Source organism: Coregonus clupeaformis, chromosome 24 (genome assembly GCF_020615455.1).
Source record: "Coregonus clupeaformis isolate EN_2021a chromosome 24, ASM2061545v1, whole genome shotgun sequence".
Lineage (NCBI taxonomy): Eukaryota > Metazoa > Chordata > Actinopteri > Salmoniformes > Salmonidae > Coregonus > Coregonus clupeaformis.
In genome coordinates this window covers 30,622,991-30,687,034 of record NC_059215.1, presented here as the reverse complement: position 1 = coordinate 30,687,034, position 64,044 = coordinate 30,622,991, and the positions used below count along the sequence as shown (strand labels likewise).

General features: G+C 42.3%; 2 protein-coding genes across 3 annotated transcripts; both read right to left on the bottom strand.

Moving 5' to 3' along the window:
* Positions 1-4,086: 4,086 nt before the first annotated feature.
* On the bottom strand, positions 4,087-6,158 carry LOC121537485. Its single transcript, XM_045206876.1, has 2 exons — positions 5,693-6,158; positions 4,087-5,284 (listed from the first exon to the last, which is right to left on the bottom strand). The coding sequence occupies exons 1-2, from the start codon at positions 5,738-5,740 to the stop codon at positions 4,157-4,159; spliced, it is 1,176 nt and encodes a 391-aa protein (XP_045062811.1). The 5' UTR covers positions 5,741-6,158; the 3' UTR covers positions 4,087-4,156.
* A 13,934-nt stretch (positions 6,159-20,092) lies between these two features.
* LOC121538318 (NSFL1 cofactor p47) lies at positions 20,093-29,958 on the bottom strand. 2 transcript variants are annotated; one of them, XM_041846196.2, is made up of 9 exons: positions 29,827-29,958; positions 29,036-29,142; positions 28,766-28,843; positions 22,668-22,833; positions 22,403-22,498; positions 22,168-22,280; positions 21,813-21,950; positions 21,034-21,201; positions 20,093-20,954 (listed from the first exon to the last, which is right to left on the bottom strand). In XM_041846196.2, exons 1-9 carry the CDS (start codon positions 29,926-29,928, stop codon positions 20,792-20,794), a joined length of 1,131 nt encoding a protein of 376 aa, XP_041702130.1. In that variant the 5' UTR covers positions 29,929-29,958; the 3' UTR covers positions 20,093-20,791. The 2 variants fall into 2 exon arrangements, with proteins under 2 accessions (XP_041702130.1, XP_041702131.1); XM_041846197.2 differs by having other exon boundaries at positions 22,168-22,277; positions 29,827-29,957.
* Positions 29,959-64,044: the final 34,086 nt, after the last annotated feature.

The window sequence follows — 64,044 nt, the reverse complement described above, 5'->3', positions numbered from 1 at the left end:
GCACCAAGCCTACGGTGCGCGTCGCCAGCCCGGCCCGGCCTGTTCCTGCCACTCGCACCAAGCCAGGGGTGCGAGTCGTCAGCCCGGTACGGCCCGTTCCTGCTCCACGCACCAAGCCAGGGGTGCGCATCGTCAGCCCGGTCCGGCCCGTTGCTGCTCCACGCACCAAGCCAGGGGTGCGCATCGTCAGCCCGGTCCGGCCCGTTCCTGCTCCACGCACCAAGCCAGGGGTGCGCGTCGTCAGTCCGGCACAACCCGTGCCTGGGTCACCGGTGCCTGGTCAGGTACCGGTCAGCGGCTCCACACCGAGCCTAAGCAATCCGCTCCTACGATGTCCAGTCCAGCTCCAGCCAGCGGGGCCAGACCGGACCAGGGGCGCTACGGGGGATTGTTGGAGGGTGGTGGTCAAGCCCGGAGCCGGAACCGCCTCCGAGGAGGAATGCCCACCCAGCCCCCCCCTGTTTGGTTTATGTTTAGGCGCGGTCGCAGTCCGCGCCTTTGGGGGGGGGGGTACTGTCACACCCTGGCTCTGGGGACTCTATATGTTGAGCCAGGGTGTGTAGATTCTATGTGTTTGTGTTCTGTGTTGTAGTTTCTAGTTGGTGTATTTCTATGTTGGCCAGAGTGGTTCTCAATCAGAGGCAACGAGTGTCAGCTGTTGCTGGTTGTCTCTGATTGGGAACCACATTTAGACAGGCTGTTTTCCCACAGTAGTTGTGGGATCTTGTTCCAAGTAGGTTGTGTTAGACCTAGGACGTCACGTTATCGTTTGTTGTTCGTGTATTCATTAAATAAAAAGAAGTATGTACGAATATCACGCTGCGCCTTGGTCCTCCTCCTTCGACGATCGTGACACTTACTTACAAGCCCTTAACCAACAATGCAGTTTTTAAGAAAAAAAAAAAAAGTGTTAAGTAAAAAATAGATAAGTAAAAAATTTAAAATAGCAAATCATTAAAGAGCAGCAGTAAAATAAAATAACAGTAGGGAGGCTATATACAGGGGTACCGGTACAGAGTCAACCATAAATTCAGCTCATTTAATCTTGTTCTTGATACCATGTCTTGTTTTGAGGTGTTTTTGACTGATTTCATGTCAATACTAATATGGTTTAAATTCACTAGCTAGCTAACCAACAACTGTAAAGATGTATTTGAGAGACAGCAAGTGGTCATTGTACAATATATATATTTTTTTATCTAAAAGACATTGGAGACTAAATATAGCTTACATGTTGTCAACAATCTAAGCCAACCCCATCTGTTTTGCCACATAGTTGCTCACGTGTCGGTTTTGTTGCTAAACAACCATCCCGTCTATGGGTGTGGGTTTCGGCTTTCCATGGTGACATCACCATGCGGTAAATTGGTAATAGACCAATGAGAAAGAGAGTTTCAAACATCTCTGCCAATAACAGCTAGTTTTCATTTTTCCCCTCCCCACTCAGACCACTCCCTGACAGTCCTAGCAAAATTCTTGGTTGAGAAATAGCTTTTCGCAAAAAATCTATTTTTGACCGTTTCAGGTTCAGTGGCATGTATTCATGGATGCCAAGGGAAGCCAGGCTTCCCCCAAAAATGTACAAAAAAAGACATAAATTAAAATAACATATAAAATAATTGATATTTCGTCTCTTTGTGTTTCATAATTTTTCTTCAATTCTCAAGAGGCTAAATATACTGTATCAGACAGCGCCCCTCTGTCTCTGTATGTGTAGCCCATCTATCTGATGCTGTCTGGTCAAAAAGAGTATGATATTGTTGCCGCACATAGCATTGAATGCAAGGGAAGCAAGTGAGCATTTGGCCACCCTTTATATATTTTTAAATACAATAATAGCCAATCAGCGTTGAGCTAAACTGTGAATGGTCCTGTCGCACCAAAAAAAATGTGTCGAAGGAAGCCATGTTAATATGGCTTCACACCAATCATCACATCAAAGGCCAAACCTCATTGACAGAAAAAAAACTTGAATTGTTGAATCTCGTTGTGTTGTTGTCCTCTGGTGGCTAGCTAGCTAAAATTGTCCCTTTCCTAAATTAGCCATAGGTGGAGATAGGGATTTGGACTTGTGGTTTTACATAATCCTCTATACTGGCCAATTACTATAATGGTGATTATGATCCAACCATAAATGCATACATTGTGCCTCTGGCCTGAGAGGATGGAAGTTCAATATGCATCTAGATGTAGTAGGCTAATGTTAACTAGCTGGGTAATCGTTGCCCATGAAAGGAAGTTAGGCTAGCGAGCAAGCATTTTAGCCAGGTAGCCTAGGACAACAAAAACTAAAAGCGTGTACTGTATGACAGAGTCATAGACCGTTTCGGCAACATGAAAGAGAAGAGGATGGCATTGCCATTTATCTACAAGTAGGGTGAGTCAACATGTTTTTTCTACTTGCACGCACGCACGCGCACACATACACACACTCCAGCAGTCAAAATAAGCAAACCTCAATCTGTATTTGTATGATAACATAGTTGGGTAATTCTTCAACTATGGTACTCTTTGAGCTAGACAGTTTCAGAAAATAAAAACATTTCTACAAACAATTTTTTAGTATCAGTTGGTTTCTCAATCTGTCTGGAAACCTTCCCTGAAGTTGGCTGTGATGATTTGTATTTACTAATATATATTTTTTGCCATTTTTATCTGACAGTCCAAGAAAACGGTCATTTCCATCACATAACAAAACATGTATTTTTAAGAGAAAATAATGAAATATCTTCTGTTATAAATATATTTGATTAAATAGCACACACATATCTGTTCAAATTTGTAATTTATTATTTTTTTCAGAAATGTAACTGTAAAGATTTTACAATGTTTACACTAAAAAACACCTAAAACTAGGTCAATGGAACATTTCATTTTCTTATCATAGCTCAAAATCATATATTTCTCAAAGTGTATACACAAATCTTAGCCCTAACTGCACAATTATCAACACCACTGAATATAGTTGGTTTGATTGTGTGTTTTTTATATGTTTTACTTTAAAATATGTGTTGTGGTGGAAATGACATGGCGTGGCGGAAGAGACAGTGTGTGGCGGAAATGACAGATAGGCAACTTCCAATTAAAAACAATTTTTCTACTGCTCTATGTGGTGAACCAGAGCAAATCAATAAGCAACAGCATTTGTGAACAAAAACATATCACCAATATTTTTAAATTAAAAACAATCCAAAAAAAGAAAAAACATGAATTTGTGTTAAAATTTTTATTTTTTATTTATTTAACCTTTATTTAACCAGGAAGGGCTCATTGAGATTTAAAATCTCTTTTTCAAGAGCGTCCTGGCCAAGATAGGCAGCACCAAGTCATTACAAAAAATTACAGACAGACAACATGAAAAACTACAAGTAATCTAGTAAAAACCATTCATGAATTCACAAGAGTATAACAATATCAAAAACAGCAAATTAAAAACATTGACAGGTCAGGGAATCAGCCTCAAAATCCTTCATCAGAGATTTAAAAACACCAATCGGGACAAGTTCTTCCAGTTTAAAATTATTTTGTAAGGTGTTCCAAGACGATGGCGCAGAGTACATAAAAGACCTTTTACCAAATTCAGTTCGGACATTTGGAACAGTTAGCAGGATAAAGTCCAGTGAACGAAGAGAGTACCCACCACATTTCTGAACAATAAAAATGCCCAAATAAAAAGGTAGTAAACCCAAAATGGCTTTGTAAATAAAAGTATACCAGTGACTGAGCCTACGAGTGACTAGAGAAGGCCAGCCAACCCTGGTATACAAAGTACAGTGGTGCGTAAGGGTTTTGCAGTTTAAAATAAATCTCAAAGTACCATGATAAAGAGTGTCAATTGATCTCAAACACTGAGCGGAAGCAAACTAGTACAAACTAGAGCAAACCCTTTATGTCATCATTACCTTAACATAACCTTAATATAACCAGTTGAATAACAGATAAAATAGGCAATATATTTTGAAATTGAAAACTTATATGCCTATGCTGAACCAGAGCAAACACTCTGTACTTAAACATTACTGTCATGTGTGTTATATCGTAAATCCATGTACTGTCAAACGTAATCATGTGGAATAACAAGTTGAATCTGACTAAATAGACATTGTATTTGCTAAATACTGTATCTGTCAAACTTGCATATGGGCCAGAGGTTCAGTTATGTTTCATGGTCAAGAACAGAGCATATTTCTTTCCAAACTGTTGGCTCCACCATCACATGCCTCTTTGTTACTGGTTGAGGCTCTGGGACCAGCCTGATCACATCTTCTGGCCGGTACCAAATAACATCGTCTCTCATAGGCCAGAAGAACTTGTTTTTGCCAATATGACTCATGGTTCTCACCAGAGCACAACCCTCAGGGTCCACATCCTGTATAATGCCAGGGTAAGGATCCCCATCATACCGTACCACACACCAACTTCCAATCAGTCCCTCATGCAGGTCTATGATGGGTTGAGATGTGCTGGTAAGTGTGCTTGAACTTGGTGATCCCAATGCAGTCTCCATGCGGGTGTATTTGAGTTTGTCGGCCCTTGTCATGTTTGTCCTGATTAGTTTTGTAGAGAATCCAAACTCCTTCTTGGCCATGGTGACCAGGCGGTATTTTTTTAAGATCTTGCCAGCCACAAGTTTGGAGATCAGTTGCCGAGCTTTACGATTGTCAACATTCTGATACTTTTTTCTTATTTCTGACATAATGGTGTTATGGAATAGGAGTGTCTTCTTTAATTGCTTGCTTTCTTGCTGCATCTGTTGCTTTGTTTTCATTTTAGGTGACTCTAGGATCCCCAGGTTCTTCTTCAGTCGATTACTTCTTTTTTTGTATTTTTCAACTTTTCTGAGGGCATCCTCAAGCTTTTGTTTAATGTCATTAAGATCTCTGTACACCTTTGCTTTTGCCTTCGCAACCTTTTTTCTCCCTCTTTTCCTCTGTGGAGTTCTCTCTGGTGTAGGCTCACACAGCTGAGGTGTTTCAGGGATGTCTTCTGCATTAACACTCATGTTGTCTGGTGATGGTGGTGGTGTTGTATGTGCCATGAAACTATTCACTGCTGAGACCATTTTCCATTTCCTACGTCTGTTTCGTTGAGAAATTCGCCACTGTCTTCTCATTTTTCGTTGTTCTCTTTTCGGCATTTCTGTCACAGATTTAACAACACCTTGTTGCTTTTTCTTCAGGTATCTTTCTCTGTCCTTCTTGAGGGACTCTGCATATTTAAGTGGATCTGATTTTATTCTTTCTCTGTATGATCTTGACCTCTGTGCTGTGGTATTGCTTGCCATCTTAAAGAAAGAGCCAAGACATCATGTCAAACCTACTTATCTATTATTCTCTTATTTACCAACAATATTGTAATATTGTTAAAACTGTTTTTGAATTTAGTATCAGTATTATAGCCCAAATAATTTGCTGTTTAGCACGAACAATGTCATTTCCACCACAACCTGTCTTTACCACCACAATGAACACCGTGGTGGAAATGACTGTGGTGGAAATGACATTTCCCCACTTTCCCTCTAAAATCTCATGCTATGTTAGCCTGCTAATATTAGTTTTAGAGTTAGCATTAAATATACACAAATTACACATTATTAAATTAAATGTATCCAGTTATTTTTACGTCCATGTGAAATATGAGCTGTTTGGAAATGACGACCAATAAACATACTCTCAGTTTTACTCATATTTACCTTGATTTTTCTTCTTTTCATTACCCCCTGTAGAGGACACCATTTCATCCAGCCATGTGTTCCACTGTGGAGTTTCTGTTGCTATGGTTACTAAATATACAAACCTAAAACACTGATCCCAGGATTCTATTTTGTACAGTGTGGTGGAAATGACAGTGACCCCAAGGGACAAGGGTTCTATTTATGAAAAATATAGGAAAATGTGAATATGTATCACAATATATAATATGTAGAATTGAAATAAATGGTATTTTATCATTTGTACTTGAAATCTACATTATTTAAATATTTAATTTAGAATTAAGCGAGGTTGAAGATACAAAGTCTGGCTTAGGGACAGAGGGAAAACAGTAAAAACCATGCATAAAAGGCCTCATATTATATAATAAAAAGAATGATTGAGCCATGATACATTTTTTATAAGTTCCCCTTAGGGTGGAGTAAGTATGACAAAAAACAAAAAAGAAGAAATGTTTTTTAGTTTTTATTATTTCATCCAGGGACAAGAAAAGTACCATAGTTAAAGAATCACCCAGTTACAGTATTTCACTTGTATAGTATTGCTTACTAGGTGTGTCCAATCAACTTTGTAACCACTCCCTCTTCAAATTAGGGCTAATTGGAAAAGCTGTTCAAAAGAGGACATTGTATTATTTATTTGTACTCCCTGTCGAAGGCCATGCAGCCGAAAACGTATCGGATTTAAAAAAAAATCTTGTTTCTATTGAACATGCCATACTAATAAAGGTATTTTAATTAATTATATGAAGCGTGCCTTGGTCCTCCTTTCTTTTTGATGATCAATCTTCACTTCTTCACTAAAAAGTACATCTATTATGATATCATTCTGTGTGCGAAAAACAAAACAATACAACTGCAGTTATCTACCACTAGGTGTCAGTCTAGTATCAAATTCGTTCAACCAAAGTTCATCCCAGTAATGTAGATCCACTATTGGTATTTGAGTTTCAGCAGTTGGAGGAAGGAAACTCATACTAGTTTCCGTAGCTCCTTCTGCATCTCCCGCCGCCGCTCCTTGTTAATGGGGTAGAAATAAAAGACCACCAAAGCAATGAGGAGGAGGACGATGGGCACAGCGGCGAACAGGACCCGCAACGCTGTGATCACAGCTAGGTTGTGCCTGGAGGCCCCAGGCTTATATCCTGCAAAACTAAGGGTGGGAGAGGAGGGTTACACACAGTATTTGTATTTTGTATTTGTATTTATTACGGATCCCCATTAGCGGCTGCCAAGGCAGCAGCTACTCTTCCTGGGGTCCAACCACAATTTACATACAATAAAACAATACATAACACAACACCTTATTACACAATACTCTACCATAACATATTTACAATACAAAATCAATAATACAGCAAAATAACAATATAAAAATGTTTTGTGTAGAGTGCGTGTTAGCATGTGTTTGAGAATGCTGTGTGTGTGCCTGTGTGTGTGTCCCTTCACAGTCCGCGCTGTTCCATAAAGTGTCGTTTTATCTGTTTTTCAAATCTGATTTTACTGCTTGACTGAGTTACATGATGTGGAATAGAGTTCCATGTAGTCATGGCTCTATGTAGTACGGTGCCGTAGTCTGTTCTGGACTTGGGGACTGTGAAGAGACCTCTGGTGGCATGTCTCATGGGGTATGCATGGGTGTCCGAGCTGTGTGCCAGCATTCCAAACAGACATTTCACACATGTTATCCAGATACTGACTGTTAGCACTTGGTGTCTATAGCAGCTTCCCACCAGAATGGGCTTTAGGTGAGGCAGATGAACCTGTAGCCATATTACTTCAACAGTATTTAACATGAGATCCTCTCTAATCTTCACAGGAATGTGGTTCTGAATATAAACAGCAACACCTCCAACCTCCACCATTGGCATTTCTATCTTTTCTGTAAATGTTATAACCTTGTATTGCTACCACTGTAACCTCAAAGGTATTATCTAAGTGAGTTTCAGAGATAGTCAGAATATGAATGTCATCTGTTACTAGCAAATTATTGATTTCATTAACCTTGTTTCTTAAGCTACGTATGTTAATATGGGCTATTTTGAGCACTTTTCTTCTGGGATGCTTACTTGTTTTTATTGCTTTACTGGGAAGCTTAGCAGCAGTAGATGTGGTCATGTTCTTTATGTTAGTCCAGGGTGAGCTGCACACAGTGGCCTTCCTCCTCGGGCACACCGGCTCAGTGCTAACAGTATAAATCTGGTTCTTAGGCACATGATTACTGCATACAATAGCCGTGGGATCAGCAGAGGCATTCAGGGCAGTTAGAGGGACATAAATTACGATATAATTGATTTCCATGTCCTGAATTAGTACATTCAGGAGCAGCTTAGTAATGTAATTTACTCGAGCTCCGGGATAGGACATTGTTTTTGCACCAGGAACAGTCACATTTCTTACCATGGAGCTGCCCAAAATCACGGCTGGCGAGAAGGACGAGGAACAAGCAATTACAGAGGGCAACTCCACAGAAAGTGCTGCCTCACCACAGATAAAGATGGTCATACTGTAAACATAAGACGTGTTTCTTTTTTTAACAGCACCCAATGAAGAGTAATGTTAATGTAAATAAATCCATACATTAAATATTTGTACCAATTCTTAATTCTAGTCTCTAATCCCTGCAGGTGGAACTCACTGTAAGGCCTGGGTGGAGATGCTCACAGACATCCCCCCCTCTTCTTGTTGAAGAAGACATAGCAGGAGTAGAAAATGGGCTCAAATCAAATCACATTGTATTTGTCACATCGCCGAATACAACAGGTGTAGACTTTACCGTGAAATGCTTACTTACGAGCCCTTTCCAAAAAATGCAGAGTTAAAAAGTAAGAAAATGAGCAAATAGAAAATAGTGTAGCACAATAAATAGCAATAGAGAGGCTATATACAAGGAGTACCGGTACAGAGTCAATGTGCATGGGTATGAGGTAGTTGAGGTAATATGTACATGTAGGTAGGGGTAAAAGTGACTGCAATCAGGATAGATAATAAACAGAGTAGCGGCAGCATATGTGGAGAGTGTGAAAGTGTGTGTATGTGTGTGTGGCGTCAATATGCATGTGTGTGTGTGTTTTGTGTGTGTGAGCGTATCTAGAGTGTGTGTGTATGTGTGTGCTGGGGTGTCAGTGTAAGTATGTGTGACAGAGTCCAGTGAGTGCATAGAGTCAGTGTAATTGTCAATGTAATATTCTGGTTAGCCATTTAATAAACTGTTCAGCAGTCTTATGGCTTGGGGTAGAAGCTGTTCAGGTGCCTCTTGGTCCCAGACTTGGTGCTCCTGTACCGCTTGCCGTGCGGTAGCCACCCAAGCCATAGAACAGTCTATGGCTTGGGTGGCTGGGGTTTGACAATTTTCCAGGCCTTCCTCTGACACCGCCTGGTATAGAGGATCTAGGTGGCAGGGAGCTTGGCCCCAGTGACGTACTGGGCCGTCCGCACCACCCTCTGTAGAGCCTTGCAATCGAGGGCGGTGCAGTTGCCATACCAAGCGGTGATGCAGCCAGTCAAGATGCTCTCAATGGTGCAGCTGTATAACTTTTTAAGCATAGACCTGCACACAGTGAGGATGACAAGGTACTATGTGAAATTGCATTGTATAATATTTAAGTCAATAAATAACATTTATTACTGTCTACTTCCTCTTCCATCCTTTATAAGATGAGTTAATCGAGTAGTAAACACTGAGATATGTCTCAGATCAGAGAGCATTGCAGACCATTCCCTAACTTTCCTTATGACTCATTAATGGTGGGGTCTCAGATACAGTAGCTGTGAAAAAGAAGAATACTCAGTGTGTTTGGGAGGGAAGCCCTAGTACAGTCACCAGGGAGGGCAGGGCAGGCCAATTTTGATTAAATATACTGACCAAACTGTTTGTGGTAGCTTTAAAGATAGAGAACTTTAGAAGTTGCTTATTATCATGATCAAATCAAGAGGTAAGAACTTAGTTCCGAGGACAAATGGAAGTTGTGGTTCCTTAATAAGAGACAGAGAAATAAGAGACAGAGAAAGTCAAAACATTATCATGCATATTCATATACCATTGTACTATTATGGATTAAATATATGGATACAAGTTAAATCCACTTCAATCAGTGTATATGAAGGGGAGGACAGGTTAAATAATCATTTTTAAGCCTTGAAACAATTTAGACATGGATTGTGTATGTGTGCCATTCTGATGGTTAATGGGCAAGACAAAAGATTTAAGTGACTTTGAACGGGGTATGGTAGTAGGTGCCTGGCGCACCGGTTTGAGTGTGTCAAGAACTGCAACGCAGCTGGGTTTTTCATGCTCAACAGTTTCCTGTGTGTATCAAGAATGGCCATCTATAAATCACTGCTAGGCAAATCCCCGCCTTATCTTAGCTCATCGGTCACCATAGCAACACCCACCCGTAGTATGCGCTCCAGCAGGTATATCTCACTGGTCATCCCCAAAGCCAACACCTCCTTTGGCCGCCATTCCTTCCAGTTCTCTGCTGCCAATGACTGGAACAAATTGCAAAAATCTCTGAAGCTGGAGACACTTATCTCCCTCACTAACTTTAAGCATCAGTTGTCAGAGCACCTTACCGATCACTGCACCTGTACACAGCCCATCTGAAATTAGCCCGCCCAACTACCTCATCCCTATATTGTTATTTATTTTGCTCATTTGTACCCCTGTATCTCTATTTGCACATCATCTCTTGCACATCTATCATTCCAGTGTTAATACTAATTGTAATTATTTTGCACTATAGCCTATTTATTGCCTTACCTCCATAACTTGCTACATTTGCACACACTGTATATGTATTTTTGACTTTATGTTTTGTTTTACCCCATATGTAACTCTGTGTTGTTGTTTTTATCGCACTGCTTTGCTTTATCTTGGCCAGGTCGCAGTTGTAAATGAGAACTTGTTCTCAACTGGCTTACCTGGTTAAATAAAGGTGAAATAAATAAATAAAATAAAATGGTCCACCACCCAAAGGGCATCCAGACAACTTGACTCAACTGTGAGAGGCATTGGAGTCAACATGGGCCAGCATCCCTGTGGAACGCTTTCGACAACTTGTAGTCCATGCCCCGACGGATTGAGACTGTTTTGAGGGCAAAAGGAGGTGCAACTCAATAGTTGGAAGATGTTCCTAATGTTTTGTACACTCAGTGTATATGTATATGTAACTTTATCTCTAATGCCTGCTACACTAATACAAGTCTTCAAGATCCATCAAGGTTACTCATTAAAATTGTGTGGTTTGGTGACCCATGCTTATGTGATGAGCAACCTTGCCTGAGACCTGAAGACATGTTAGTTTGACGTGTGAGTTTGTGTTAGACATGTTTTTGTTTCAAGTCTCCGGCAAGGGTATTTATTATAATGGTAACATGTGACTGACTGTGTTAGCCTGCTGAGCTAAAGCCTAGGCATTGGTTCTGTGACTTGGATGGGTCTCTTCAAGGAGGAGGGCAAAGGGTGGTGAAGTGTAACACAGGTGGTTTGGTGACTAAGCTCGCTTGATGAGTAACTTGTCTGAGACCTGAAAATTTGTTTTGTCTGGCACACAGGAGACCTGGGTTAGAACCCGATCAGTCAAACTAACGTCTTCAGGTCTCAGGGAAGGTTGCTCTTCACACGCATGGATCACTAAACCACCTCTGTTGCAGTCTCATTGGGATGCACAGATCCTTCTGCTTGCTACAGAAAGTGTTGTTGTTGTGCAGTAGGCCTGATTTCAAACCCTGTCAGTTATATTGGTGCCGTGATCTCTTAGTATGAGGTCAAAGGGGGGTGAAATGTAACCGAGGTGGTTAGATGAACCATGCTCTTTCGACGAGTACCCTTGCTGGAGACTTGAAGACTTGTGTTAGCTTCCTGAACTTATCCCTATGGGCTTTAGCTAAGTGGGCTAGCACAGTCTTGTGACATGCAGGAGACCTGGTTCGAATCTAGTCAGTCACAAAAACAAGAATAAATAGGGAGTGGAAAGGCTATCCTTAGAAGGGCTATGACAGGGCTACTCAACTATATTCTTATGGGGGCCAAATTGCATTTTTTTGTGACACTCCCTTCTAACGTGTCCTGCGTGGCCTGTGATCATCATAGAGAGGAACAGAAGGCACGTCCATGTTCCAGAGAGTCTTAGCTTTCCGGGATGGGGTATAGCCAAAGGGGTTGAAATGCTAGAGCCAAATTCAAAACGGCCAGAAGCTTCCATGAGGCAAAACCACTCACACCATCACCGACCTAAGTTGATGCTCCGGCAGTCACTGTGCCCTTTCCAAATAGCCTATATTTTCGTATTGAATTACTTGCAAACTTCATACTTTTTATTACATTTGTGTCATTTAGCAGACGCTCTTATCCAGAGCGATTTAAAGTTAGTGAGTGCATACATTTTTTTATTATTTTTTTCATACTGAATCGAACCCACAACCCTGGCGTTGCAAACGCCATGCTCTACCAACTGAGCGGACCATCCCTTGAGAGCCCTCTGTTGCCATGAAATCATGGGGTCATGAATGGTTAACCAGGGAAGTCCCAACACCACAGGATACGCAGGAGAATCAATCAGATTGAGGCTAATCCTCTCCTCATGACCCCCCTGCGTCCTCATCAGAAGTGGAGTGGTGACCTCCCTGATTATGCCTGACCCTAACGGGCGACTATCTAATGCATGCACAGGGAAAGGTTTATCAACAGACACAGTAGGGATCCCTAAACTACGGGCATACTGGCGATCAATAAAATTCCCAGCCGCGCCTGAATCTACTAGTGCCTTATGCTGGGAATGGGGGGGGGGGGGAAACTCTGGAAAAACAATATCAATACACAGATTAGCAACAGGGGGCTCTGGGTGAGTCGGGTGCCTACTCACCTAAGACGGTCGACCAGTGCTCTGCCTGCTGCCTCGACCTCCTGAGGACCCTCCCCAGCAACGACCAGCAGTGTGTCCTCTGCGGCCACAGTTGGTGCAGGGGACGGTCCCTCTCCCCGTCTCCCTAACCGCAGCACCTCCGAGCTCCATGGGGGTAGGCTGGGGGATGGAATGGACGGCCCCCGATCAGAACGTCTGCGGGCTGCCAACAGGTTATCCAACCTGATGGACATGTCCACCAGTTGGTCCAGGTTGAGATCGGTGTCCCCGCAGGCCAGTTCCCGACGGACGTCCTCCCTTAAGCTGCAACGATAATGGTTGATCAGGGCCCTCTCATTCCATCCCGCGCTGCCTGCTAAAGTTCTAAACTCCAGCGCAAACTCCTGCGCGCTCCTCATCTCCTGTCGTAGGTGGAACAGACGTTCACCCACCGCTCTCCCCTCTGGTGGATTATCGAATACTTCCCGGAAGCGGTGGGTGAAATCCTCGTAGCGGACAGTTCTCGAGTCTATTCCTCCCCACTCGGCATTGGCCCATTCAAGCGCCTCCCCCGTTAGACAGGAGATGAGGGCGGACACGCTCTCGTATCCCGAGGGCGCCGGGTGAATGGTGGCCAGGTAGAGCTCTACCTGGAGGAGAAATCCCTGCCACCCGTCATATGCCCTTGGGAGCGAGAGCCGAATCCCACTGGACCCAGATGGCGGAGTGGTGACCAGTGTTGTAGGTGGTTGAGTGGTTGGAGATGGTGACGGGATACCACCTCTCTCCGATCGTTCCATCGTCTGGAACACTCGTTCCATGGTGACACCGAGAGTCTGAATCATCATCTCGTCGTTGGACTCGTTCCTCCATCGTCTCGGTTAATCCGGCTGTTCCTACTGACTCCATAATGGTGCGTGTTTCTGTCAAGAATGTCTGTGGAATGCGGTAGGCCAGAGTCAAGCGCAGGACACAGAATGAAATGAAAATCTACTTTACTGTATAGTAAAGAAACAAGCAAAACCTCCAACACAGGGAGGCGCAACCCGCTCACAAACGACACTCGTAACAATAAACAAACACGCACAACACACAGTGGGAGCGAACAGGTTAAATAGGGAAGGACATAATACATAATGGGAAACAGATGTGCAACATTAGACAACAACCAGATGAACATAGAAACATAAAACATAGATCGGCAGCAGCCAGTACTCCGGTGACGACGAACGCCGAAGCCTGCCCGAGCCAGAAGGAAGGCCAGTCTCGGCAGAATCCGTGACACTCCCGACAATTCTTGCACATTTATTGTGTAAATTGTGTGCCCTTTGTTTGTATTTTTTTTAATCAATTCCCCATTACATACTGTATGTCACAAGCATGCCTAGTAAATGTGCCATTAATCCTCTGTCATTTGGTTACATTCATTTCTGTTAAAACGCCCTAAGGTTGATGTCCGCACCCCCGCGTAATAAAGCATAATAAAAAATAAAAAAATTGTTTTTTTTTGCATTATATATGTCTCAATCCATCCGCCTATGTCGCACTTCCGCATCTGCAAAGGTGACGGTGCTAGAGCAGTGTTTGTCAGACCATGAGACATCATGAAAATCGTTCTTCTCACAAAATCGTCGGTGGTGTCTGCAGTGGCGATTCTAGCATGTTAATCTTGGTGGGGCAAAAAAAAAAGATGTGGGTTGCATGCCAGCAAAGCAACTACACAACACAACACTAAACAATGCATTAATTGCACTATAATGGTGACAAACGGTGACCACAAACTGTTTCGCTCTAGGATGCACACAGGCCTCACATGACTCGTCTGAAGGTCTCCCGGTACCAGTTGAAAAAATGAATGGAAGTATACCTATCTGGAGACCTTTAATGCCAAAAACATGTAAAAAAAATTATATAATAATAAACATCCCTGATCTTTCTTAAATCGCTCAGATATAGGAGAGACACTTCAGAACAAACTTCCTTTTGATATTTTTTGGGGACTATCTGTTGTTCCATGTAGTTAATCTGTTATTCAATGTGTTTTTTATGGGCTAATAGCAGTAAGGACCAAAATATTTTTTAATCTATTTTTTTGATACTTCAAGGGGACTTAAAATTCAAAATCAAATAGCTACATGACCCTTGGTATGACCTTCTTAAAACAATTTCATATAGCTTAGTAGAACCCCCCTCCATTCCTCTGCTAAGACAGGGCTAAGACTGATGGATAAATGCATGTATTAATTACAGTAATTTACCTTACAGTTCTCATTATCAGAGTGGAAACTTTGCAGAGTTCACAACCTGCTACACTGGTGAGAAACAAGTTTTGGTTTATTTCATAACCATGATTTTGTATTGTCTTTTGTTTGGAGTGCTCCATGTGAGCAATGAGCATGTGTCTGGTTTCTCTCTAGGAACATACAGAGGGAATGCACGTGCCTGAGCACACATAGAAGTAGGCCTACCTGGCCTGCTGTGTGCATATGTAGGAAAGTGCCCATTTGGGATGTCTGATTTCTGATTGTCTTAACTCACCATGTCTAAAACTAATAAACTGATCTTCTCTTTCATTTTCTTCTTCTGTTTTTTTTTTTTTTACATCCTTTGCGAATAATAATAGTTCTCTCCCTGCCTTGATAATCACCAAACCTCAGTGTGAAAGATAAACATGATCTAATGATCCCATATATCCAGTGGAAATGTCAGAAAAAAACAGCTGTCTGTCCCGAGCTCACTGGTGCAGGAAACTAGTCAGACAGGCAGCGTAGAGATGAATGTTATTTGAAAGAACCTGAATTTTCATCAGGATATTTTCTTCTGGTTTTATTTGTCGGCTTTAGGCCTATGTATTTTACTTAGTTGATGATGGAAGTTATTGACCTATATGTAGGCAGGGCTGGTCCCCAGACATTGAAAATATGTATTTTATGGACATTGAAATCAGATTCATTTTCGGTTTTGAATGAAAGTTGAAAAGACAACATTTATAGACGTCTATGTTTAGTCCAAATCAAGGCTGGTCCAGACCGGACCAAATCTGAACCAAACATAGACATCTATGATTGGTTCAGATTTGGTCCGGACAGGACCAAAAACCAATGTCCATGGACGTGGAAATCAAGGCCGGTCCGGACAAGACCAAAAAATACATCCAAAAGGTGTCGGCGTTGGTCCGTGCCTACTGAGGTATAGCCTACAGTGTCGCCTGAAATAGAATTTTAGGAATGCCCATCAATGTGGTAGGCCTACCATTTGTAAAACACCAAAAAAGAAGTCCAAAAGGCGTCAGTGTCGATCCGTGCTTACTGGGGTGTAGCCTACCATGTCGGCCTGCAATGGAATTTTATGAATGCACATCCATGTGGTAGGCCCACCGTTTGTAAAACAGGCCATTGCATTGGCTTTATTAGTCCTGATATTTGGCTATTTAACACTGAATATCTGCTACCCAACTTTATCAGGAGGAGTTATCCTGAGCCTATATGCAATGTGTTTACATAGCGGGAAATGCAGAAGCATATTCTTTTTCGCAATGATCAGCTCGTCAAAAATTTACGAAATACAAACCCGAAACCACTGATCATTACAAATTAGCCCACGGGATGAATCTCCTGGACAGCAGTTGTAAGTAGCCTGATTGTCCATTACATATTGTCAGTGGCGATTTTAGCTTGTAAATCTTGGTGAGGCAAACGAAAACAAAACAAAATTATGCATTCCAGCAAAGCCACTACACAACACTAAACAATACATTCATTGGACTATAACAGTGACAAACGGTGGCCACAAACTGTTAGGGCCTACATAAAGCTGTCCCAACAGCAGAGTCCCAACAGCAGTCGCAACACCTTACCACTGTTACACCTGGCTATCAGCAGAGCCTTGTCTGGCAGCGAAACAGTTCATTCAGCCTCATTTACTGCCTTTAAAAAAAACATAGCTGATATGGCTGACTTGCTTAAACAAATGTGGTTTCTACTGACAATTGAGATGTACAAACTATGGCATAAGGGGACGACGAGCGGAAAAGAGGCAATCCGTAATTTCGATTAAGACAATGAGCGAGCTAGGACGGATGTAGTCAGTATAACTATTTGTTCAGCACTTTTGAAATGTACAGCGACAGAATTCAGAAAATGGGCCGTTCTTACAGTATTCTCCCTGTACACAAGTCAGAACTGTACGATAAATAAAGCTCTTACAATATGCGATGATGGCATTTCTTTAAAACAGTATATAGGCTACATGTGCACCACCAAGTCAGAACAGTAGGCTAAATTATGAGGGGAAAAGGGACCAAATTATTAGGGTGAGGCACATGGGCTACTAACAGCTTACTACACAACATACACTTAGTATTACTTTCTTAGCTACAGTATACAGTGGGGGAAAAAAGTATTAAGTCAGCCACCAATTGTGCAAGTTCTCCCACTTAAAAAGATGAGAGGCCTGTAATTTTCATCATAAGTACACGTCAACTATGACAGACAAATTGAGAATTTTATTTCCAGAAAATCACATTGTAGGATTTTTTATGAATTTATTTGCAAATTATGGTGGAAAATAAGTATTTGGTCACCTACAAACAAGCAACATTTCTGGCTCTCACAGACCTGTAACTTCTTCTTTAAGAGGCTCCTCTGTCCTCCACTCGTTACCTGTATTAATGGCACCTGTTTGAACTTGTTATCAGTATAAAAGACACCTGTCCACAACTTCAAACAGTCACACTCCAAACTCCACTATGGCCAAGACCAAAGAGCTGTCAAAGGACACCAGAAACAAAATTGTAGACCTGCACCAGGCTGGGAAGACTGAATCTGCAATAGGTAAGCAGCTTGGTTTGAAGAAATCAACTGTGGGAGCAATTATTAGGAAATGGAAGACATACAAGACCACTGATAATCTCCCTCGATCTGGGGCTCCACGCAAGATCTCACCCCGTGGGGTCAAAATGATCACAAGAACGGTGAGCAAAAATCCCAGAACCACACGGGGGGACCTAGTGAATGACCTGCAGAGAGCTGGGACCAAAGTAACAAAGCCTACCATCAGTAACACACTACGCCGCCAGGGACTCAAATCCTGCAGTGCCAGACGTGTCCCCCTGCTTAAGCCAGTACGTGTCCAGGCCCGTCTGAAGTTTGCTAGAGTGCATTTGGATGATCCAGAAGAGGGTTGGGAGAATGTCATATGGTCAGATGAAACCAAAATAGAACTTTTTGGTAAAAACTCAACTCGTCGTGTTTGGAGGACAAAGAATGCTGAGTTGCATCCAAAGAACACCATACCTACTGTGAAGCATGGGGGTGGAAACATCATGCTTTGGGGCTGTTTTTTCTGCAAAGGGACCAGGACGACTGATCCGTGTAAAGGAAAAAATGAATGGGGCCATGTATCGTGAGATTTTGAGTGAAAACCTCCTTCCATCAGCAAGGGCATTGAAGATGAAACGTGGCTGGGTCTTTCAGCATGACAATGATCCCAAACACACCACCCGGGCAACGAAGGAGTGGCTTTGTAAGAAGCATTTCAAGGTCCTGGAGTGGCCTAGCCAGTCTCCAGATCTCAACCCCATAGAAAATCTTTGGAGGGAGTTGAAAGTCCGTGTTGCCCAGCGACAGCCCCAAAACATCACTGCTCTAGAGGAGATCTGCATGGAGGAATGGGTCAAAATACCAGCAACAGACTTACAGAAAACGTTTGACCTGTGTCATTGCCAACAAAGGGTATATAACAAAGTATTGAGAAACTTTTGTTATTGAAAATAATACTTGACCAAATACTTATTTTCCACCATAATTTGCAAATAAATTCATTAAAAATCCTACAATGTGATTTTCTGGATTTTTTTTCTCATTTTGTCTGTCATAGTTGACATGTTCCTATGATGAAAATTACAGGCCTCTCTCATCTTTTTAAGTGGGAGAACTTGCACAATTGGTGGCTGACTAAATACTTTTTTCCCCCACTGTATATATATATATATATATATATTTTTTTTTTGTCATTTAGCAGACGCTCTTATCCAGAGTGCATACATCATTTTTTTCTTTTTCATACTGGCCCCCCGTGGGAATCGAACCCACAACCCTGGCGTTGCAAACGCCATGCACTACCAACTGAGCTACATCCCATATATAACGTGATTTGATGCCATTTTATCTGTGGCCAATGACCTTGAGCCTTCTTGGAAGGGCACTTCTAATGTAGCTCTATGGCAGCACCCAAGGGGCTTGAATTTTCGAGCTCTCCCTGTAGATTTGAACGTAACCAAATGACAGAGGATTAATGGTACATTTACTAGTCATGCTTGTGACATACAGTATGTAATGGGGAATTGATAAAAAAAAAAAAAATACAATCAAAGGGCAAACAATTCACACAATGAATGTGCAAAAATTGTCGGGAGACAGCTGAGCGCATTCTGTGCGTGACAGAACACTGAGACAATCACAGCGCAACTAGAGAACATTACCAACCCCTACGCTCCGTATTTTCCGCTGGCTGCCCCACCATCACAGAAAGCACTGAGCTAGGCTGAAGCACCTGCATTTTGGAGCTGCTTTACTCAAGAAAGCAAAAAATAGACCATGTTTGTATGCGGCTTTATTAACTCAGTGATTTTTTACATTGTTTGCAAACTTAAATGTGACACTTAATACCAAAATAACATGCAAAACAGGCAACAAAAAATAAAAACAGGCTCTGCCCCACCTGCCCTGAATGGCAGGTCGCCACTGCATATTGTCCATTTTACTTTGACCTGTCCTGTTTTTAGGATATGTTTGTTAACATGTCAGCACGTTTTATTTGATTGGGCACCATTTAGGTTAGACTATTTGATTGAAGAAACCTGCATGATGTAGAACGTTTCTTTCTCATTACATTGTCATACGTTTTATCTCCAGCCTGTAGGCTACAGAAAAGGTCATATACTCTATCTGCTACATGATTTATGTTCGATTATTTTTTGGACGGAATGTTGCAAAACAGTGTTTTAATCGGCTATTTGATGACGTGAATATAGTCTGACTAGTTGAATCTATTGAGTAGGATGGTCCTCCCCTTCCTCTGAAGAGCCTCCCCTGGTTTGTACAATAACTTCATACTAGTTTCAAAAACCAAACTTACATTTCCTAAATTGGTAATGATTATTATTTTTTAATTGGCCTACTCTATAAAAGCACTATAATATAGTGATAGACTAACAGCATTCCATATTCAAGCAGATTAGTTTGACCGACTAGGCTAGGGTTCAAACCCGGGTCTCATGCAGCGTACCCCAAGACCGTTAGCCCGCTGAGCAAAACCCACTTGCTTAGGGAGGTAACGCAACTTAGTTACCAATTACGCAATCAAGGGTCAATGAACCATTACATTAGCATATCATTAGACCGCCTTGCTTAAAAACAAAGTAAGATTTTTTCCAAGAATGGTTTTAAGATCAATTTGAAATGATCATATGTAATCAAAGTAATCATATGTTCCGTAACTCTTCATAATAGAAAATAACAAGAATAGGAATTCCATATACACCAAACAAATTTATTGAATTACCTTCCAGAGGTCCAAACAATCATTCCAACTGTCCCATTCTTCTGTCCAAGGCTGCATAGAGATCAGTGTGAGATCAACCTGCCACTAAAACCAATTGTCTATAAGTTATAAAGTTAGTTTCTGTTCAATCATTAGTTTTATAGTAAAGCAATCTAGCTATTAATGTTACGCATCAAAATCCCACTTCCTTAGTGTTGGGACTGTTTTGATGGTTTGTTGTGATTCTGAATATGATGGGAGCATAAGGCTACTGGCATACATTGGGTACATTTGCGGTTGGGTTGATCTGATGAGAACTTGTTGTGTGGAAAAAGCCAAACTAACAGGCAAGAGTTGAGCCAGAGGAGAGATAAGTGGAAGATAGAAAGTAATGAACAAAACAAATGACAGTATTATGAACATCTAAAGCAATCTCTGAAACTGTTAAGAAAACTTTATTGTTACTGTGCATGTTCACCTACTACTTTCTAAACAGCTTTTACCACCAAATCCACTGTTTCTTCTGCCTTTCTCCGAAGCCCTATCTGTTCCCCACATTTGCCCCTCAAACTGCTGAAGAGGGAAAATGTAACACTATAGAAAAAAAAGGAATTAGAAGTCCATAAGTCCATGGTGTCTCGTCCCTCAGGGGGATCAAAGAGCTGTGAACCAGCCAGGCCACCAGGGGGCTACATCACTTTAGCCGTTGCACGATGACTGCGTTGAGCAGGTTGGCATCCCGCAGCGTCTGGCTCTCGTCAGTCAGCTCCTTGTTGGGGAAGGTTGTTATGAGCACAAACTCTGTCGCGGCCATCAAAGGTCGAGCTCCCACCACAAACTGACGCACGTCCGACACCCTGTGGACAAGTAGAGAAAATATGGTGTTTGTCATGGTAGGGCTAAGGCGATGTAGAGCTTAATGGCTCCAAAACTGACCTGTGAGTGTGGTTGAACTTCTGCACCAGTCTCCCCCCGTCGGCCAGTCTGATCTGGATGTTGGTTACAGGCTGGGAGGCATCCAGGTTCACAGAGGCGATGGCCTGGGCCTCACTGGCTACCTGGTCCCCCATCCGCGGAGCAGACACCACCAGCTCAGGAGTGGCACTGAATGGAGGAGTGAGGCAGGAAAGAGAGATGTTTATTGTGATTACTGTATTTGACATTGATTTGTTAAAGAAAATATTATAATTGACCTCAGAAGACAATATCAGGTTTTGAAAAATTGTTGGGTTACATTATGATTTTAACTCTTAATTTCTTGAAAACGTCATCAAATACAATATTACATTGTGCCATAATTCCCTTTTCTACCCCCTTGTGGTAATACGATGTAACAGCCACCCTATTTCATCTGAGAATCTTTGGGTTGTACCCAAATCTAAAAACTCCAGTGATGAAAAGTAGGTTATGTTCTTGTTCCAATTCAAATTTCTTCCATGGCAGGTAGACAGACAGGCGAGTCGATACAATTTACATTACCCTTCTAGAAAAGTGTTTCCAAACTCCAGTCCTCGAGTACCCCCAACAGCACACATTTTTGTTGTAACCCTGGACAAAAACACCTGATTCAACTTGTCAAGGGCTTGATGATTAGTTGAATCAGGTGTGCTTGTGAGGAGCCACAACAAAAATATGTACTGTTGGGGGTACTGGAGGACCTGAGTTGGGAAACACTGTTCTAGGTGATGCATTCTGTCAGAATAGAGCGGGCTCACCTGCCCAGTTTCTGTCCTTCCCCGCCGAATGCCTTGAAGGCAACCTTGGGTTTGGAGAAGTCCTCATCCCGATGGTCTTCCATATCCAAGTTGACCTGACCCCCCCGGGAGCGCTGTCTCAACTCCAAAGGAATCTCCCTGAAAGGTAGAATGACTTATATTATGACAATGCTTCAGCAATAAGGAAACAGACTTCAGAGAGAGACATGTATCCTCCAGCTGTCCAGTGCTGAGCAGAATGTGTATGCCATAAATGCATTTATAACTTAGTAAATGGATTTAGGAACATGATGTGACATGAGCAGCCATGCATATAAACAGTATGACAAGGAGACAGTACGGACAGTGTACTCACCCCCTACGGATGGACTCCAGGAAAATGGCGTTGCCAGGATCACTGTAGTTTCTGAGTTCACCGTCGCCCAAGCTGAAACCTGTCTTCCACAGCTTCAGGACTACATGCACCTTCAGCACGTAGTAAAGAAAATAGGCTACATCAAGTATACTGAAGTAAATGTAATCTTCCAAGATCAAATTTATACTAGCAATACAAAATATCTATCAAAATAAATTCACTGTCAAACACTAACATCCTGCTGGCTGTTAGCAGTTCTTCTCTCTCCAGCCACATAAACAGGCTCCTCCTCAGGCGCTGCACCAAGCCGGTAGCCACCACCAATGAACGGCTAGAAGGAGGGTTAGAGGAGAAAAAGAGTAAGCAAAACATTATACACCATTACCTCTATGATTTAAGGTCAATTCCAAAAAACAGGGCTAGTAACACATACATGTGATCAGTAAATGAAAGAGAAGTAATCCAGGTGCAGGACACAATTACTGAGAAGCTTTTCTTACCCTGGCTCGACTAGGCTCTCCTGGGCCTCTCCCAGCCTTCTCCACGGGTACGGCCCCATGCTCCTTAGCCCCCTTGAACAGGTCCTCCACCACCTCATTAGAGCTCTTCTTCTTGGGGGGGCCCACAATCTGCTGCCCACTGCGTTCAGAACCCCCAGCAAAAAACCTAGAGGGAAGCAAAGCAAGAATGTGGATACAACACAACCTGAATTTTGGATCTTGTCCAAGAGGCAGCCTCTGGTTACAACATCAGTGCTGTGATTCAAATAAATCAAATCTTATTTGTCACATGCTTCAAAAGCAACAGATGTAGACTAACAGTGAAATGCTTACTTACGGGCCCTTCCCAACAATGCAGAGAGAAATAAACACGAGGAATAATAGAAAATAGACAAATAATAACATGAGGAGTGAATGAGTAACGATAACTTGGCTATATACACGGGGTACCTGTACCAAGTTAAAGTGCAGGGGCACAAGGTAATTGAGGTAGATATGTGCATATAGTTATGGATAAAGTGACTAGGAAACAAGATAGATAAACAGTAGCAGCAGTGTATATGATGAGTCAAAAGAGTTGGTGCAAATACGGTCAATGCAGATTGTTAAATAGTTAACCAATAATACAAATAGTTAACCCGGACTAACTAGCAGTCTTAGTTAGCAGTCTTATGGCTTGGGGGTAGAAGCTGTTCATGGTCCTGTTGGTTCCAGACTTGGTGCATCGGTACCGCTTTCCGTGCAGTAGCAGAGAGAACAGTCTATTACTTGGGTGGCTGGAGTCTGACCGTTTTTAGAGCCTTCCTCTGACGCTGCCTGGAATAGAGGTCCTGGATGGCAGGGAGCTCGGCACTAGTGATGTACTGGGCCGTACGCACTACCCTTTGTAGAGCCTTGCGGTCAGATGCCAATTAGTTGCCATACCAAGCGGTGATGCAGCCAGTCAAGATGCTCTCAAATTGTGCAGCTGTATAACTTTGAGGATCTGAGGGCACATGCCTTATCTTTTCAGCCTCCTGAGGGGAAAGAAGCGTTGTCGGGCCTTCTTCACGACTGTGTTGGTGTGTGGACCATGATAATTCCTTAGTGATGTGGACACTCCACTACAGCTCCGTCGATGGGGGCATGCTCGGCCCTCCGTTTCCTGTAGTCCACTATCAGCTCCTTTATCTTGCTGACGTTGAGGGAGAAGTTGTTGTCCTGGCACCACACTGCCAGGTCACCGACCTCCTCCCTATAGGCTGTCTCATCGTTGTCGGTGATCAGGCCAACCACTGTCACGTCGTCAGCAAACTTAATGATGGTGTTGGAGTTGTGCGAGGCCATTCAGTCGTGGGTAAACAGGGAGTACATGAGGGGACTAAGCTCGCACCCCTGAGGGGCCCCGTGTTGAGGGTCAGCGTGGCGGATGTGTAGTTGCCTACCCTCACCAGCTGGGGGTGGCCCATCAGGAATTCCAGGATCCAGTTGCAGAGGGAGGTGTTCAGTCCCAGGGTCCTGAGGTTAGCAATGAGGTGTTGAATGCTGAGCTAATCAATGAACAGCATTCTTACATACAGTGCATTCGGAAAGTATTCAGACCCCTCGACTTTTTCCATATTTTGTTACGTTACAGCCTTATTCTAAAATGGATTAAATATTTTTTTCCTCATCAATCTACACACAATACCACACAATATATTTTTGCAAATGTATTCAAACTAAAACACTTCAATATCACATTTACATAAGTATTCAGACCCTTTACTCAGTACTTTGTTGAAGCACCTTTGGCAGCGATTACAGCCTCGAGTCTTCTTGGGTATGACGCTACAAGCTTGGCACACCTGTATTTGGAGAGTTTCTCCCAATCTTTTCTGCAGATCCTCTCAAGCTCTGTCAGGTTGGATGGAGAGCTTTGCTGCACAGCTATTTCCAGGTCTCTCCAGAGATGTTCGATCGGGTTCAAGTCCGGGCTCTGGCTGGGCCATTCAAGAACATTCAGAGACTTGTCCCGAAGCCACTCCTGCGTTGTCTTGGCTGTGTGCTTAGGGTCGTTGTCCTGTTGGAAGGTGAACCTTCGCCCCAGTCGGAGGTCCTGAGCGCTCTGGAGCAGGTTTTCATCAAGGATCTCTCTGTACTTTGCTCCGTTCATCTTTCCCTCGATCCTGACTAGTAACCCAGTTCCTTCCCCTGAAAAACATCTCCACAGCATGATGCTTCCACCACCATGCTTCATCGTGCCAGGTTTCCTCCAGACGTGACGCTTGCCATTCAGGCCAAAGAGTTCAATCTTCGTTTCATCAGACCAGAGAATCTTGTTTCTCATGGTCTGAGAGTCCTTTAGATGCCTTTTGGCAAAGTCCAAGTGGGCTGTCACGTGCCTTTTACTGAGGAGTGGCTTCCGTCTGGCCACTCTACCATTAAGGCCTGATTGGTGAAGTGCTGCAGAGACGGTTGTCCTTCTGGAAGGTTCTCCCATCTCCACAGATGAACTCTGGAGCTCTGTCAGAGTGACCATCGGGTTCTTGGTCACCTCCCTGACCAAGGACCTTCTCCCCCAATTGCTCAGTTTGGCCGGGCGGCCAGCTCTAGGAAGAGTCTTGGTGGTTCCAAACTTCTTCCATTTAAGAATGATGTAGGCCACTGTGTTCTTGGGGACCTTCAATACTGCAGAAATGTTTTGGTACCCTTCCCCAGATCTGTGCCTCGACACAATCCTGTCTCGGCGCTCTACGGACAATTCCTTCAACCTCATGGCTTGGTTTTTGCTCTGTCATGCACTGTCAACTGTGGGACCTTATATAGACAGGTGCGTGCCTTTCCAAATCATGTCCAATCAATTGAATTTACCACAGGTGGACTCATCTCAAGGATGATCAATGGAAACAGGATGCACCTGAGCTCAATTTCGAGTCTCATAGCAAAGGGTCTGAACATTTATGTAAATAAGGTATCCGTTTTTTATTTGTAATAAATTAGCAACATGTTCTAAAAACCTGTTTTCGCTTTGTCATTATGGGATATTGTGTGTAGATTGATGAGGAAAAAGCTTTATTTAATCCAGTTTAGAATAAGGCTGTAACGTAACAAAATGTGGAAAAAGTCAAAGGGTCTGAATACTTTCCGAATGCACTGTAGGTGTTCCTCTTGTCCAGGTGTGAGAGGAAAGTGTGGAGTGCATGTGCACTAGAGAATGCATCATCTGTGGATCTGTTGGGGCGGTATGCGAATTGGAGTGGGTCCAGGGTGTCTGGGATGATGGTGTTGATGTGAGCCATGACCAGCCTTTCAAAGCATTTCATGGCTACAGATGTGAGTGCTACGCGCCGAGAGTCATTTAGACAGGTTACCTTGGCGAACTTGGGCACAGGGACTATGGTGGTCTGCTTGAAACACGTAGGTATTACAGACTGGGGCAGGGAGAGGTTGAAAATGTCAGTGAATACATTTGCCGGTCAGCGCATGCTCCGAGTACGCGTCCTGTTAATCCGTCTGCCCCTGCGGCCTTGTGAATGTTAACCTGTTTAAAGGTCTTACTCACATCGGCTATGGAGAGCGAGATCACAGTCGTCTGGAACAGCTGGTGCTTTCATGCATGGTTCAGTGTTGCTTTCCTTGGAAGCGAGCATAGAATACATTTAGCTTGTCTGGTATGCTCATGTCACACATGTCAATAATTATATTTTGTTTGTTTTTACTCCTGAACTTCCTCTACCCTCAACCTCTCCAATCATTTTCATGATGTCCATCCGGTTTGCTTCTATATGCCATATCTTTCTAACTGTGCTCTTTCACAAAAGCTCTCAACCTATAACCTATATACTTATTATGGACACAGTATGCTTAAATTATTAGTTATCTTGTTGTTATTAGTTGTTGTTAGTTGTTATTAGTCCCATCCTTCAACTCCATTCAACACCACCCATCTATCTCTTAACACCATCCATATTGGATTTCTATTTGCCATATATTTTTCAACTGTACTGTGATGTTTTACAAAAGTTCTGAACCTTTCTATTCTCATTGTTTCTACAGATTGTACATTGAAAATAAACATTTTTGCTAAAAGTATTATATTATTGATCGATTGACTATGACTTTTCAGATCACCCAGTAATGCTATCTGCAGGGTTAGCTCCAGGTAAATATTGCGATCCTTTAGCCATTCCTGGACCTGTGTCCAAAAACAAGCTACAAATGGACAGTACCAAAACAAATGATCTAATGATTCTGTCTCTTCGCAGCAAAATCTGCAGAGCTGGGAAGATTGTATCCCCCATATAAATAACATTATATTGGTAGCAAGAACTTTATATAATAATTTAAATTGAAAAATTCTAAGGTTTTGAATCCGGCGTCGTTTTGCGTATCAGTTCATAAACACTATGCAATGGGATCGGTACGTCAAAAATCTCTCCAACTATTTTGCAATCTATATGGGATGGCTGTCAATCCTTTGGTCCTTAAATAAAACTGGTATACTTTATTATTTATCACAATTTTCTTTAACCAATTATGTTCTTTAATGCAAGGCCGACAGACAAGTTCCTTACATTTTCCCCCTTCCATTTTTGCGGTAATGCTGCAATTATTTGGTTGTAATTTTGGGTAGAGCAGACATTTCCATATGTTTTTGTTAGCTGCATGTGCGACAACTCCACCAGTCCTACCGATGATATCATTTACGAAGATTATACCTTTTTTAAACATTGTCCAAAAAAATTGTTTTTTATCAATTAGTATATTTGAGTTTAACCACAATATTTGTTGCATTATTTGTTCTGTCGTTTCTGGAGGATTCAACTGAAATTGCAACCAACTTTCTATGGCTTGTTTTAGAAATAGTGATATTTGGGAGATGATTTCCTTTTCAAATAACTGAAAGTGTGAGGTTGTAATCTGAATAAAGGGAAAAGGCCATTCTTGAACATTGGGTGAGACAATCTTACTAATTTGCTAGAGAACCAGTTCGGATTTAAGTATAACTTTTGTATGACTGAAGCTTTTAGTGATAGGTCTAATGCTTTAATATTTAATCATTTCTATTGACAAGTAGAAGAATAACACAGGGACACACCCCCACCCAGCAGAATCTGTTGATGCAGCAGAAAGCAATACCAGCCTACAGAGAACTGAATAGAGAAACCAAAATAGTTTGGAACATTCTGGAGGCACCCTACACGCTGTCCAAAATACACATAGCCTAGGCCTACATGCAATGTGAAATGCAAATCAAATCAAATTTAATTTGCCACATGCGCCGAATACAACAGGTGTAGACATTACCGTGAAATGCTTACTTACAGCCCTTAACCAACAATGCATTTCTTTTTTTATAAAAAAGTAAAATAAAACAAAAAAGTGTTGAGAAAAAAAGAGCAGAAGTAAAATAAAATAACAGTAGGGAGGCTATATACAGGGGGGTACCGGTGCAGAGTCAATGTGCGGGGGCACCGGCTAGTTGAGGTAATATGTACATGTGGGTAGAGTTAAAGTGACTATGCATAAATCATTAACTGAGTAGCAGCGTAAAAAGATGGGGTGGGGGTGTGGGGGTGGGCAGTGCAAGTAGTCCGGGTAGCCATGATTAGCTGTTCAGGAGTCTTATGGCTTGGGGGTAGAAGCTGTTGAGAAGCCTTTTCGACCTAGACTTGGCGCTCCGGTACCACTTGCTGTGCGGTAGCAGAGAGAACAGTCTATGACTAGGGTGGCTGGAGTCTTTGACAATTTTGAGGACCTTCCTCTGACACTGCCTGATATAGAGGTCCTGGATAGCAGGAAGCTTGGCCCCAGTGATGTACTGGGCCGTACGCACTACCCTCTGTAGTGCCTTGCAGTCGGAGGCCGAGCAGTTGTCATACCAGGCGGTGATGCAACCAGTCAGGATGCTCTCGATGGTGCAGCTGTATAACTTTTTGAGGATCTGAGGACCCATGCCAAATCTTTTCAGTGCCCTCTTCATGACTGTCTTGGTGTGTTTGGACCATGATAGCTTGTTGGTGATGTGGACACCAAGGAACTTGAAGCTCTCAACCTGTTCCACTACAGCCCCGTCGATGAGAATGGAGGCATGCTCAGCATACACCCTAAAGTCATAGAAGTATAGACAGACTTACCTTTCCCCTTCTTCCTCATCACTGTCATCTTCTTCCTCATGCATCATATCCCTGAAGGAGGTCACCCTATTTTCACTCCTTTACACACAACAAAATAACAATGAATGACAATAAGGTCAAACATTAATCATGTAACATGAAAAGTTTCATAGAATATTCATAAAAAAAGGATGACAAAGGCAACACTGAAAGGACTTGGGCATCCTGTTTTAATCGGTACAGAGAATGACAGTGTAACAATAGATTTACGGAGGTCAGTTAGCTATGTACCTGCCAGGCCCTGTGGAACGAGGCACAGAGGATCCACCGCTCTCTGGCTGAGGAAGTGTCACAATGTCATCCTCAGCACCATCTTCAAAGAAACTGGCCAGGGCAAGCTAAGGAAAGAGACCAAGATCTCAATGTCTAGTCATAGTCTAAAGCTGATTGCTAGCTATCTAGCTAGTTAGAGCTTACTTGTTTACTTTACTTGCCTAATTAAAAAAAGGTAGCTACCTACTAGTAACTTTAGTTAGCTGTGAAGGATGTTCTTCAACATACTTGCTAGCAATTAACGTAAGAATGGAAAAAATCAGATAAATTAGCCATCCTCTCAGTGACTAGATGGAAAATGTTGTTAGGTAGTTATGAAGTTGGCTTACTGCTGGACCATAATATCTGCCAATCGGCTAGTTAACTAACGCGTTAGCTACAATAGCTAACCTGCTAGCTAGCTTGTTAGCCAGATAGTTAGCTAGAACGCAGTGAGCCATTCATAAATGAAACTGACTTGTTAGCAAGTTAACGTTAAACTAGCTACTAGACAGTGGTAGTAAAACATTGGTATCTGTATGAAACGGATTGGTAGATATAGCTAGATGCCAGGGAATAAGACCGCAATGGTCACTCGATCTATTGTTGTGAGAAAGAGTGACTTGCACAAATCACCAGCAGAAACTAGTACGGACGGTAGCTAGCCTGCTAGTAAGTGCTAACTAGCTACTGTCATTCGTATGTTGTTGTGAGTTCAATTCAAATATCACATGTAGTACAACTGGTAGGTCGATGTGATCAACATGTACCTGCAAATCCCAACCGGCAGACTCCAAGAAAAAACGGGCCCTCTCCTCATCAACATCAGTAACAGCAACGAACTCCCTCACCGACACTTCTTGGTCCGCCATTTTGATATGCCCATTCAATGACTGTTCCGACTTCACTTGGGGAAACACCTACCAACTTGGTTCCTATCTCAGCAAAATGCAGTAGGCTACAGGAGGGTAAGGCAAACAGGCCTACATGTGAACAACAATGTTTATGAAATGTTGTATTTTCCTGACAAAGTTTATACATTTTATTTGGAGGAATAGTATTCCACATACATCTGACATTTATATCTAAAATTGTATTATCTGTAGGCTATTAGCATAGTTACAGCTTCCAGGCCTCACTCACAAAGTTGAGGTGAAGAAAGCCTGGTAGGGGCTAGTATTACAATAACAAATATACCGGTATTTTCTGCCATAACAAAGGGGCAATCTGGGATTTGAAAAAACAACAAAGCAGTCACGGCGCCACTTGTTTTTCTAAACAGCTGAGGGATGGGACTGGAGAAGTGTAACCACTCTCAAATTCATAGACAGAGCTATGGATACAAGGACTGACCATGCATGCGATGAACATTTTAGTTTTAACCACATTTTAAAAATCTATATTGGTGTTTGTTTACAATCAAAACAAGCTTACAATTCCCCTGGGCGATCTGTTAAGATTTGCATTTTAATTGTTTCTTCGTTTAACCTGTCTCCTCTCATCTACACTGATTGAAGTGGATTTAACAAGTGACATTAATAAGGGATCATAGCTTTCACCTGATCAGTCTATGTCATGGAAAGAGCTCTTAATGTTTTGTATACTCAGTGTAGATTGGTAGATTAATGAATTGACCATAGTGCTCTCACTGTGAGGCCATAATAAACACTGCTTTTCCTGTTTTCTTCTGCTCAGGTGTGAAAACAGCTGGGCCAGGGCAGGCAAAGCATATGATGTAGTGATATGCATTACAAAAATCCTAAACCAACAATTAATATACTGAATTTCTACAGCAATCATATTTTAGACACCAGCCTTTAACCACACTTAAATTCCATAATGTACAACAGACTATGGCATTAAGATATTGACAACAGTTTTATATAGCCTTCACCTGAATATACACGTTTTCTAATGGTAACCTGTGTTTTTGATTCTCTCAATAGAGAGACAGGTTACAGCGGATTGAGGATCAAGATTATTCAAGAAAAATATTTTTTTCTTAGAACATTTCCAATGTATCTGAGGCATATTTAGTCTATGCATTTTTATTTGTCTCTGATTTGAATACTGTCTCTGTTCATCTCTAGTGATTGATCAATGTGCAGTATACTCCATATTTCATGTCATATGCTATATCAAGTGAGAGGGGCAAACTGAGGCGTCTGATCTTTGTGACTATTTCTTCATGCCTACAGCTTAAAATGAACATGTTCAATCTGTTGTCTTACTGTGTTCTCATTCCTTACAATACTATTTATCTAATTTTTGTTTATGGTCAGATTTCAAAGAGCCTTTTAACGATTTTAATTAAGACTAGCTTATCAAAACTATCAGGATAGTCAATATATCAATATTATCACTAATAAATAAATAAAATACATTATAGTTCCTTGATTCCTGGAATTATGCCTCCAGTTCACCTAGAATCAAACCGATGTGCTGCACATAATTAGACCAATGCATTGTCATAATGCGCCACTAGATGGCAACAAAATGTTAAAATTGGTTTAGACCGGGAGCACCTGCTACCTCACATTAGAAATACCACAAGCAGCTTCAATAGCTGGTCTTCATTAAAAAAAAAGTATTGTACATCCATACTCTCTTTCTAAGGGAGATGCTCTGTGACTCTTCACAAGCACACACTGATGACACCTGTCATGTTGTTTACCTACTCCAGCAGCCATAAGTTAGCTCTGGACTGAAATTCCTCTGTGTGAAATGTAATGTACACAAACAAAGAAAATCCATCACGTTACCACAGATCCCTGTTTCTGAAAACGATCATTCTAAACCAACACTCGTAAATCTCTTTATTAAAAAAATCACCATTCTGAAGAAAATAATTCTAATTTGTGATATAGCTCACCTTTGGTCCCAAACATCTATGTTCCAGACATGTAATAAGTCGACTGTGTAGTGTAATGTAAATGTAGTGTAGTGTAAATCTGTCAGCGTGCCTTGAGCAAGGCACTTAACCCTAATTGCTCCTGTAAGTCACTCTGAATAAGAGTGTCTGCTAAATGACAAAAATGTAAATGTAAATGTGTAATATCACAGAGCCCCCACAGGGAGCCAGCCAGCGTGGCTATGCAGGCTTTAGATAGGGAGCTTCTTAATTGTTTCTGTAGGGATATAAAAAGATGGATTTTTAATGTGCTAGTAGCCGTTTGATTTTCAAGGCTAATTAAGTGGGAAAAATCCTTACTGTCACCATGTACCTCTCAGCCCCCATCCCTCAACATACTGTATGCACAAACACAAGCATGTGTACACACACACACACACACACAGAGAGACACACACACAGACTGATTAAGTTATTTTGCATACAGAAATAACAACTTAACATTTCAGGAGTGGTTTCGGTGATTAAATTTTTTTGTTTTCCCCGCCTCAGTTTTGTCTTCTTGCCCAGGGTCTGAACAATGAGGCAACAGTGCATAGATACAGAGCAAGAGAGAATGCGGGACAGAGAGTGAGAGAATGAGAGCGAGCGAGAGAGAGCGAGAACATCCAGTGACAGTGCATCTACACTGAGCTCCAGACCCCTGAGACATAAGGATTCATAGACCTATCACTCAAGAATAATACAAAAATGTGCACTGTAGAATTTTTCATTTAATACATTGGTTTATATAGAAGTTCGTCTTGAGACAGGAGAGCTTATGATGAGTGAGACTGTAGCAAAGGCAGGCATGGAAGCAAATATAATTATCAGTGGTTGGGTTTATATTCCTGATTAACAGTAAGTCGATTCTACATCCTTGGATTTTGGTAGTATAATGTAAGTAAGTAACAGCATGAGTAACTTGTGGGAGTTGATACGGGCATCTGCCAAGCATCCATAAACCAGAGAAAAAAGAGTGACACACACAGACAACACTTACAAAAAAGGAATGGTGAAATTACCCTGCTTTCAATTCCCTCCTCAGGCAATAGCACCATGTCGTAAAATGTATGTCCTTTATGACTCCTGACAGTTTAAGAGGGTTGGATCCTCTTTCCTCCCTCTCTCTTCCTTCCACACCCTACTTGTCAGTTGATGGAAAAGGTGTGACCTTATGACCTGAGGGGCACATAGGATTTGTTTCGGAAACCTACACATTTTTTTACAGCCGTCGAGTATGATTCAAGCATATGAAAGAGATTGTACTGTCTGCCCAGAACAATTTATCCACTGTGGTTGAATTTCTGTTTAATCATTTTCATCTCTCATTCTCAATCCCTATGTATCCTTGTTGTGCAACCCCCATGTGTGTGGCTGTATGCAGATAAGGCCATAATATATCTCCCTCCAGTCCCCTCCTGGGTGGAATGGTAGCCCAATGGCTTAGAGATGCTGCTGGGGTCAAGGCTCTGTAGCTTGTTACTGTAACTCAAACCTAAAGGTCAGCTGAGAAACTGTAGAAGTCTCTGGTGAAATGGAGCGTGTCTCTGTATCAGGTCACGACTACCAGGACACAGAGTTAAGCTTTGTAGAACACTTAACCCTAGTCTGAACTCTACTGAATCTCCATTGTCCAGTGAGTTTGCTTCGGCAGTGAGTGAGGAAAGTTCTGTGGTAGGGAAAGCAAAAACAGTAGCATCCTCTGAAATGACTGTGATGTAAATCTACAGCCTTAATTACCTAAATACGGAAGGGCTTGTCCCCCAAGTTATTCCCTGGGTTTTAACACGGTATTGTGCTGCTGCACGTGCTCAGACATAAAGATTGTGAGGTATCAACAGGAAGGAGCCAACTAAGGGACTGGAGATGTGCTGCCCTTCCATGCCCCCCACATACACACTCTGACCTTGCTTGTTTGTAACTCTGACATTTTAATCAGTGAGTCAAAACTGCATGCAGTGGTACCCCTCCATCCACATGCAGTGGTACCCCTCCATCCACATGCAGTGGTACCCCTCCATCCACATGCAGTGGTACCCCTCCATCCACATGCAGTGGTACCCCTCCATCCACATGCAGTGGTACCCCTCCATCCACATGCAGTGGTACCCCTCCATCCACATGCAGTGGTACCCCTCCATCCACATGCAGTGGTACCCCTCCATCCACATGCAGTCTCTTTCTTTTTATCTTCCTCCCTCCCTCCCTCCCTCTCTATCTATCTACATACCTTCCCACCAAACTACTCTATACTCATAGAAAAAAAGGTGCAATCTAGATCCTAAAAGGGTTCCTCGGCTGTCCCCATAGGAGAACCCTTTGAATAACGTTGTTGGGTTCCAGGTAGAAGAACCCTTTTGGTTCCAGGTAGAACCGTTTTTGGTTCCATGTAGAACCCTTAAAACAGAGGGTTCTACATGAAACCCCAAAGGGTTCTCTTTTTGGGGACAGCTGAAGAACCCTTTTGGAACCCTTTTTTCTAAGAGTGTACTTAACTAACCTACCCGTCTGTTCTTCCTTCCGTCCACCTCTCTCGGATAGCAGGGATGCACAACAGTCTATCTTCACACCAAACACGACATCACCAACACAATCTCACACCTGAGAGGAGGTCTGTTCTATTCTCATCTCCATGGCAGCAGGATATAACATGTCCTCCTGTATATCTTGGTTAGCTGAACTAGACCACATAGAATGGCACTTTAAAGAGATTCCAACCATATCATCTCTTGTTATAAGGTTATATAGCCATAAGGACAATGTGCCCCTTGACTCCAGCTAGTTCTATATCTCCTCATGATTTGATTGACAGACAATGAGAAACTGCAGATCCAGGACCTCTGGGCGGTTTCAAGTGTTTGAGGGGATAAGAGGATCCATTCCATTCCAGTCAGACAGCGATAAATCTGAGACTCTCAGTCATAGTGTTCATTTCACATTCTGCTCCCTGCAATAGCAGGGAAGGTCAAGCACTTAGCACACACCATTGTTCCTGAAGGACACACTTGCCTTACATCACTGCTCTGTAAAGTTTAATTAAACATGGTGATTTACGGTGAAAAAGACGGCGAAAAACTGCAATGATATGTTAGACACAGAAAATCAATGCTGTTCTAAAAAACATATTAACCTCGAATTGAATTTCATTTTAATTATTTCTAATTGTATGAACTGGGTTATTGGACCAATTAAACTGTATAAAGAGAAGTTTACATGTACAATATTACATTTTAGTCATTTAGCAGACGCTCTTATCCAACGCAACTTACAGTTAGTGAGTGCATAATTGTTTTTGTTTTCATACTGCCCCCCCGTGGGAATCGAACCCACAACCCTGCCGTTGCAAGCGCCATGCTCTACCAACTGAGCTACACGGGACAATATCTAGTCTGCTGCCCTTAATTGGTTCATGTGCATTTCTGGTTCAATTGCTTTGTATTTAAAATGCATTATAGTTTACACGCCCCCCCAAAAAATAATACATACGGGAATACATGTGAGTGTATGCACATGTGTTAGTAGCGCATAATATGCTCATCTGGATTCATAGCTGCTCGTGGCATCTCAGAATAATATAATTATTCAACCATGTTTGGAAACAAAGGGAGTCAATTTGCTTCTGTAATTATTGGTGCTATAAAGCCTTTAGCACTCACTTGCCCAAGCCAATGCCCCAGATCTCAGCTGACATTTGGCAGTCTTTAGTGTCTAACTGGCTGTGTGCTGATGTGCGTGTGGGGGAGGGGTCTGTATGGCAAAGCAGTGATGATAGTTCATCTGGGCCATATAGCAATGATGTCTGTCATGCGTTTTTGTTTTGTTTCCCTGGTTATAAAATACATAGTTGAGCTGAACTAATTAATATAGAGCAATGATGGTGTTGCCCAGGGCTCACTTGTGTTTGTGTCCTCCTGTTACTCTCTAATAGCAATGTTTTGGGATAATTCATTTCTTGGATCGATATCTGAGAAACAGATTTGGTCCTGTTGTCTTGTTGATGCTGGAAATACGGAGACAAATTAAATATTAATGTCCCTCCTGGAAACTGGGCCCTTCAAATACTATAGTATACTGTAGACTCTTAGAAAAAAAGGTGCTATCTAGATAAAAGGGTTCTTCGGCTGTCCCCATAGGATAACCATTTGAAGAACCCTTTTTGGTTCCAGGTAGAACTCTTTTAGGTTCCATGTAGAACACTTTCCACAGAGGATCCTACATGGAACTACAAATAGTTCTACCTGGAACACAAAAAGGTTATCCTATGGGGACAGGCAAAGAATCCATTTTGTGGATTTGGCTATTTCAGCCACACCCGCTGCTGACAGGTGTATAAAATCGAGCACACAGCCATGCAATCTCCATAGACAAACATTGGCAGTAGAATGGCCTTACTGAAGAGCTCAGTGACTTTCAACGTGGCACCGTCATTGTATGCCACCTTTCCAACAAGTCAGTCCGTCAATTTTCTGCTCTGCTAGAGCTGTCCAGGTCAACTGTAAGTGCTGTTATTGTGAAGAGGAAACGTTTATGAGCAACAACGGCTTAGCCGCGAAGGGGTAGGCCACACAAGGTCACAGAACGGGACCACCGAGTGCTAAGGCGCGTAGCGCGTAAAAATAATCTGTCATTGTTTGCAACACTCACTACTGAGTTCCAAACTGCCTCTGGAAGCAATGTCAGCACAATAACTGTTCATCGGGAGCTTCATGAAATGGCCTAAAATCACCACGTGCAATGTCAAGCATCGGCTGGAGTGGTATAAAGCTCACCACCATTGGACTCTGGAGCATTGGAAACACGTTCTCTGGAGTGATGAATCACGCTTCACCATCTGGCAGTCCGTTGTACGAATCTGGGTTTGGCGGATGCCAGGAGAATGCTACCTGCCCGAATGCATAGTGCCAACTGTAAAGTTTGATGGAGGAGGAATAATGGTTTGGGGCTGTTTTTCATGGTTTGGGCTAGGCCCCATAGTTCCAGATGAAGGGAAATCTTAACACTACGGCATACAATGACATTCTAGACGATTCTGTGCTTCCAATTTTGTGGCAACAGTTTTGTGGCAACATGCCCCCGTGCACAAAGCGAGGCCCATACAGAAATTGTTTTTCGAGATCGGTGTGGAAGAACTTGACTGATCTGCACAGACCCCTGACCTCAACCCCAACGAACACCTTTGGGATGAATTGGAACGCCGACTGCGAGTCAGGCTTAATCGCCCAACCTCACTAAAGGTCTTGTGGCTGTATGGAAGCAAGTCCCCGCAGCAATGTTCCAACATCTAGTGGAAAGACTTCCCAGAAGAGTGGAGGCTGTTGTAGCAGCAAAGGGGGGACCAACTCAATATTAATGCTCATGATTTTGGAATGAGATGTTCGATGAGCAGGTGTCCATATACTTTTGATAATGTAGTGTATATACACACTACCAGTCAAAAGTTTGGACACACCTACTCATTCAAGTGTTTTTCTTTATTTTTACTATTTTTTACATTGTAAAATAATAGTGAAGACATCAAAACTATGAAATAACACATGTGGAATCATGTAGTAACCAAAAAAGTGTTAAACAAATATATTTTACATTTGAGATTCTTCGAATAGCCACCCTTTGCCTTGATAACAGCTTTGCACACTCTTGGCATTCTCTCAACCAGCTTCACCTGGAATGCTTTTCCAACAGTCTTGAAGGAGTTCCCACATATGCTGAGCACTTGTTGGCTGCTTTTCCTTCACTCTGCAGTCAGACTCATCCCAAACCATCTCAATTGGGTTGGGTGTGCAAAGCTGTCATCAAGGCAAAGGGTGGCTACTTTGAAGAATCTCAAATATAAAATATATTTTGATTTGTTTAACACATTTTTGGTTACTACATGATTCCATATGTGTTATTTCATAGTTTTGATGTCTTCACTATTATTCTACAATGTAGAAAATAGCCAAAATAAAGAAAAACACTGGAATGAGTAGGTGTGTCCAAACTTTTGACTGGTACTGGTAGCCACATACACCGGATAGGTGCAGTGAAATGTGTTGTTTTACAGATCAGCCATAGTAGTACGCCGCCCCTGGAGCAAATTAGGGTTAAGTGCCTTGCTCAAGGGCAAATTGACAGATTTTTCACCTTATCAGCACAGGAATTCAAACCAGCGATCTTCAGTTACTGGCCCAACGCTCTAACCGCTGGGCTACCTGCCGCCCAAAAGAAAACTCTTGATTGTCACAAGTTCTTACAAAGATTGTAGAACTGACAATGAGTGGTGAGGAACTGTTTCATCTCTTAGGGAGGGGTGGCGGAGAATGAACAGAGAAAGATAAAGAAAGAGAGAGGGAAAAATGGAACAGAAAAGTGTAGCTTTCCCCATCACTGTCATGTAGATCACTGAGTCAACCCAGAAACGTAATCAATCCCTGATCAATACATCAGCAGGTGCAGGGTTTCATTCACATGAGGTTTGTGGTTGAGAATGAGATCCACCCTCTGTGCAAGGTACTCCCCATCTCAAAGGGATAACAACCTAATTATTTTAGGTAGCACCAAATCACATGCAGATGAAAGGTTTTTTTGAAGCTGTGGTTCCGGCTTGTTCCCATGAGCCCCACCCCCTCTCATCAGCTTCTGATTATCTTCCAGACAAAACAAGGCCTTGGATCTAATGCTATCCCTACGCTATCTCTGTCTTTCTGTCTTGTTTGGGCTTTTTTTCTCTCAATCTGCCATGCCTTTATCATCTCTATCATCTTTCTCCCCCATCCCTCTCTTCCTCTCTGTGACTGATTGGGCACATCATTGACAGGTACCGTCTCTAGGCTCCCCTGACCTATTTCAACAACAGGAAATACATGTTTTGATGTAATTTCATCAATTCCATAATACAGTGTCTTCTTTTGCTCCTTCTTAGCCGCCGTTTCCCTTCCGTTTCTGACTGTCTGCTATTGCTCTAACAATTCCCTCAGTTTCATTATCTCCTCTGCCCTCTAGCTCTCAGACATCTACTTTCCTTTTTCTCACCCAGTCAGTCTCAGCTTTTAATCCTTTTTCTCTGCATCTTCCTAACTTTCTTTCTTTTTTTCATTCATTCTCTCTCTCTCTCTCTCTCTCTCTCTCTCTCTCTCTCTCTCACTCACTCACTCACTCACTCACTCACTCACTCACTCACTCACTCACTCACTCACTCACTCACTCACTCACTCACTCACTCACTCACTCACTCACTCTGTACCTCTCCTAATCTGTCTTTCTCCTCTCCTCTGGTGGGGTTTCCTCCCGGCTCTTATGGCTCTAGTGTTCTCTCCTTTATCAAACAGGAAGTGGCTCAAAGTGGCATCCTGTCCCACATTCACAGGGCATGATAATACCCAAGAAAACAGGTTGACAACTATTTATTAAATATTCAGCGGACACTGCCAAGAGCTCACTCTAACACAGCTTCAATATTTAAGAGCCATGCGTTACTATTTTTTATAGTAATGCACATCACAGAGTTGCACAACTCTACAAATATTGTCTGTTTATACAACTCTGTTGTGGCTGACCCAAATAGATACAAGTTTGAATGTTTTATAGATTTCAATAGCAGAAATTTCAACAAAAACAACATGACATGACCTTATGGGAAAAATGTGTATTGACCAGGGTAACATTCTCTGTGCTGCTGTGTGAAATCAGACAGATGTAGCATTCAACAATAGGTAATTACTTTGCCCATTATCAACTCCATCTCTGATCCCATAAACAGTATTTGTCAAATACTGGGACCACACATGAATGCCAGCTATGCTGCACGCACAGACCAGCTACAGGCTCAATCAAGCCCGTTCAACAGACCATGGCAGAGAGAACAAAAGAGTGAGGAGATAGAGAGACCAATAAAACAGAAATTAGGAGAGAGTACACTAATGAAAAGTACAAAGACAGAAAACAGAGACATTGCGAAAAGCAAAAATAAGGGAGGAGAAAAAACGTAGTGGTTCGTTGCTGATTCAACATGCATGATATTTTCTGTCTAAGAGGAGTGCAGAAAGTAAAAAGGGTGGTGTGGGAGGAGGGCTGTGGTTGATAAGGAGAAACAGAGACAGAAAAGTTACAGAAACCAGACCTCCATCATGAGGTGGAGATAGTTGGAGTGTGGGAGTTGGAGACAGAAGGCTAGTCAATTCAAGGAATCAACAAAACAAAGTCAGCCCACATCTAACGCAATCAGGATTAATCTTTCCTTGGATTCATCTTTCCTTCCAGCTATTCTTACATCAGAGTGACGCTGGCCAACAGGTGAGTCAGGTGACCCACGTCAGGATGAGTCTAAGGAGAGTGTGTGTGTGGTGGGGGCGGGGGGGAGGGGGGTATGGTTAATGGTGACTGAGCAGGATATAGATAAAATCTGAGTACTGTAGCACAAGCCTTGCATTCTCTCCCCCTAACACACACACACACACCCTACCCGGTGAAATTCCACACCTTCCCTCTGTTTCTGCCTCAGGTTACGCGGCAGCATATGAATAGTCTTTCCAGTAAAAGCCGACGACAAAAACAAATTAACAATGTGCACATTAAATTGCCATCACTTTGCCAATAAACATGTAGCAGAGAACATTTCATAATTTGTCATGCGAAAATAGTCTGACAACATAGTACAGCTTAAAGTCTGACTAATCTACAAGAGGGGAGAGGTTACTGGGACTGCACCAGCAGCAGACACACGCATATACACACACACACGGCTGGTATAACTGGACTGTTATTTCAGCCTCTTTCTGTCTCTCTGTCAACACCTGACCACATGACCCCTGACCCCACAGCCAGCTTCCTGCTTCATGGATCAGAGCCCAAATGGAGTCCATCTGACCTACAGTTAAAATTTCCCTGTGACAGTGTGAGATGGGGATGGTATTCATTGTATTCTGATGCAAGACCCTGAGACAGGAACAGTATGTAAGTCTCCTTACAGTATCTTCTGTCATATCAAGGACCAACATGAAGAAATATGCAACACCAACTGAAAGATTGCTACAGAGGATGAGATTGTGGATTTTTCTTGTGCTGCCGTTCCTGAAGATATTATGAAATACTGTTGGGCCTCTGCTATTTCAAACTGCGCCAGAGGCTGAATTAGTAATGAAAACGGTTACATGAATTAGAGATAAACATCCGTTCCCCCTCATTGATTTATACATCACGAGCAATCAGAGAAAGAGCATAGGGGGAGTCATTGAATTACTAATACGGATCAAAAGGTGCATACTAACCTTCAAGCTGCATACTGGATCCTATTCCTACTAAACTGCTGAAGGAGCTGCTTCCTGTGCTTGGCCCTCCTATGTTGAACATAATAAACAGCTCTCTATCCACCGGATGTGTACCAAACTCACTAAAAGTGGCAGTGATAAAGCCTCTCTTGAAAAAGCCAAACCTTGACCCGGAAAATATAAAAAACTATCGGCCTATATCGAATCTTCCATTCCTCTCAAAAATTTTAGAAAAAGCTGTTGCGCAGCAACTCACTGCCTTTCTGAAGACAAACAATGTATACTGAAATGCTTCAGTCTGGTTTTAGACCCCATCATAGCACTGAGACTGCACTTGTGAAGGTGGTAAATGACCTTTTAATGGCGTCAGACCGAGGCTCTGCATCTGTCCTCGTGCTACTAGACCTTAGTGCTGCCTTTGACACCATCGATCACCACATTCTTTTGGAGAGACTGGAAACCCAAATTGGTCTACACGGACAAGTTCTGGCCTGGTTTAGATCCTACCTGTCGGAAAGATATCAGTTTGTCTCTGTGAATGGTCTGTCCTCCGACAAATCAACTGTACATTTCGGTGTTCCTCAAGGTTCCGTTTTAGGACCACTATTGTTTTCACTATATATTTTACCTCTTGGGGATGTTATTCGAAAACATAATGTTAACTTTCACTGCTATGCGGATGACACACAGCTGTACATTTCAATGAAGCATGGTGAAGCCCCCAAAATTGCCTTCGCTAGAAGCCTGTGTTTCAGACATAAGGAAGTGGATGGCTGAAAACTTTTACTTTTAAACTCGGACAAAACAGAGATGCTTGTTCTAGGTCCCAAGAAACAAAGAGATCTTCTGTTAAATCTGACAATTCATCTTGATGGTTGTAAAGTCGTCTCAAATAAAACTGTGAAGGACCTAGGCGTTACTCTTGACCCTGATCTCTCTTTTGACGAACATATCAAGACTGTTTCAAGGACAGCTTTTTTCCATCTACGTAACATTGCAAAAATCAGAAATTTTCTGTCCAAAAATGATGCAGAAAAATTAATCCATGCATTTGTTACTTCTAGATTAGACTACTGCAATGCTCTATTTTCCGGCTACCCGGATAAAGCACTAAATAAACTTCAGTTAGTGCTAAATACGGCTGCTAGAATCCTGACTAGAACCAAGAAATTTGATCATATTACTCCAGTGCTAGCTTCCCTACACTGGCTTCCTGTTAAGGCAAGGGCTGATTTCAAGGTTTTACTGTTAACCTATAAAGCGTTACATGGGCTTGCTCCTACCTATCTTTCCGAGTTGGTCCTGCCGTACATACCAATACGTACGCTACGGTCACAAGACGCAGGCCTCCTAATTGTCCCTAGAATTTCTAAGCAAACAGCGGGAGGCAGGGCTTTCTCCTATAGATCTCCATTTTTATGGAACAGTCTGCCTACCCATGTGAGAGACGCAGACTCGGTCTCAACCTTTAAGTCTTTACTGAAGACTTATCTCTTCAGTAGGTCATATGATTGAGTGTAGTCTGGCCCAGGAGTGTGAAGGTGAACGGAAAGGCTGGAGCAACGAACAGCCCTTGCTGTCTCTGCCGGGCCGGTTCCCCTCTCCACTGGGGTTCTCTGCCTCTAACCCTGTTGCAGGGGCTGAGTCACTGGCTTGCTGGTGCTCTTTCATGCCGTCCCTGGGAGGGGTGCGTCACTTGAGTGGGTTGAGTTACTGACGTGATCTTCCTGTCTGGGTTGGCGCCCCCCCTTGGTTTGTGCTGTGGTGGAGACCTCTGTGGGCTATACTCGGCCTTGTCTCAGGATTGTAAGTTGGTGGTTGGGGATATCCCTCTAGTGGTGCGGGGGCTGTGCTTTGGCGGAGTGGGTGGGGTTATATCCTTCCTGTTTGGCCCTGTCCGGGGTTTCTTCGGATGGGGCCACAGTGTCTCCGGACCGCTCCTGTCTCAGCCTCCAGTATTTATGCTGCAGTAGTTTATGTGTCGGGGGGCTGGGGTTAGTTGGTTATACCTGGAGTACTTCTCCTGTCTTATCCAGTGTCCTGTGTGAATTTAAGTATGCTCTCTCTAATTCTCTCGTTCTCTCTTTCTCTCTGAGAACCTGAGCCCTAGGACCATACGTCAGGACTACCGGGCATGATGACACCTTGCTGTCCCCAGTCCGCCTGGCCTTGCTGCTATTCCAGTTTCAACTGTTCTGCCTGCGGCTACGAAACCCCTACCTGTCCCAGACCTGCTGTTTTCAACTCTAAATGATCGGCTATGAAAAGCCAACTGAGAGACCTGAGCCCTAGGACCATACGTCGGGACTACCGGCCGTGGTGACTCCTTGCTGTCCCCAGTCCGCCTGGCCTTGCTGCTATTCCAGTTTAAACTGTTCTGCCTGCGGTTATGGAACCCCTACCTGTCCCAGACCTGCTGTTTTAAACTCTAATGATCGGCTATGAAAAGCCAACTGAGATTTATTCCTGATTATTATTTGACCATGCTTGTCACTTATGAACATTTTTGAACATCTTGGCATGGTTCTGTTATAATCTCCACCCGGCACAGCCAGAAGAGGACTGGCCACCCCTCATAGCCTGGTTCCTCTCTAGGTTTCTTCCTAGGTTTTGCCTTTCTAGGGAGTTTTTCCTAGCCACCGTGCTTCTACACCTGCATTATTAGCTGTTTGGGGTTTTAGGCTGGGTTTCTGTACAGCACTTCGAGATATTAGCTGATGTAAGAAGGGCTATATAAAATAAAATTGATTGATTGATTGAAAAGGGAAAACAACAATGATTCAGCAATCATTGATTAAAATGAGCCTTTGTAGAAATAAAAAAAATCCCTGTTTGTGAATCACTGGAGTTTTGTAGACTATGTACAACCCCATAGTCACATGATCTGAGCACTAACCAAACCATGAGTGCTCCTGATGGAAATGTACGCATTTCACCAGAGCTGACTAAGTACTATGGTTTTTCTGGAGGCGTTCATGCTCCAGTCTTGGTTGCTGTTGTTGTTGTGTGCTGTGCTATGTGGTGAGGATTACATAGGATTGCAGGTAAGAGGATTGGTACAGCGGGGTTAGCACCCTTTATTAGCCAGCAGGACAAACAGGCGGCTGCACAGTCAACCAATGCCATAATCTCCCCTTCTCTTCTCCTCTCCCAGAGCCACCAGTAATCTCAACTGTTCTTCCACATGAGAACCCCAACTAACCCAGCTAGCAAATCAAGGGAGAGACACAAGTTTTGTAATGTTACCCATAATGTTCCCATAATGTTTGAGTGTCCAGTTTTCCGTTAGTAAGGGGCACTTTCTATCTATGCTAACAAAAACATTCGGAGAACCTTTTTAGTGTGTTTTGGCGTTAGTCAGGAGAACATTGCCTCAATGTCAAACATAACATACCCAGAACGAGCATTTCTGTCTGTAATAAAGCCTTTTTGTGGGGAAAAAATAATTCTGATTTGCTGGGCCTGGCTCCCCAGTGGGTGCCATCCCAGGCCCACCCATGGCTGCGCCCTTGCCCAGTCATGTGAAATCCATTGATTAGGGCATAATGAATTCATGTAAATGACTGATTTTCTTATATGAACTGTAAAATCTTTGAAATTGTTGCATGTTGCATTTATATTTTTGTTCAGTATCTATATTTTTTGTTATTTCTTAATACAAGAACCTTTCTTGTATTATTACCTACAGCCGGAAATAACTTTTGGATATTAGATTGGTAGTCACTCACCAGAAATGTTAGAATAAATTTGATTTCCCTCGCCTGGATCCTTTGTTTGAACTTCCCGAGGCAGCTCTATTCATCCCGGGGGCTGCACCAAAACTCAGATGCAGGAGAAGAGGTAGAAGGAGTTGGGCCCATAGTCAGACTCAGGCGAGGTGCATACCATACACCGCTTCTGAGTATATTACTCACTAACATTCAGTCCCTGGACAATGAAGTAGACGAGCTCTGGGCGAGGATCTCCTTCCAGAGAGACATCAGGGACTTTAACATACTCTGTTTTATGGAATCATTGCTCTCTCCGGATATATTGTCCCCGTCCATTCAGCCAGCTGGGTTCTCCATCTATCGCGCGGACAGGAAGAAAGAACTCTCCTCGAAAAAGAAAGGCGGAGGGGTTTGTTTCATGACTAACAACTCATGGTGTGATTGTGGTTACGTACAGGAACTCAAGTCCATTTGTTCTCCCGATCTGGAATACCTCACCATCAAATGCAGACCGCATTACCTCCCAAGATAATAACTGCTGTGTATACAGTGAGGGAAAAAAGTATTTGATCCCCTGCTGATTTTGTACGTTTGCCCACTGACAAAGAAATGATCAGTCTATAATTTTAATGGTAGGTTTATTTGAACAGTGAGAGACAGAATAACAACAAAAAAATCCAGAAAAACGCATGTCAAAAATGTTATAAATTGATTTGCATTTTAATGAGGGAAATAAGTATTTGACCCCCTCTCAATCAGAAAGATTTCTGGCTCCCAGGTGTCTTTTATACAGGTAATCGAGCTGAGATTAGGAGCACACTCTTAAAGGGAGTGCTCCTAATCTCAGCTTGTTACCTGTATAAAAGACACCTGTCCACAGAAGCAATCAATCAATCAGATTCCAAACTCTCCACCATGGCCAAGACCAAAGAGCTCTCCAAGGATGTCAGGGACAAGATTGTAGACCTACACAAGGCTGGAATGGGCTACAAGACCATCGCCAAGCAGCTTGGTGAGAAGGTGACAACAGTTGGTGCAATTATTCGCAAATGGAAGAAACACAAAAGAACTGTCAATCTCCCTCGGCCAGGGGCTCCATGCAAGATCTCACCTCGTGGAGTTGCAATGATCATGAGAACGGTGAGGATCTTGTCAATGATCTCAAGGCAGCTGGGACCATAGTCACCAAGAAAACAATTGGTAACACATTACGCCGTGAAGGACTGAAATCCTGCAGAACCCGCAAGGTCCCCCTGCTCAAGAAAGCACATATAGAGGCCTGTCTGAAGTTTGCCAATGAACATCTGAATGATTCAGAGGAGAACTGGGTGAAAGTGTTGTGGTCAGATGAGACCAAAATGGAGCTCTTTGGCATCAACTCAACTCGCCAAGTTTGGAGGAGGAGGAATGCTGCCTATGACCCCAAGAACACCATTCCCACCGTCAAACATGGAGGTGGAAACGTTATGCTTTGGGGGTGTTTTTCTGCTAAGGGGACAGGACAACTTCACCGCATCAAAGGGACGATGGACGGGGCCATGTACCGTCAAATCTTGGGTGAGAACCTCCTTCCCTCAGCCAGGGCATTGAAAATGGGTCGTGGATGGGTATTCCAGCATGACAATGACCCAAAACACATGGCCAAGGCAACAAAGGAGTGGCTCAAGAAGAAGCACATTAAGGTCCTGGAGTGGCCTAGCCAGTCTCCAGACCTTAATCCCATAGAAAATCTGTGGAGGGAGCTGAAGGTTCGAGTTGCCAAACGTCAGCCTCGAAACCTTAATGACTTGGAGAAGATCTGCAAAGAGGAGTGGGACAAAATCCCTCCTGAGATGTGTGCAAACCTGGTGGCCAACTACAAGAAACGTCTGACCTCTGTGATTGCCAACAATGGTTTTGCCACCAAGTACTAAGTCATGTTTTGCAGAGGGTCAAATACTCCCTCATTAAAATGCAAATCCATTTATAACATTTTTGACATGCGTTTTTCTGGATTTTTTTATTGTTATTCTGTCTCTCACTGTTCAAATAAACCTACCATTAAAAGTATAGACTGATCATTTCTTTGTCAGTGGGCAAACGTACAAAATCAGCAGGGTAACAAATACTTTTTTCCCTCACTGTATTCTCCCCCAAGCCGACATCGCGACGGCTCTCAAGGAACTACACTGGACTATGTGCAAACTGGAAACCGCATATCCTGAGGCCGCATTTATTGTAGCTGGGGACTTTAATAAAGGAAATCTGAGGAAAACGCTACAGAAATTCTATCAACACATCTCCTGTGCCACATGCGCAACACGGACCCTGGATTATTGCTACTCTCCCTTCCGTGATGGCTACAAGGCCCTCCCCTGCCCTCCGTTCGGCAAATCAGATCACGCCTCTATTCTGCTCCTCCCCACCTATAGGCAGAAACCTAAACAGGAAGCTCCCGTGGTGAGGACTGTTCAACGTTGGTCTGAGCAATCGGAATCTATGCCTCAAGATTGTTTTGATCATGCGAACTGGGAAATGTTCCAGGTAGCCTCTGAGAATAGTATTGACGTATACACTGACTCGGTGACTGGGTTCATCAGGATGTGCATAGAGGATGTTGTTCCCACTCTGACGATTAGAACTTATCCAAACCAAAAACCATGGACATATGGCAGCATTTGCGCAAAACTGAAAGCGCGAACCACCATATTTAACCATGGCAAGGTGACTGGGAACATGGACGTGTAAAGTTTGGTGGAGGAGGAATAATGGTCTGGGGCTGTTTTTCATGATTAGAGCTAGTTCCAGTGAAGGGAAATCTTAACGCTACAACATACAATGACATTCTAGACGATTCTGTGGTTCCAACTTTGTGGCAACAGTTTGGGGAAGGCCCTTTCCTACATAAGGACTCGAAACGGCTGTTATTTTGTCCAAAAAACAGGTCATATCCCTTCCCTGTTTCAGCATGACAATGCCCCCGTGCACAAAGCGAGGTCAATACAAAAATGGTTTGTCGAGATTGATGTGGAAGAACTTGACTGGCCTGCATAGAGCCCTGATCTCAACCCCATCGAACACCTTTGGGATGAATTGGAACGCTGACTGCGAGCCAGGCCTAATCGCCCAACATCAGTGCCCGACCTCACTAATGCTCGTGGCTGAATGGAAGCAAGCTCCCGCAGCAATGTTCCAACATCTAGTGGAAAGCCTTCCCAGAAGAGTGGAGGCTGTTATAGCAGCAAAGGGGGAACCAACTCCATATTAATGCCCATGATTTTGGAATGAGATGTTTGACGAGCAGTTGTCTACATACTTTTGGTCATGTAGTGTATCTACCTCAATTAGCTTGCACCCATGCACATTAACTCAGCACAGGTACCCTGTGTATTTAGCCAAGTTATCGTTACTCATTGTATAATTATTCCTTGTGTTATTATTTTTCTATTATTTATATTAATATTTTCTATTATTCCTCGTGTTTATTTCTCTCTGAATTGTTGGGAAGGGCACGTAAGTAAGCATTTCACTGTTAGTCTACATCAGTTGTTTACAAAGCATGTGACAAATAAGATTTGATCTATTTGGTCATGTAGTGTATCTGTGTCAAAATCACAAAATTCACTTGCTAACAATCTGTTGTCATATTCGCGTGGCTGTTGTCATCACCCAAAATGAGTATGCTGTCATTTGACCCAAAACAAAGAAACACTTCATTACTCAAAATTATGATGCAGAAGCGGCCACGACTTTTCACTGTGGAAGAGGCTGTATCTAGGTATGTTGTTTGGTGATACGGATTCGGACACGTCCTTGCACTTTGAAAGCGATGTTGTGAGTGAAATAATAAATAGCAGATATACAGTTGAAGTCGAAAGTTTACATACACCTTAGCCAAATATATTTAAACTCAGTTTTCACAATTCCTGACATTTAATCCTAGTAAAAATTCCCTGTCTTAAGTCAGTTAGGATCACCACTTTATTTTAAGAATGTGAAATGTCAGAATAATAGTAGAGAGAATTATTTATTTAAGCTTTTATTTCTTTCATCACATTCCCAGTGGTTGAGAAGTTTACATACACTCAATTAGTATTTGGTAGCATTGCCTTTAAATTGTTTAACTTGGGTCAAACGTTACGGGTAGCCTTCCACAAGCTTCCCATAATAGGTTGGGTGAATTTTGGCCCATTCCTCCTGACAGGGCTGGTGTAACTGAGTCAGGTTTGTAGGCCTCCTTGCTCGCACAAGCTTTTTCAGTTCGGCCCACAAATGTTCTATAGGGTTGAGGTCAGGGCTTTGTGATTGCTACTCCAATACCTTGACTTTGTTGTCCTTAAGCCATTTTGCCACAACTTTGGAAGTATGCTTGGGGTCATTGTCCATTTGGAAGACCCATTTGCGACTAAGCTTTAACTTCCTGACTGATGTCTTGAGATGTTGCTTCAATATATCCACATAATTTTCCTTCCTCATGATGCCATCTATTTTCTGAAGTGCACTAGTCCCTCCTGCAGCAAAGCACCCCCACAGCATGATGCTGCCACCCCCGTGCTTCACGGTTGGGATGGTGTTCTTCGGCTTGCAAGACCCCCTTTTTCCTCCAAACATAACGATGGTTATTATGGCCAAACAGTTATATTTTTGTTTCATCAGACCAGAGGACATTTCTCCAAAAAGTACGATCTTTGTCCCCATGTGCAGTTGCAAACTGTAGTCTGGCTTTTTTATGGTGGTTTTGGAGCAGTGGCTTCTTCCTTGCTGAGCGGCCTTTCAGGTTATGTCGATATAGGACTTGTTTTACTGTGGATATAGATACTTTTGTACCTGCTTCCTCCAGCATCTTCACAAGGTCCTTTGCTGTTGTTCTGGGATTGATTTGCACTTTTCGCACCAAAGTACGTTCATCTCTAGGAGACAGAACGCGTCTCCTTCCTGAGCGGTATGACAGCTGTGGGGTCCCATGGTGTTTATACTTGCGTACTATTGTTTGTACAAATGAACATGTTACCTTCAGGCGTTTGGAAATTGCTCCCAAGGATGAACCAGACTTTTTTCTGAGGTCTTGGCTGATTTCTTTTGATTTTCCCATGATGTCAAGCAAAGAGGCACTGAGTTTGAAGGTAGGCCTTGAAATACATCCACATGTACACCTCCAATTGACTCAAATTATGTCAATTAGCCTATCAGAAGCTTCTAAAGCCATGACATCATTTTCTAGAATTTTCCAAGCTGTTTAAAGGCACAGTCAACTTATTGTATGTAAACTTCTGACCCACTGGAATTGTCATACAGTGAATTATAAGTGAAATAATCTGTCTGTAAACAATTGTTGGAAAAGTTACTTGTGTCATGCACAAAGTAGATGTCCTAACCGACTTGCCAAAACTATAGTTTGTTAACAAGAAATTTGTGGTGTGGTTGAAAAACAAGTTTTAATGACACCAACCTAAGTATTTGTAAACTTCCGATTTCAACTGTATGTTTGGTGTTGTCAATGTTTGTTATTGTGAAACTTAGGGAATAGCGCTCAGATTAGCAAGTCCTCCCTTACAAAAAAAGATTGCAGTTTTGAAACTGCAGTTAAAGTGCAGTAACTGCAGTCGATTGTCGTATTTTGGACGCAGTGATTGCAAAATAACTGCAGTGTACTGCAGTTGAACTGCAGTTATACTGCACTGTAACTGCAGTTACACTGCAAAATTACTGCAGGAAAAAAACTGTGATATTTTGAACGCAGTATTTGCAGCATACTGAAGTTATACTGCATTCTAACTACAGTTATACTACAGTGTACTGCAGTTATACTGCACTCTGATTGCAATCTTTTTTCATAAGGGTTGTCATGATCACTTGCGACGCTGTCACTTGATCATCTCACTCTCTTCCTACAAAGACAACCAGCTAACTATGCCCATCGAAATAGATGAGGTTGGCTAACTTGCACATAGTCTCATCTTTGTCAACTTCTACTTTCAAAATCCTATATAAATCAACAATAGTTGATGTGTTGAATCTGTAAACCATTGTGCCACATACTTTGACTTCTTACCATCTATGAAAAGTAATCTAACCATGGGTCTTGAAGTATGTGCACCCTATATAGCCTTTATGGTTATAATCTGACCCATCTATGAGCATATTTACGAACGTATTTTTGTGTACTCGATCCTGTCTGATTATCCATCAGTCTGACATACATATGCACACCATGAATTGAGAAACAATCTGGCCACTAAGGGCTTCATAAAATAATTTTGATTGATTGTATAGCAACATGATGATACTATTTACTGTGTGTGAGAATACCCATAAGAGGTGATTATTAGGAAGAGAGTACAGTGGCTTGCGAAAGTATTCACCCCCCTTGGCATTTTTCCTATTTTGTTGCCTTACAACCTGGACTTAAAATAGATTTTTGGGGGGTTTAATTTACACAACATGCCTACCATTTTGAAGATGCAAAATAAAAAGAATTGTGAAACAAACAAGAAATAAGACAAAGACACTGAAAACTTGAGCGTGCATGACTATTATCCCCCCTTTAGCAGTATGCTTAGGGTCATTGTCCTGCTGGAAGGTGAACCTCCGTCCCAGTCTCAAATCTCTGGAAGACTGAAACAGGTTTCTCTCAAGAATTTCTCTGTGTTTAGCACCATCCATCATTCCTTCAATTCTGACCAGTTTCCCAGTCCCTGCTGATGAAAAACATCCCCACAGCATGATGCTGCCACCACCATGCTTCACTGTGGGGATGGCGTTCTCAGGGTGATGAGAGGTGTTGGGTTTGCGCCAGACATAGCGTTTTCCTTGATGGCCAAAAAGCTAAATTTTAGTGTAATCTGACCAGAGTACCTTCTTCCATATGTTTGGGGAGTCTCCCACATGCCTTTTGGCATTTTTTTCTTTAAGCAATGGCTTTTTTCTGGCCACTCTTCCGTAAAGCCCAGCTCTGTGGAGTGTACGGCTTAAAGTGGTCCTATGGACAGATACTCCAATCTCCGCTGTGGAGCTTTGCAGCTCCTTCAGGGTTATTTTTGGTCTCTTTGTTGCCTCTCTGATTAATGCCCTTGCCTGGTCTGTGAGTTTTGGTGGGCGGCCCTCTCTTGGCAGGTTTATTTTGGTGCCATATTCTTTCAATTTTTTTATACTGGATTTAATGGTGCTCCGTGGGATGTTCAAAGTTTCTGATATTTTTTTATAATCCAACCCTGATCTGTACTTCTCCACAACTTTGTCCCTGTCCTGTTTGGAGAGCTCCTTGGTCTTCATGGTGCCGCTTGCTTGGTGGTGCCCCTTGCTTAGTGGTGTTGCAGACTCTGGGGCCTTTCAGAACAGGTGTATATATACTGACATCATGTGACTGATCATGTGACACTTAGATTGCACACAGGTGGACTTTATTTAACTAATTATGTGACTTCTGACGGTAATTGGTTGCACCAGATCTTATTTAGGGGCTTCATAGCAAAGGGGGTGAATACTTATGCACGCACCACTTTTCCGTTATTTTTTAAATTTCACTTCACCAATTTGGACTATTTTGTGTATGTCCATTACATGAAATCCAAATAAAAATCTATTTAAATTACAGGTTGTAATGCAACAAAATAGGAAAAACACCAAGGGGGATGAATACTTTTGCAAGGCACTGTATGTGTATGGTTGAAAAAGAAGGAAAGGAGAAAAGAGATAGACAGTGAGAGAGAGGGATTACGTTACTGACCACAACTGTATCGTATTTGTTGCTCTGCTTCTCTGTCTCTCTTTCTCCCTCTGTTACTCTGTTCCTCTAGGTCAGCGAAAGTGAGGGAAGTGATGTGGAGAGTCAGGGCTCAGCAGCAGAAGGCAGGGAGGAAGAGGAGTTAGAGATGACTGGGGGGATAGAGATGTGGAACAAGGAGGGAGGAGTGGAGCGAGTGAGAGGAGAGGTGAGCGAGAAGAGAGTGAAGGGAGAGGAGAGTGGAGGGAGAGAGGAAAAGGAGAGTGAAGAGGAGAGGAGAGTGGAGGGAGAGAAACATGGCGAGGAGGAGGAAGAGGGAGAGGAAGCAGAGGGAGAGGAGGAGGTAGGGGGAGAGCAAACCCGACAAAGGATTGACAGTGGCAGGGGTTTTGGAGTTGTTTTTAAAAGTGGTAGAAGTCTGTATTTGTTTTCCAGAGCTGGTGTTTATCACCAACCTGTCCACCACCACATCAAATTCACTGAATTGTTGTCAAAGTAGGCTACTATTTTAAAATGTTGTGTCAGGCCTAGTCTGTGCTAAATCTTATTGATAGAAGTTATCTACATTTTGAAATAGTCTCTGAATAGTTGTTTGCATTTTTACATTGTTGCAGAAGTAAGAATCGTCAATGAAATAGCCTACTTTGTGTGGGTATTGAAATACTTTCTGAATATTGTCCTCTGATCACATTTTGAAGTATATTTTTTTATTTGTATGTAAATAATATTTAGAAGTATATTATATTATTCTTGGTACATTTTGAGTGAGTAATTTAGTGATATTTACTCAAATTTAAATACTCTAGGTTTTTTTTGTTGTGTTGAATGTTAATCGTTTTTTGATGGTGAGTGTCTTTACACAATGTAAGACAAAATGAGTGTTATTCCTATTGACATGAATGTGGTGTCATATTAAAGAAGAGGTTGTGCTCTTTAAAATTAAGTTAACTTGTGATTTACATTTGTTCTTTGTTGTTGAGCTATGTCTGTTTGTTTGAAACTTAGTAATCTACAGCAGCATTCTATTGTGGTCTAAATGGTTGAAACAGTTACAGAGTTTAAAGGCTGTGATAGGAGAAAACTGAGGATGGATCAACAACATTGTAGTTACTCCACAATATTAAGTGTGAAGGAAGCCTGTACAGAATACAAATATTCCAAAACATGCATCCTGTTTGCAATACGGCACTAAAGTATGACTAAGAAATTAACTTTATGTCCTGAATACAAAGTGTTACGTTTGAGGCAAATCCAACACAACACATCACTGAGTATCACTATTCATATTTTCAAGCATGTTGGTGGCTGCATCATGTTATGGGTATGCTTGTCATCGGCAAGGACTAGGGAGTTTTTTTAATGATAAAAATAAACAGAATAGAGCTAAGCACAGGCAAAATCATAGAGGAAAACCTGGTTCAGTTTTCAACTTTGATATTTGACACACTTTGATATATATGATTACATTGTGCATGTTCATTTATGCAGTAATTATTATTCAACAGTCCTCACCTGGGATTTGAACTCAACCTCTTGGTTCATGGTACACCGATCTTCCTTCTACGCCACGATGTCTGTTTCATGTATTGGTTAATCTGACTATTCTAATCATTGATTTGATTAACTTATTTCAGCAACTTATGGGCTTTCAGTATAGTTGTCTAATGTTGGTGGAGCATGTTAATGATACTCCTGAATCACTATGATCAATACAAGTTTATCTTGACTGTACTTTTAACAGAGCTGAGATTTACTTTAAAGTGCATTCACTCTATTGCTTACAGCCTTATACCTATCAAATGTTTTCAGGACAGGGCCTAACTATACTGGCCCAATAAGCAGATGTCCTAGAGATATCCCTTACTGTGACAGTGGTAAGGGCCTTCCTCATTGGTGCTGGTGGCCTGGTTTCGAGACCCGCTAGGGGAATCACCCTACTCTCACATTCTTAGCAAAATATGTTAATGTCATTATTTGGCAACAGTTACAACACACCTACCTGATCTAATTAAAATGTGTTTCTCATTGAAATATGGGATTCTATAGAATTTCCCCTTGAGAATAAATGATAAATTATCAGAATGTATTAATTCTATATAGCTGAGCATCTCAAAGAGAACTATCGTCTTATTGAAATCTACACCACATATACCATGTAGCACAAACATGTAATTTATTTATTTTTAATTCTTTTTAATCAGATACACTACACGACAGCGGAGTCACTCACCACCTTCCGGAGACATTTGAAACCCCACCTCTTTAAGGAATACCTGGGATAGGATAAAGTAATCCTTCTACCCCCCACAAAAAAAAAATTGTAAAATGGTTATCCCACTGGCTATAGGGTAAATGCACCAATCTGTGAGTCGCTCTGGATAAGAGCGTCTGCTAAATGACGTAAATGTGCCCTTGAGCAAGGCACTTAACCCTAATTGCTCCTGTAAGTCGCTCTGGATAAGAGCGTCTGCTAAATGACTAAAATGTAAATGTAATGACCAAAAGTATGTGGACACCTGCTCATCGAACATCTAATTCCAAAATCATGGGCATTAATATGGAGGTGGTCCCCCCTTTGATGCTATATCAGCCTCCACTCTTCTGGGAAGGCTTTCCACTAGATGTTGGAACATTGCTGCGGGGACTTGCATTAGTGAGGCAGGCACTGATGTTGGGCGATTAGGCCTGGCTCGCAGTCAGCGTTCCAATTCATCCCAAAGGTGTTCGATGGAGTTGAGGTCAGGGCTCTGTGCAGGCCAGTCAAGTTCTTCCACACCGATCTCGACAAACCATTTCTGTATGGGGGCATTGTCATGCTGAAACAGGAAAGGGCCTTTCCCAAACTATTGCTACAAAGTTGGAAGCACAGAATCGTCTAGAATATCATTGGAACTAAGGGGCCTAGCCCAAACCATGAAAAACAGCCCCAGACCATTATTCCTCCTCCCCAAAACTTTACAGTTGGTACTATGCATTGGGGCAGGTGGCGTTCTACTGGCATCCGCCAAACCCAGATTAGTCCGTCGGACTGCCAGATGGTGAAGCGTGATTCATCACTCCAGAGAACACGTTTCCACTGCTCCAGAGTCCAATGACGGCAAGCTTTACACCACTCCAGCCGACGCTTGGCATTGCGCATGGTGATATTAGGCTTGTGTGCGGCTGCTCGGCCATGGAAACCCATTTCATGAAGCTCCCGACTAAAAGTTATTGTGCTGAAGTTGCTTTTTACGCATTACGCGCTTCAGCACTCTGCGGTCCTGTTCTGTGAGCTTGTGTGGCCTATCACTTCGCGACTGAGCCATTGTTGCTCCTAGACGTTTCCACTTCACAATAACAGCACTTACAGTTGACCTGATTTGTTGGAAAGGTGGCATCCTATGACGGTGCCACATTGAAAGTCACTGAGCTCTTCAGTAAGACCATTCTACTGCCGATGTTCGTCTATGGAGATTGCATGGCTGTGTGCTAGATTTTATACACCCGTCATCAACGGGTGTGGCTGAAATAGCCGAATTCACTAATTTGAAGGGGTGTCCACATACATTTTTTATATAATGAGTGTTATAATTGCTAATATAACAATGTGCACCTTTTACCTTTCATTGTCATTCCCAGCCAAAACAGATACTGTGCCTATCGGCATTTTGTCTGGTGGTAATGGGGCTGCCCTGGCAAACATGTCAGAGTGATCATACCTTCCTGTGTGGTGTCCCGTATACATACAATTGAATAATAAAAAAGACCACACAAGTAAAAGTTGTCTATTAAAATATGAATGTCGAGTGCCAGGTCTCTCTCCATTCAGAGACATCAGTATCAAGCCCGTCTGTCAGTCTGGACTTCATCACATCATCTTCCAAGTTTCCATGTACTGGCTCCATATATGTTTCTGTGAACACATACAAACATAGTCACTGTTCTATTACCAATGGCAGTTAGGATAGGTAATATCTGACACACAGTTTGAACAGGTCAGATAAACCTACCCAATTATATCAAACGACTGAGACTGCCGTCTGGCCAAAGCATCTCCAGTCCATCTGTAGAAATAGGCAGAATTGAGGCAGAGCTCATCAGTGACACATGGAGTGAAAAGGGTGTTGCTATTACTGGACATTTGTGCTGTACTCTATTATTAGTAATCATCTCATTGTGGATGTGTTGAGTGGCAGTTCTATCTGCATCTGTGAACACATACACACAGTCACTGTTGTATTACCAATGGCAGTTAGGGACAGGTTATATCTGACACTCAAACATATACTCTGTTGAAGTTTGAACAGGTCAGACTAAACCTACCTAATTCTGTTCTCCCCATCAACGACCGTTGGTGAGCAGGCAAGAGGTGAGGCTGGAGGTGAGGCCCCATTGATGGTTATAGCAGCGTAGATCACCTCCTGGCCCCTCATCAAAGATACTGGTCGGTCACACACAAACACACACACACACAGAGCACTGTGGTGGTAATGGTCTGGTAGAACCAACCTGATCGCTGCGTTCTGTATTCATACAAATGATGAGCCTGTGAAAGCTGTTGTCGCTGACAGGTGAAGGTTGCTGGCCGGATACTTGCCAACATGTGGCTGACTGTTCCATTAATAGGAATGCTCACAGCGAGGGCATGTCTGCATGATGCTGATCAGGCCCCTCTTGCTGGTCTTCTCTATGCTGCATGTTCGGCTGCAAACTGGACATCTCTCAAACAACAGTAGTAGGCAATCTGATGAGGTGGTGTTGACTGAAGGGGTCCTGTGACCGGGCGATATACAGTAATAGACAGCCAAGTGGTAAATTGCATTTTGGTCTAAAGAAAGGACAAAGCTTTTTGCTAATGCACTTCACAAACAAAATGACTCGACTAGTTGTATCTGCTTGGCTGGGGAATTAGCCTATTAGTTTATCAAACCGGGTATTTTGAATACACCTTTTCACATTTCACATAACACACATTACCTGTCGTTGTTGATGAAGCTGTCTGTGTCATCAGGGCAGTAACTCGGGTCACTATCAGAGGCGCCATGATGGCATGTCCTTTTCATATGAGTTGAGGGAGACTGCCAACAACGGAGGAGGTGTCACAAGGATACTTGTGTCGCATGACACACTTTTATTTTGAGGTCTTGCCTGAGAAGCTGTGAAAATAGCAAGTGAACAGTAAATTAAATCATTTTTGGAGGTCGCTAAACCATTGTAATCACATTGCTGGAAATGTTATGATTCCCACCTTTGCTCCTTCTGGTAGGTCCCGGCATCCGTTCATGACCAGGGGATCAGTTTGGCACCCAACTGTGCACTTTGTCTAACAAAAAAACAGGGTCAACGATTGCCATCATCCCTCAATTATAAACATAGCTCGAGAAATAACGTAATCTTGTTTGGAAGCTAACTCTATGCTTTACAGATGTAGACTGACTGACTCCAGAATGGATTAGATTCAGGCCAGTGACGCCGTTACACTATGCAACCAACTGTGACATGTTTTGCTATGGCCCTGGGTTGGTTTGAGTTTGTTGCTGCTAGTTAGAACACTGTTGTAGTCAGACATGAGTTAGCTAGTACCACCATAGCTGCATCCAATATTTATTTGCGCCCTAGACATGGGTTGCACCACAGAGGCTAATGTGACTGTTTTGTCTAAATTACACTAACTTAGAGTGGCATGGAAATACGATGACATTGCTAAAGTAGGCAAATAATTAGTAGGAAACAACTTTGCCATATTAGGATGGCAATGTTGCCATTACTGTTACTAGCAAAGTTCATGAAAAATTGCTAATAATACTAATGTTAGCTAGCTAAAATACGGTGGTCCCCTCAATCTTAGTTAGCTGGCTAAAGTTATACTGCATCTAAAGTCAATCTGGCGACAGCACAATCATGACAAAAGGTGTTCCTACTAATTAGTTCCCTGGGGTATTCAACTCTTACCCTACAAGGTCTGGAGCATGCTGGTATTCTGTTCTACCTGATACTTAATTGCACCCTAAATCCCTGATTAAAGGGGAACAATGAAAAGAAAGCAGTGGAACTGGCTTCGAGGTTCCAGAGTTGAGTTTGAGGGCCTAGCAATTCTCGAACACAGGACACCAACACCAATGACAAAGGCCCTAACCACTGTCTCAATAAGGGATATCTCTATGACGTACTTATTGGGCCAGTATTGTTAGGCCATGTCCTGAAACAACTTGATAGGTGTAAGGCTTTAAGCAATAGGGTGAATGCACTTTGAAGTAAATCTCAGCACTGTTAAAAGTACACTCAAGAAAAACTGTTTTATTGATAATAGTAATTCAGGAGTATCAATAAAACAGGTTAACATGCCCCACCAACATTAGACAACTACCATAAAACTTCAATGAATAGCCCAGGCGTTTATTAGCTTACATCACTGTACACAACAGGTACTTATTAGAGACAGGCTTCTATTTGAGCCAGGAGTCTATTTCCTTAATGCACACAGCTTTTTTCGCATTTGCATAGTAAAAAAATGATTTGGGACCATCAGGGAATGTCCTGACAACTGATACATGTTCCCGCAACATTCCCATGAAACGTGTCTAGAACATTAATATCTTAAATTCTGAGAACATGGCAACTGTGTTCTGTGTATGTTTAGTGTGACGTTGATGAAATATTCTCCTAACCCTCAGAAAACTGGACACATTAATGTTCTTGCAACGTTCCCATGAAACGTGTCTAGAGCATTAATAGCTTATATTCTGAGAACATGGTGACCGTGTTCTGTGCATGTCTGGTAGGACGTTGATGGAATATTCTCCTAATCCTCAGAAAACTGGACACATGAATGTTCTTGCAACGTTCCCATAAAACGTTTCAAGAACATTAATATCTTAGGTTCTGAGAACATGGCAACCATGTTCTATGTATGTTTGGGGGGACATTGATAGAATATTCTCCTAACCCACAAAAAAACTGGGCACATGAATGTTCTTGCAACGTTCCCATGAAACGTGTCTAAAACATTAATATCTTAAGTTCTGAGAACATGGCAACCATGTTCTGGGTAAGTTCTATTTCACAATAAGGGAATAGTCTCTTGGAACTTATCCTTGCACATCACGGGAACATTCCTAACATTAGTTAATGACCTAATGAGACTCTTAAGGGAACGTTCTCTAAAGTTGTGGGAACATTTGTTGTTAGCTGGGAAGACTCATTCACAAGATCCCAGTTCACCTGACCTGGTTCCATCACAACAGCCAACCATAAGCATGTAGAGGCAATGCATTCATAGCACCTCCCCGTCTCCAGTTTTCAAGCTCCACTCACAAGTTACAGTGCATTATGCCCTTCCCCCCCAACACATGCGAAGACACATTTTATCACATGCTCTAGCTCTCACCCCATATAATCTACCCCCCTTGCATAGTGGCCTTTACTTTGTTAAATATATTTTTTTATTATATTAATTAAAGGTTTTTTTCCACATTTTACAAACATAATAAATTAATTCATATAAATACAAATCTGTTTTCACATCAATACATGGGTTAATTATTAGGCTACTTAACATGATTGACATATTTAATAGTGTCCATGGAAGTTAGTAATAGCTTTCTTCTTCTTTTTAATTCTGTTTAGTTTAAAAATAATTTTTGAAGGGACTGGCCTTCATCATGCCCATATGAACCCTAGTCTAGTTCTCTCCTCCCCTCCCCCGATCCCCACAGCTTCACCACTGGGTGGGTCCTTACCTTACATATTTCATGACTCATATATGAAAGTCTTAATGGAGAATCCTAGTCGAATTATGGGCTCTGGGTTACAATGTCTCACATTGGTCTCACAAATGCACAAGCGCTGGTTAAGGCGCGCGTGCACGCTCTCTCTCTCTCTCTCTTTCTCTCGCTCTCCTTATCAATCAGTAACATTAGCTTGACCATTGGATTTAGAAGGCCCGGGGGATCTTCCCTCTAAATGGTTCTAATGCCTGACACTTAGGCATGCTGTTATGTTCACATGCTAGAGAAAACCCCTAACCATCAGACAGGCTGGGGGATGCTTAATGGTGTGACACCTTCATTAAAAGGGACATTAACAAAGCCATGTTATTATCCACCACATCCAGAAGTCTAGGGTGCATTTTGATTCCTTTTCCTCACCATTCAAGGTGGTCCTCTGTAGCTCAGCTGGTAGAGCACGGCGCTTGTAACGCCAGGGTAGTGGGTTCGATCCCCGGGACCACCCATACACAAAAAAATGTATGCACGCATGACTGTAAGTCGCTTTGGATAAAAGTGTCTGCTAAATGGCATATTATTATTATTGCATACCTGATAGTCAGCCATGATAACAGTATGCAATAAACAGATGACAGTAAACTAATTCAAATGTAAACCAATTAAATGTTGTCCTTCTCTTCCCATTTCCTTGGTGGCTCTTTACTTTGAACGCTGTGATCCTAGAGTATATATGTTCAAGGTAAAGAAACAAGGCCAAGGAAAAGAGAGCACTTAAAGGCGCTGCATCGTCAATCTGGGGTCTGCATTGGCCGTGCAGCATTTATGTTGATATGGCCTCTGCAGAAGTCAGGGCATTCATACTTCTTGCGGTTTGCGGTAGCAGCGCAAAGCTGTTGAGCAGAGCTGTTGTCAAGGAAGTGAGTTTGTGTTTATACAGGACCTCCCGCCCTCACCTAATGTCTACCAATCATGTCAATGCGGAGCTATACGGAGCCCACCGCACTGTTACAAAATTTGAGAGGCGTATGGCGATGCAGTACGGTGCTCAATTTGGCCTCTGCCGTGCCTCCGGAGGCTTCGCATTTGCGTCACACCATCCATACGGCGCCTCTGACCACATTTTCGGTTCAAGCATAAATTGGCTCTTTGAGAATATTTACTGAATGCAGACATACCATAATCATCAGGCTGTGTCACGTCCTTTCATGTCCCCCTGGACCAAATGATACAATTATCCCCCGGGCAAGCCATTATAAGTTAATGTACTCCTTCCAGTTCTACCCCCAAACTTTTCTCTTATAAAATCATTTGCTTACGTTGGCGACCCAGTTTAGTGGCATTAGCTTTTCCTTTTGAAGATGCATTGAGCTTCAAAGCATGACATCCACATTACAGAGCAGGGAGAGAAATTACTAAATTACTGCTGCTTATTCCAGTGGAAGAGTGAACATGAATATTAATTTGACAAAATCAGACATACTATATCAATAGATGTTTGCATAGTGTAGAAATATTTAAGGTCTATTCGGTTCCATTGTTTTCTAGTGAGTGCTCCCACATAAAAACATATTACAGTTTACTATAGAAAACTATAGTACTTACTATAGAATTCTGTAATAAACTGTAGTATACTGTAGAATCCTATACTCCACACTGCAGTCTCCCTCGATCGTCTAGTGCTTACTATATACTTTTGTTGTATACTGTAGAATACTATACTACACACTGCACTATCCCTTGACCATGTGTAGTACTTACTTGAACGTTTTGTAGTATACTGGAGAGTTCTATACGACACACGATTGTGTAGTACTTTTCTATAGAATTTTGTAGTATACTGGAGAATACTATACTACACAACTGTAGTATCCCCCTCGATCGTGTATTGCTTGCTATAGAATTGTGTAGTATACTGTAGAATATCATACTACACACTGTTATCTCTTCATCATGTAGTGCTTACTTTAGAATTTTTAGATCAATTGGACTGCTAGCTAGCTTTACTACTAGGTGCTAGCTTTGTCGATGCTGTTTTGATTTGAACATGATGTCCTTGGGGAGCTCATGCCGGGGGTTTCCTCTGAAGTTCCCCCTCGATCGTGTAGTACTTATTATAGAATTTTGTAGTATACTGTAGAATACTATACTCCATACTGTCATATCCCTTGATTGGTTTTATTAGACTATTTAAAAGCACAATACAACCACAAATGCATTTAGAAATTTCCATAACACAAAACAAGTTTATGATTTATTTCCATTGTGGTCCTAGTTCAAACATCAAACATGTTACACATTTACAGCTAACCCACATGAAAAAATTATATAGTAAACTATGGTCTAAATACTGTAGTATTACTCTATTTATATACTGTAGTATTCCTTGTAGAGTTTTTGTGGGCATGACTGTAGTAAACTTAAGCAATAAGGCACAAGGGGATGTGGTATATGGCCAATATACCATGGCTATGGGCTGTTCTTATGCACGACGCAATGCGAAGTGACTGGATACAGCCCTTAGCTGTGGTACTGTATATTGGCCATATACCACAAACCCCTTAGGTGCCTCATTGCTATTACAGTGGCTTGCGAAAGTATTCACGCCCCTTGGCATTTTTCCTATTTTGTTGCCTTACAACCTGGAATTAAAATGGATTTTTGGGGGGTTTGTATCATTTGATTTACACAACATGCCTACCACTTTGAAGATGCAAAATATTTTTTCTTGTGAAACAAACAAGAAATAAGACAAAAAAACAGAAAACTTGAGCGTGTATGACTATTCACCCCCCCCAAAGTCAATACTTTGTAGAGCCACCTTTTGTAGCAATTACAGCTGCAAGTCTCTTGGGGTATGTCTCTATAAGCTTGGCACATCTAGCCACCGGGATTTTTGCCCATTCTTCAAGGCAAAACTGCTCCAGCTCTTTCAAGTTGGATGGGTTCCACTGGTGTACAGCAATCTTTAAGTCATACCACAGATTCTCAATTGGATTGAGGTCTGGGCTTTGACTAGGCCATTCCAAGACATTTCAATGTTTCCCCTTGGACCACTCGAGTGTTGCTTTAGCAGTATGCTTAGGGTCATTGTCCTGCTGGAAGGTGAACCGCCGTCCCAGTCTCAAATCTCTGGAAGACTGAAACAGGTTTCCATCAAGATTTTCCCTGTATTTAGCGCCATCCATCATTCCTTTAATTCTGACCAGCTTCCCAGTCCCTGACGATAAAAAACATATCCACAGCATGATGCTGCCACCACCATGCTTCACTGTGGGGATGGTGTTCTCGGGGTGATGAGAGGTGTTGGGTTTGCGCCAGACATGGCGTTTTCCTTGATGGCCAAAAAGCTCAATTTTAGTCTCATCTGACCAGAGTACCTTCTTCCATATGTTTGGGCGTCTCCCACATGGCTTTTGGCGAACACCAAACGTGTTTGCTTATTTTCTTCTTTAAGCAATGGCTTTTTTCTGGTCACTCTTCCGTAAAGCCCAACTCTGTGGAGTATACGGTTTGAAGTGGTCCTATGGACATATACTCCAATCTCCGCTGTGGAGCTTTGCAGCTCCTTCAGGGTTATCTTTGGTCTCTTTGTTGCCTCTCTGATTAATGCCCTCCTTGCCTGGTCCATGAGTTTTGGTGGGCAGCCCTCTCTTGGCAGGTTTGTTGTTTCTTAGATTGTTGTTTTTTTTTGTTTTTTTTTCAATTTAAAGTTTTATTAAGTTTTCAATCAAC

Coding starts and splice junctions, on each gene's coding strand:
- LOC121537485 (XM_045206876.1), bottom strand. CDS start 5,740: ATGAAATGGTGTCCTCTACAGGGGGTAATGAAAAGAAGAAAAATCAAG. Junction 5,285..5,692: donor TGAAAAGAAGAAAAATCAAG/GTAAATATGAGT, acceptor TCTTTCTTTAAG/ATGGCAAGCAATACCACAGC.
- LOC121538318 (XM_041846196.2), bottom strand. CDS start 29,928: ATGGCGGACCAAGAAGTGTCGGTGAGGGAGTTCGTTGCTGTTACTGAT. Junction 22,834..28,765: donor GATGAGGAAGAAGGGGAAAG/GTAAGTCTGTCT, acceptor GCTTCCCTCTAG/GTTTTTTGCTGGGGGTTCTG. Junction 21,202..21,812: donor GAAGGACAGAAACTGGGCAG/GTGAGCCCGCTC, acceptor TCCTCCATTCAG/TGCCACTCCTGAGCTGGTGG.